The sequence below is a fragment of the Eubalaena glacialis genome, chromosome 12 (genome assembly GCF_028564815.1).
Source record: "Eubalaena glacialis isolate mEubGla1 chromosome 12, mEubGla1.1.hap2.+ XY, whole genome shotgun sequence".
Classification (NCBI taxonomy): Eukaryota; Metazoa; Chordata; class Mammalia; order Artiodactyla; family Balaenidae; genus Eubalaena; species Eubalaena glacialis.
The window spans coordinates 856494-928582 of record NC_083727.1 but is presented as its reverse complement, the minus strand read 5'-3'; the positions used below and the strand labels follow the sequence as shown (position 1 = coordinate 928582).

Sequence of the window (72089 nt, the reverse complement as noted above, 5' to 3'; positions counted from 1 at the left end):
AACACAGCTGCGAATTCACTCCATCCACCAGCTTGGAAAGACAGACTCCAAATCTTTGGGTGGGTATCCGCCAGGATGCTGGGAAGCCAGCCTCTCTCCCCGCCAGGCCACTCCCCATGGGAGGAGAGGACAGAGGATGTCTGTCAGTGGAAGTTAACTCCCACCCTTAGGGACGCAGCAGAGGGGCCTGGTTCCATTGGGAACAAGTCAGCCTTTAAATTCTGCAGGGGCGCGTGCACTTGTGTCCTTGAAGTTCTTAGCAAACAGCGGAAAGGGAAGTGTATGATTCAATAGCATTTAACCACATACACCTTACCCGTCGCAGAGCTTTGGAAACACTCTCTATAAAATAAGCCCTGGATAACCTTGCCTCCTTGACTTTTCACCTCTGCATCCCTTCTGTGAATGGTGTCTTCCCACCTTTGACCCCGCTCTCCAGCCAGTCTGATGTGAGACCCTCCAGGCTTCCACTCACTCAAGAGGCTACAAAAAAATATGGTTTGATTTTTTTATCTAAGCTTATTAATTTTGCAACTTCCTATGTGACCTCAAAACTGATGCTAAATCAGACCATAGTGACATGACTCACCAATTCTCAGGAGCCAGATCTCTAGAAATAAGTTTCATCAGACATCTAAATCCCTTGCAATGACATCACTTATTTTGCATAATTATTTCCCAAAAGATCCTCCTTGGCAATGTTTATGTTGTTTATGCTAAGAATAAATTTTTCATGCCAGATAAACAGTAAGAGTCCCAAACATTTTTTTTTCTCTTTCTTTATTTCCTTTTCTTCTTTTTTAAATTGAGGTATAGCTGATTTACAATATTATATGTTTTAGGTGTACAATATAGTGATTCACAATTTTTAAAGATTGTCCTCCATTTACAGTTAGTATAAAATATTGTTTATATTTCCTTGCCATACAATATATCCTTGTAGCTTATTTATTTTATACGTAGCAGTTTGTATCTCTTAACCTCTACCCTTATCATGCCCCTCCCCTCTTCCCTCTCCCCACTGGTGACCATTAGTTTATTCTCTACATCTGTGAGTCTGCTTCTTTTCTGTTATATTCACTAGAGTGTTTGATTTTTCTGATTCCACATATAACTGATATCATACAGTGTTTGTCTTTCTCTGTCCGGCTTATTTCACTAAGCATAATGCCCTCCAAGTCCATCCATGTTGCAGCAAATGACAAAATTTCATTCTTTATTTCTTGATTAATAAGCAGGAGTGGTGTCACTGGGAAGTTTAAGATTTGTGCAGCCCTGGGACCAGGGATTCACCCAGACCTCTGTACCAGCAGTGTGACCTCGGGCAAGTTACACCACCTCTCAGATGTATTTAAATCAATTGATACATATAAAGTAACAACTTGAGCTGATAGATTTATTTTGAGGATTTTATAAAATAATTTATATAAAACCGAAGTCACCAGGCATATAATAAGATTTTTCAGTTAATGGCACTGCTGTCATTATTATGTTTCATTACATTACATGGCATGTGGTGTAGTTATGGTGGAACATGGGATTTGAATGTGACTTTAGCAACCTCCAAATAAGCACATGCGGACAGCTGTAGGCCTGTGTAAATGAGGCCTAACCTCCCCTAGACAGGCATTTTCTGTGACTTCATCAACCACTAGAATTTCTCTTGTTAATACCATGCTGAGTCCTGTGTTTCTGTTGCCTTGTATGGTCCACATCCACAAGAAAATCTTCACCATTAATTCCTGTCAAATGGACCTCGTGGAAATGTAGGTCCGTGATAAAGACACAGGGAAGGAAACGGGGTAGTTCAGACATCTTATAAGTTGGGAATTTAATAGGCAGAAAAGAGGACTTGTTTTCTTTGCTCATTTCTTCTAATTAACATGTTAGAGACCTCCACCGGGTCCCCTAAAATTGGGAAAGGAGGACTCGGTCATGTCCAGGACAAAAGCCAGGTGCAGCTGTGTCCTGCCCGTTGAGGAAGGGGCATCGGGCACCCCCTTCTTAACAGAAGCATATCGTATGCACGCCAAGATAAGGATATTATTTGGATCCCCTCTGTTTTAACCACTGTGGAGAATGGTATTTTCAATAATAGGGAATAATTAACAGTAAAAGTTAACAGTAAATGCTGGTCTGGGTCAACTTTACCTTTATCTTGTCACTGATCCTTGAGGTACGGAACAGTGTGAGAGGCAAGACAGCCACCCCACTTTCCATCTTGTGTGACCCCAAAAGGTCTAGGACAGGGCAGCTCTGAGCCAGGTGACAGAGAAGCAAAGTATGAACATGGTTGGAAATCCAATCACCTATCAACCCCCTATGGTAGGGAAAGGGAACGTCCTTCTCCTCGACTCTTTCCTTATCCCCCTGGAGAGGAAGGAGCAATCAGATTCCAGGCCTCTTCATCTGTCATGTCCTCTCAGCAGGACCCCAATGGTTGAGATACTTGAGAAACCCAGGTCCTGTGTGTGGCTTTCTTTTCCATTCCATGGAACACTTTCGGACATTCATCTCACTCTGGACCCTCTTCCCTGTTTCCTCTCTTCCTGAAACACACTTTAAGCGTGTTGGTCACACTCTGGTCTCCCGTAAAGTGTAACCAGTTGGAGGTCATAAAATCCTGAATGTTGGGTGTGGAGTGTAGGATCCACAGAGAGATGTCCTTTTAGGTGTTGGACGAGGGAACTCACTGCAGCCTCATGCCAACCAGAAAGCCCTGCGTTGGCTGACATCCATTCCATTGATGGAATAAAGTGGCATTTGCCTCCTCTTTTGTCATTTCTGTGGGTTTACAGCCCCCTCATCGTTCTCAGAGCAGAAGAATTAGCAATACAGGACTTGAGCCTCCGTCACTGAGGAGGTTCTGCCCACCTGCCAAGATCCAGCTCCAGGGACACTTGCTGCTTTTCTTAACAGGCATTTATTCCTTTCCTTTAAATTCTCGCATTTGTACTTCCATGTCCCACTTAAGTGAGAATAGTTCATTCATTCATTCATTCATTCATTCACTCTTTCACACACACAGAAAATTGCGTATTTTCTGTGTTTTGAAGTCATGCATTCGCATCTCAGGTAACACAAACCATTATTTACCCCGATTTATTTGCCAAGAGCACAATTGTTATTTTGCAGCTAGAATTGGCATGCCTGGATGGTTTTTTCTCTATTTAAAATGAAAAAGGAAGTCTCAGAACCCTTGCAAAGTAAACACACATGCTCAGTATACCTCAAGTTAGAAATTACATTTATTATTGGAAACTGAGTGTCCTTTGAAATGACACAAAACCACACTGCGGGAGTCTCAGAGGTGTGACGCAATGCCAGGGAATTTCCTGGCATGCTCTTGGGCCCACTGTCAAAGGCTTCAACGCAGAAGACAGTCTAAAACAGGCTACTGTCATTTTTTGTCAGTGACTGTACACAATAATGAATTATTCGGTAACATAAATAATTCTTTAAGTCTCTGTATAAATCCTCTGTCCCCCCCCAGATCCCTGAAGGATGATATAGCCTCTACCACTGAGGACACTGATTAGATCTCCACCTACCTGTCAATTACATTTCCAACAGCAATGAGCTCTCTCAGTCTCTGACTCAGAAACTTCCAGATGGCTCTCACAAGATGGCTCATCCCAACGAAGCAATGCACGCAGGCCAAGGGGACAGACAGGCTGGCTTGAGGCTCCAGGACAGGATGACCAGTGATGAGTCACCCGGAGACCCTCAGGGGATAACTTACATCCTCGTCTACTGCAGGGCCTGATCTGGAGCAGATCTGGATGGACACCAGATTCATCATCAACTGAGTACCCACACACAAACCAAGCGCTATGAGGTTTTATATACACTAATATGTATAAAATGGATAACTAATAAGAATCTGCTGTATAAAAAAATAAATAAAATAAAATTCAAAAAAAAATTGAATATTTCTTACTTAGCCTTTTGACATGTACAATGAGAAGGCCCTTGTTCAACACTCGACTTTTGAAAACCTAATCCTCCCATTAAAAACATCCAGCTTCCCAGCATCTCTGGACTGCAGTCCATGTGTTCTCGTATGAACAGTTCACAGGACATACTCCCAACAATAATCCTGTGCAATCTTTAAAGATTCATCTAAAATTTCTTTCAAAGATACAGAATCTCAGAAGAATAGTATTCATTTTAAACATCTAAATAACTTCAATCCATTGAAAACTCAAATATCAAATCTGATTAGGAAACACTGATCCTCTTCAACCTGTTTCTGAAAGGTCTTATTGAGTTGGCTGTAGGGTTCCATTGACGTGAAAATGCCCTCCCCTGGGGGCTACATGACCTTCTGAGGGACAACAATACAGTCGTCCTTCAGCAAGGCAGCCGATGAAACCTGCTGAAACCGCTCTGATGCAAAGACTGGAGGTGGACATTCATTCCCAAGTTCAAGCCAGCCCACTGTGTAGTATTAAACATACTGGTTTTTCAAATAGCTATTCTCAGTCACCGCTCTCTGCACTTCTAGATTTTGGCTGGAATGGGAACTGACATTGCCAAGATGCTGAGAAAAGGGAAAAAGATATGTCTTCTCCTGGCCTAGTTAAAGACAGGAAGGTACAAAACCAGGCTGCAAGAATCTGTTTTCACAAACATCTCAAGAGCTTTATTCAACATACAGTGATAAGCTGTACATAATTAAATGTTGCTTTTATTGTTGATGCATTTCTCAAAGCCTTTCCATCGCACCAGCATCCAAGGGCCAGCTTTCAACTTCTTTCACTGTAGGCAAGAAGGACATGTGTTGGGTCACTGGCCGGACACCAGCATTGTAACCACATCCCCACTGCTTCACAAAGAGAGAGTATTTGGAAACTAACTCATAAAATCAATTGAAAGCTTTGTTCCATAAACAGAAGGAAAAATACGATTCAATGATCTTAGACTTTATGAATCTTACTATTGTTATGTTTTTAAGATGCTCAAGTGAAGGACAGTCAAATCACTGCATTTGCTTCCATAAAATATTGTGCTGAGAGCAACATTAGGATGTTTCAACATAGTCCTCAATAGAAAACTCCTGTCTTCTATGAGTTAGAGAAAAGAAAATAAGAGGGAACATGAAAATAAATAGCAGTTACAAACATCGAAAAAAAGAAAAAAGAAATATTGATCTGCAGCTCCAAACTTTCAACCACTGTGGAAACTACAAAGATGGAGAGGGTCCACATGGGTGAAGCCTGGCTGTTTTCTCCTTCTATTTTATTCTAAACATGAAATGTACAGTCTGGGAGGGGCATTTGATTTAAAACGTGCTTATTCTTCAAATGTAAACCTTGAGAAAGTTCTTAGTCAACCACACCTTTTTGTAAATTAATCTAATCAGATTTTCTTCCTATTTATCAATTTATGATACTGCTATGCTAAAAGTTTTAGAGGGCAAGAAACAGAGGCATACATCGATCCACAGGGCCCTTTGGAGGAGATGGGTAAGAAGGTGTGTTGTTAGAACGAGGATTTGTTCCTCCTACCTGAGCCCTGGAGGTTTGCTGCCAGGCTTATCTCGTCTTGCTGACCCACCGTGTGCAGACTTCATTCCCAAATTCGTCTGCTGGCGTCCAGAGAACATGTCAGCATAGTTGGCAGGAAGAACAGAGAAGTCAGACCGCTTCTTTAAGCAGACTTTCCAGAAGTTGGCACCATGCTTGCAGGTGTGTCTCATCTATCAGAACCCAGCACGATGACCAAGAGCTACAAAAGGGGCTGAGACCCGTCACCTTTGCTCTTGGCAGACACTTGGCCCCTGTATGAACTTCCGGTGCTGCTGAAACAAATGACCACGGACTAGGCAGCTTCAGACAACGCGTATTCATTCTTATATCATTCTGGAGGTTGGAAGTCTACAATCAGAGGTACTGGACCAAAACTATGCCCTCCCTCCTGGACTGTGGGAAACCCACCTCCTTCTTCTTCTAACTTCTCGGGCTGCTCGGCTCCAGCCCCTCCCCCTCCCCGCATCCGGCAGCCCAGTGGTCACCCCCCTTCTGCTTCCGTGCCGTCAAACATCCCTCTGCCTCCCTCCTAAGGACACTGCAGGGGCATTTAGGGCCCATGTGGACGATCCAGGATAATCTCCATCTCAAGACCCTTAATTCAATTACCTGCAAAGTCTCTTTGCCAAAGCAGGAAACAGTCACAGGTTCTGAGGGATTTGAATCTGCACATCTTTGGGGCTGTACTTAGCCTATCACATCGGACAAAATTATCTGGAGACTATATTCCCAAGGAACAGAAGGCATGAACCCTACAGGACCAGCGGCACTGGCCACAGAGAGGAAGGCGGGCCAGGCCAGGGTCCTTGAATTTCCTTCTAGAGGGAGAGACTTAAGTACGAAGGTCCTGGTGGGTGAGTGAGGGGAATGGAAATGGATCAACATAAACTTTGACTGATTCCCTGTATTTTCTTGAGGGCAAAGCTGTGTCCTACTATCTGCCACATCTTTTCCAAAAGGCCACTGATAAAGGCTGATGTTTCATGCATGTCACTGAAGCAGCCAGAATCAGAACAACTCTGCCTGGGCCTCTGGTTCTTCAAAGTGCAGCGAGAGAGACATTTCAGGCCAACGGGAGGCGGCCGCCGGCTAGGCTCTGCTGTCCTTTCATCCGCGTCCATCCCAGCAGGTCCTGCTGAGTGAGCTTCTCTGCGGCCAGGCAGCCCCGAGCATGGCCCCCTCCTCGTGGGAGGTGGAGCCTCCAGAGAACGTGTCCAACAGCCAGAGGCAGGTTCAGTGGGAACAAACATTGGAACGCTTCACAGAGAGAACATGTTCTGACCACTGTCCTCCCGCGGGGCAGAGACGCTGGGCCTTTGGCATCAGTCAGCCAGTGGTGCTCCGTTAGCATCTTTAAAGCCAGTTACAACTTCTAACTTCCTGAGGCAGAGACAGCTAAGGTTCTCCCTGTTCCTTCCTAGAAAAACGTAGGGAGCAATCAGCCCAGAGAGTGGAGAATGAGATGCAGCTACAGCCTTCATGGTCCTTCTCCTGGGAAAGGACGCAGAGGTGACGTATGTCCACTGTGATTGCACCTGCTTTTCAAGAAGAGAAGCATGATCACCTGCTAAGTGTCTGGAGCCTCAGGCCTCACGCGGCGGATCTGATGGAAGCCTTGCTACAAAAAGAGAGTATTTTTTCCAGCTTTATTGAGGTATAAGTGAGAAATAAAACCATGAGATATTTAAAGTGTACAATGTGGTGATTTGATATACGCATACATGTCACAAAATAAATTACTCCTACTTTGTAAAATGAACATTTCCATTGCACATCACCACTAAAACCCAGTGCCGTCAAAGACGTCACTGATGCCACTAGTAAGGACGTGATCCGGGGTTTTCTAGACACTCATCCACTTGTGACTTCCTGGCCTCATGTCCCACTGCTGGTCTGCGTGCCCAGCACCGCGTGGGCCTGAGGGCACACAGGGACAGACAGACGCGACCCCCGCTGAGCAACGCATCACGGGGCAGAAGCCGCTGGGAAGGAGGACGCAGCAGGTGCTAAGGGATGCGAATTCGGTTTGCAAAACTAGTCAGAAGATGCCTGCTCATAACATTGTGACTCATCCGAGTTCTGACACGGCTGTGACTCAGGGCACCACCGAGATAAACACAAACAGAGCTGTCGTTCATTAATGATCTGATTTCAGACCTTTAACACAGTTTCAACAAGTTCAGCTTCCAAGGGAAGTGAATTCTTAGACTGGGAGTGGTCCCGTGGCTGAGTCCCCTCGGGATCCCACGGGCAGCTGCACAGGCCACCACGCGGTCCCTCGGCCCCCTCCCACACCAGCTCTTCTCGGCCTTTGGGTTTCTGAGCCTGCAAAGCAACCACGGCCCATGCAGACTAAAACCACCTCCAGCTCCCTGATCTCCGTGTAAGTGTCATTCCTTCAAAACGAGCAGCCCTCATGCTGCTGCCTGTTGGGCCAAGTCACCCCGATAGCAAACAACCCTTTAGAAACACCCCTGACTTACCTGCATGCCACAAAGCCTTTCAAAACAAATGTTTTTACTCCCAATAACTTTCTTGTATAGCATGTGTGTTTCTATAATTTTCTTCTGACTAGAGGGTACAGAACAAGAATAAAAATAAGAATAAAAATCCCATGATTGCAGTAAAGCATACCTTACCTATTCAAAAGGTATACAAATAAATTTTGTAAAAAAGAAACACTTTTCCCATATCCGAGCATTAGCTGTTCGAAGTGAGCACAGGTAAGTGTACCAATAGTAAGTCTATTGTAAGTAGATAATAGGTGTATTGTACGTAAAATGGGAAAACGAAGTATAGAGCATCCCGCACACATCCTTTCTTACCTTTGTAATTGGCGAGTACACCTGTGTGCACCCCAGCCAGTTTCTGCGGCCTGTCTCCCAAATCAAGCAGTTCGGCCCTGAAGGAAACAGAAATTGGGTGTCTCAGCCTCCAGGTCACCACAAACACCACGTGTCAGGCCAGCACCCAGCACTTGCGGGGGCACGATTCCTAGGGGGGCGAAGAGGGGCCAGGCCCTGAGGGAAGGTTGAGCCCGCTGTGCACCCCGTGAGCAAAGCCACGGAGACAGGCCACGCCGAGCAGGCCACGTGGGGCTGGGGCCGCCCTCCTTGGGGTGAGGGTGGGGAAGAGGGCCCGACAGTGGGAGCCAGGGTGGGAGCCGTGAGCTGTGTGTCATTTCCAGGTAGGGCTAGGAAAAGCTTTAGAGACCAGTTTACAATTATTGTAAAATTTAGGAGAATGAGATGCAGAAAGATGAGGTAATAGTTCTATGAGTCAGGGCTACCATTTTGACACCAGGCTTTGTGACGCTAGCGTGGTGCGTGGGTATACGTGTGTGTCTGTATGTTCGTACGCGCGTGTCTGCACACACGTACCTGCATCATCACACCGCCGTGCGTGATCTGTGATTGGACACACCCCCAGCTCCCGCCCCTCCTCTGGGGCCGAGGGACAGCCAGGTGACATCAAGTGGCAGATGAAGGGCTGCCTCCCGTGCTGCAGCTTGGAGGGAGCCACCTCACGACCCAGATGTGGGCACTGCACGTGGACACGTGGACTTCGGTAATAGGAATTCTCACAGAGAGCACCGTCTTTATGGGACCAGAAAGGACGGACTTCTGTTTCCTCCCAGCAGCTTCACTGCAGCTCTTCACCTTGACAGCCCCAGAGGTGACTCGCCTTTTCTAGAAGCTGGATGAAATCCTTCTGTTTTCAAGGTGTTAGTTTCCCCCTCTGGACAGCACTGTTTATTTGATTCAAACCATGCAAAAGCTGGGTGACGTACAGCTTCTTCTCACGATTCTCAGATTACTGGGCTGTGATAGAAAAAAGAAAAGAAAATGGGCACGAGAAGAGCAAAACACACCGATTAAGTGACAATACGACAGAACAACAATGCTGCTAATTTTATCAAACTGGAAGCTGGGGTACTTAATTCACATAATCACAGCTATTTCCTCCAATACCTAAAGTAGAAAACAAATACAACTGAATTGGGAGATTGGGATTGGCATATATACACTAATATGTATAAAATGGATAACTAATAAGAACCTGCTGTATAAAAAAAAAATAAAATTCTAAAAATCCAAACAAACAAACAAAAAACAAACAAATACAACTGACCGGCCAGTGGTGTGATGGGTTTGGATTTTGCAGGCCAAATGAGGATTTGCCTCTAACTACGAGCCTAATAGACTCTGCTGAGTTCCAAAACAATCACAAGAACAGCTAATTCTCCACAATCGGCTGTATCCCATTGAATTCCGAGGAGCGGGCACCCGAGGCGGGCGGTGGGCTCGGGTCTGAGGGCCGTGCGCTGACGAGACAGCCCCTGGGGGCGTCCTTACCCTGGGGGCCCATGTTCCCCCCACCCCCGGTTGCTGTCCAGCCCCCAGAGGCCATGCGCGTGGGTCCCCGGGGTCTATCCTCAGCCCCTTCCTCTCCCCACTCCCTGTTCCTCCTACAAAACCTGGTGGGTTCCCACGACCTCAGCCTCACTTATGTTCCTCCAGATTCACAGGTTCAGACCCAGACTCTCTCCTGAGCCCCGTGTTTCCAGGCACAAACTATATGTCCTTAACCAGAGTTTCCTGGTGCCTGGGGTTCATCTCAGAAAGATGACACTGTTTCCATCTCCCCCAAAGCCCCCTCGCATCTTCTGGGACAGGTTCGGCAGCAGGAGTCTCTCAGGGGGCAGCTTGGACCCCAAAGAGCCTCTGACCCGGACGACCTGTGACCTCATCCTCTGAGGTCCCCCAAGAGGGTCCCTCGTCCCTCACGCAGATAACGCCTCAACACTGTTAATGCTTTCCATGGACTGTACACTGAACCCTCACAGCAATCTAAGGACTGAGTGTTATTATTCAAATTTTATAGATAAGAAAACTGAAGTTTCAAGACATTAGCGCAATGACCGAGACCACACAGCTGGGCAGACATAAAACCATTGTCAAGGGCAGATCTGTCACCCCACAAAGCTCAAACTCTTGAACCAAAGGAATTGCAACCTTGTGTGTGAACCACATGTCACAAACTAGAACTTCAAGGAGAGCCTTGGTCAGCGTCCCAGGTGCCAGGTGACCATGAGTCATGGAGAGCAACTACAGGTGAGTGTGAGTAATAAGGATGTCTACAGGTAAAGAGCGGGGGTCAGGATCTGGTGATGGTATCATAATCCTGACTTTTCATGATCTCACATTTTCAAGTCTGCCCCACCCACACTAGAACCAGAATTTACTTATCAATCTAAAACAGATCTCATTCAAAGTAGATCTGCTGTCTTCTGATTCTTTACACCTGGAATGGCTGTTCGCTGGCCGGCAGGCGAACCCCGGCTTTCTTAGGAAGCATTTAGGGATCTGCCACCATCCAGCATGTCCACCTTTGTCTTCAGTGTTTCAGTGGTACCACTCGGGGGGCACATCCACCAGGATCTCTCTCTCTCTGTGTCTTCCATGTGCTATCTCTTCTCTCCAGAGTTCCTGTCCTGTCCCCCAGTCTTATTCACCTATTACCACTTTCTTATCCCTGGAAACTCAGTTCACAGCTAGTTCCTCTGGGGTACGTCTGCCTGGTCCCAGAGACTGGGGAGAGGGCCCTTCTCGCACTCACTGCCAGGAACGGTGTCCTGGGAATTCTTAGCCGTGTCATGTGTTGGGGTGACTGCTGAAGACTGAGTGCAGCAAGAATGGTGCTGAGAGTATTTGGACTTTGGGGGCAAATGTTTAGACGAGGTGGTGGAAGAACATGCAGAAGTAAGGAAGATGTCCCATCAGTAGGAAACCTGTGACCTGTGCCCCTCACTCACCCCTCACCTTCCCACTGGTCCTGTGGGCGGCCTGATACTGGGGGTCCCGGGTCCCCATGTCCTGCGTCACCCTCTCACCAGCAGTGGGACCTCTCCTGGGACCAGGTCTAATTTTGAAAGCTCTAAGCCTGGCTCTAATACCATATGATATCACTTATATGTGGAATCTAAAGTATGACACAGATGAGCTTATCTACGAAGCAGAAACAAAATCACGGACCTAGAGAACAGACTAGTGTTTGCCAAGAGGGAGGGGCCTGGGGAGGGATGGAGTGGGAGGTTGGGGTCAGCAGATGTAAGCTTCTATATATGGAATGGATAAATAACAAGGTCCTTCTATAGAGTACAGGGAACTATATTCAATATCCTATGATAAACCATAATGAAAGAGAATATTTAAAAAAAGAATAACTGAATCACTTTGCTGTACAGCAGAAATTAGCACAACATTGTAAATCAACTATACTTCAATAAAAAATATATTGATTAAGAAAAAGAGCCCGACTCTGACTGCTTCCTTTGTTCCACTCGGTTTCATTACGTATCTTTTCTAAATCCTTGCTGTTCGGGCTGTGGGTGGAGATTGAAAGCATGAATTCATGGTGTCATCTTGATTACGGCTCCGTGACCTTTCACAGCCTTTCACTACCTTATTTAAGCCATTTACCCCCAAACGCCTGAATTAAAGTGGCAGTATCCTCAGTCTCCAGAGATCACCTGATGCTCGAAGGCATCGTCTGCCAGGAGTAGGGCTGGTTGCAGCCCCCCAGCTGGAGCGTATACGCAACCTTTTCAGATGTAGACAGCCTTCTCAGAAGCAAAAATAGCCACACCAGGGATTCCCCAGGAGGTGCAGGCTCCACGTGGCTGGGGAGATCTGTCTGTCCTGCCAGGACATCTGTGGCGCTTCCCTGCCCAGTGGTCTTGACCCAGCATGTGATCCAGGGCCTCTCAGGCCGGGGGTGAGAGGTCCGTCCCAGTTGCGCAATCAGCCTTGCAGACACGGCCTCCTCACTGAGGAAATGTGATCACACCTCCCCTTCTAGATGACTCATTCCCAGACTTTCATCCTGACAGGCAGGGTTGTGCCTGTAGCTGCCTGAAAATATTCTTTCCATTTCATCATAGTTTAATATTCTATAGACTTGAGCTCTTCAACAGATAATTGAAACCAACCCGAGCCTCTCAGGGCAGGAGTCCACTGAGGAAAGTCTAATAAGATGTTTCCGAATATTACACATGGCTATTGTATATGTCAGACCTTTTACATTACTCATTTGACATCCATGTTTGACATTTAAACTTTAAAAGGGGGAGGGGGGTTATTACCAAATGATTAATCAGAACATTCAAAATAAGAGCATTTTACAAACATGACTAAATCATCTGGTTTTAATTTATTCATTGCAAGATAATAATTAAAATTAGGTGGACTGAATCAGAATCTCGGAACAAAGTATATTATGTGCTCCCATGAATTTCTTACGGTTTAAATAGTTTCTGCGTTCATGTCAACACCATTTCTAAGGTGGAGTGTCCTTACATGAAAACAAGAAGAGTTCCACAATTTCAAACATCCTATAAGCATTTGTTTAACACAGATATATTTCAGAGCCACGCCGAAATACTCCACGGTATGAACCAATCTTTACTTGAAGAAATAGCATGGACTCGATACACTAATTGTTTACCGATTTCCTTAGATTCCCAATGGTCCTCTCCATGGTGGTTGTTTAAATCTCTCTCTCCTAAACATCACCCCATAGAACCCATACGCAGGAACTGGACTTGATTTTTTTAATAAAATATGTTGAAGTACAATTTACATACATTCTTTAAGGGAGAAAGGAATTGATACAGGTCAGAAATTTGGATTTGTCTGAAAAAGGAAGAGCATTGGAGGAAGAATAAATTAAGGTAAAATGAAATCCTTTATTTTTCATATTTTAATTCATCTAAAAGAAGCAGTTTGTTTAAAATAACAGTAGTAACAATGTATTGGGAATCAATAGTATGTGGATAAAGGGAATAAATGACAGGAGGGAGATATTGGGAATAATTTATAATGAGGTGCATACACTATTTGTGAAGTAGGAAAGTGGTATTTGAAGGTGGACTTATATTCACTGAAAATTCATATTGCAAACTCTAAGACAACAACTAAAAATGTTTATTAAAAAAGTGTAAATAATATGCTAAGAGAGGAGATAAAATAAAATCATAAAGTGCTCAATTAAAACCAGAGAAGGCAGAAAAGGTAGAAGAAAAAATAGAAACAAAAAACAAGCACAACGAATAGAAAATAGTTACAAACATGGCAGATATTAATCCAACTATATCAGTTATCGCTTTAGATGTGAATGATCTAAATATACCAGTTAAAATACAGAGAATTCAAGAGTGGATGATAAAACAAGACTCAGCTGTTATGTTGTCTACAAGAAATCCACTTTAAAAACATAAACTTTCACAGATTAAAAATAAAGGGATGGAGAAAGATACACCCACGGTAACACTACCCAAAAGAAAGCTGGATTAGCTACACAAATTTAAAAGAAAAAAAAAACTTCACAAGAAAAATTGTTGAGGATAAAGAAGGACATTAAATCATGGTAAAAGAGTTAATTTCCAAGAAGACATAACAACGCTTAAAATGTATGCACGTAACAATAGAGCAGCAAAATATGTGCAGCAAAAACTGATAGAATTGCATGGAGAAATAGAGACACTCACTATTATAACTGGAGACTTTAATTCTCCACTTTCAGTAACTGATAGATCAAGAAGACAGAAAATCATAAAGGAGAGGTTTGACCTGACCAAAATTATTAATCTACTTGATCTAATTGGCATTTATAGAGTATTCTATCCAACAATAACAGTAGATACATTCTTCTCAACTCACCTGGAACATTCACCAAAGTAAACCACATTTTGGCTCATAAAACACAATTGAATTTTTTTATATATATAAAAGAATGCTTGTTTTTATTTTTACGTTGCACAAATGCAGGTGACACAGTAAGCCCGTAATCCCCATCCTTACATGTAAATTAACAGCTAAAAATCTAAACTCATAATCATCTACACGATTCATAGTCATGCTCTGTGGAATCCACACGGCATCAGAGGAGAACCTAACATAAAAGACCAAGGTTCCAGGTATTACTATAAATGTCCTCTGGTACATGCAGTCAAACCGCCTACGAAGTAATTCACCTCCAGCTTCAGTGGATAAAAGAAGCAGCTGAGAACCAACACCATTCTTAAGTCTAAACGTGATTCTACCCCTTTGTCTTGTTAAATTTCCTTCCATGAAAGTTTAAACTTTTAATACAATTATATTTTACATGAATATAAATCGAAGTTTAACATAATCTCTTTCATATTCACCCTGTAATATGAACAGTCCAACGGCTGGTAAGCTAGAATAGTCCAACAATCTTTATTACAAATTAAATTTAGGATTTTATAGCAAAGTAATAATATGTTCATCCAAACATTATAAATTTGAAAAAATTCTCTTAATGTGCGCAAATTAAGGTGCAAAGCTTATTCCCAACATATAATTTGTATGTGCTCTCGTTTTTTGAAGTAGGGTGCAGCGGGCGTTTTTAGGACCCAGCTTACAGCAGCCCTACATCCCCAGAGATTACTGGGTCCACTAATGGCAGTGGAAACTGATCGAAGCTGCATCAACAGAGTCTGCACGCAGATTTCATTGTCAGAGTCAGCAGAAATGACGTCTTCCTTAGAACTGTGCTCCCGATCGGCTGAAGATTGAGTAACCGATCGTTGGCTCCGCAGGCCAAAGTTACACGGCTCTGCTGTACAAAGGCTTCACTCTCTGCCTGCAGACAGTAACTTGAGGGCCTCTGAAGGTTCTGCACAGCAGGGCTGAACGTTCACATTGCTGTGCACCGCCAGCCAGCACGCCTGCAGTGCATCTGAGCTCGAGCCACGTCCTCTGGTGTTAGAACAACATCTCCCCCCCCCGTGGAAACTGTGGATAAATGGCCAGAAGAACCCATGGCCTAGGTAGGACAGTACCCGATTCACCCGTGCTGTGAGGCACTGCTGCCGCCGTATCTGCCAGGGCGTGTGCACGGAGAGGGCTCCGTTCCGGAACAGCTGCCTGGGGGAGTGCTCTCTGAGTCCTCAGTTGAAGATGAAGATGATTCTGATTCAAGTGGGTCAAGTGGGTAGAGGGCTGCTCCACCTTCTTGATTTTCTTCAACATCAGTATCTTTCCAATTCTAACAGGTCTTCCTTGAGGCGTCTCCCTATGCTTTAAAAAAGTATGGATATATGTCACCCCACCTTGTATATTTTCTATGTTTCACATTGTCATCAGTGAGTTCTCCAAAGACTGTCATGACAGCTCTTAAGGATTTGCAGGATAGACGGACTTGATCTTGTGAAAACAACTGGCACTATCTTCATTGTCTGCACACAAAAACATTTCAGAGCATAATTCTCCAAATGGACAGAACCAGCTATTTCTTGAGCAACAATTTTATTACCACCCAGCCGTTTCTTAAGAGCTTTGAACTGATCCATTCATTTTGATAAAAATTCACATTTAGGAGTTTTACTAACAATCTTCATTCCAATGTGCATAACATGTAAATGGCAGTAGTCAGCCACCCCAGCATCCTGACTGTCATGCACCCGAGCCACCCTCAGATGACACTGCCTGCTTTTACACTGTGGGGGGACGGGGCTCATCACTCCAGGAGCCACTGCTTTCTGCTCCACAGTTGAACAATTTTAAAATAATAAAAAGCATACAAAATATGCTCTCAGACCACAGTGGAATTAAACTAGAAATAAATACCCAAGATACCTGGAAAATCCTCAGATACTTGGAGATTGTGCCGGGTTGAGCAGGGCACCACCCACCCCCCAAATTCCTGTCTACCTGGAACCTGTGAAATGGACCATATTATTAATTATTCTGTTAGTTATATTAATAGAATATAAAAATGGAATAGAATAGAATAGAACATAATATTTTAAACTGGGTGATAATGAAATTGGTATAAGAAAATTTGTGGGATGTAGCTACTGCTGTGCTAGAAAGTAAACTTATAGTCTGAAAGTTTATTTTAGGAAAAACAACAAAACTCAATGATTTAACTATACAATTGAAGAATTTTATAGAAAAAGAGAACAAACTAAACTTTAAAAAAACAGCAAAAGAAAGAAGATTTTTAAAATCAGAGCAAATAGTATGAAATGGAAAAGAAAACACACACAAGAGAGTAGCTACAAAATCAGAAACTGTTACTCTGAAAAGACTAAACAGCAACAACAAAAGAGTAAAGCCCCAGAAACACAGAATGAGAGAAAAAGAAAGAAGGACAAAATTACCTCTACCAGGAAGGAAAAACAACAAATGTCTAAAACACTGTTACAGACAATTTATGGTTTAATAAATTTGAATATTTAGATGAAATGGATAAATTCCTAAAATAACACAGCTGATTAAAACGGACACTTTTCAATGTTTTTGGGTCCATGTGACTCTATAAATCCCCCCCACATTTTTCCCCTCATAGTAGCTGTAGTTTGCTCCATTACTAGTAATAGAATAGTTCTTACCTTACACAGTGTACCTGTAAGTCGGACAATAACAAGGGAGTGAGTGCACACTGTGTCTTATTATGGAGTTTCATCATCCCAGGTGACTGCTTTTATATGTCACTCATTCTCTATTCAACAAATGCTTACTGGGTCTCTGCTGAGTCAGGCCCTGGGGCAGAATCATGAATAAAGCAGACATAATCTTTCTCATTTTTATCATGGAGTTTGAAGTGAGCAATACTGTATTTTTAAAAGTTATATATTTGCTGTGCCTATATATTTATGCTAAACAAATTATAACTCTTAGGACTAAAAACACATGATTAGTTAAATATAGAAAATGTAATTTTGCTGTACACCTGAAACCAACACAACATTGTAAATTAACTGTATCCCTATATAAAATAAAAATTAATTGGGAGATTGGGATTGACATATATACACTAATATGTATAAAATAGACAAGTAATAAGAACCTGTCGTATAAAAAATAAATAAATAAAATTCAAAAAAATTAAATTAAGAAAAAAGAAGATCTATTAAAGTTGATGACATGTTTGCAACACGCTTAGTCAGTCTCACAATATGAAACATCCTGTAGATGAAGTCAAATACCTTAATTTTATAAAACATACCCAATCCCACATGAAGATGACTTAGGAGCAGTCAGGTAGCGCGTTGCACTTGAAAGAGAAACGCCCTCATGCTGTTTAAGATTCAGCCATGGGGGTAATGGTAAGTGGCTGTTAAAATGCAATGGATAAAATTGTCTTATCAAGAGAACCTAAGAATTTCTTAATCATACTTGATTAATGAGTTCAATATTGGCATTCTGTTAAACCTCTACAATTTGCCTGGGAGAGATTACAGACACACTACCTTTTTTCATTCTGCAGCCTAGTTCATTCACATGGATAAATACGAGGGAGACTTATTTCTGCAACTTTAGAGCAGGATAAAAATAGTTAGGCTTAGACTGTTTTTGAACACTCTCTGTACGCTGACAGCGGTTTTGATAATGGCGACCCAACAGCAGAACGTCCACAAGAACACTGGTCACATAAATCTGGGCTGAAATGTACACAAGACCGTGTTTCAGACAAAGTGAGCACTAGTTCTTAACCAAGGCCCTCACCCTCCTTCTACTTCTCTGCTCACTAAGCTGTGGTTTGACATCTGATGTATTTTAAAGAGTTGCTTTTAATAACTTGGATAATAAATTCCAGAACTTATTTTTTTAAAAAATAAACTTTCTCTACGTCTGTGTCTCTATTTCTGCTTTGCAAATCAATTCATCTGCATCATTTTTCTGGATTCCACATATATGCATTAATATACGATATTTGTTTTTCTCTTTCTGACTTACTTCACTCTGTATGACAGACTCTAGGTCCATCCACGGCTCTTTGGTGACCTAAATGGGAAGGAAATCCAAAAAAGAGGGGATGTATGTATATGTATAGCTGATTCATTTTGCTGTACAGTAGAAAGTAACAAACACCACATTGTAAAGCAACTATACTCCAACAAAATCAATTTAAAAAAAAGAAAAAAAGAAACTTTCTAGTTTGAACAATTTTAGTTCACAGAAAGAATGGGAGGTGCATACAGGAAGTCCCCGTGGACTCTCTCCTGCAGTCCTGTGACTGGTGCTTAGACCTCAACGGCCAGCTGTCTCCAGGGATGGTAACAGCACTGGTCTCAGGGCGGTCTGTGGGTTACGTGCCGTAATAAATTCTCAAATACTCTCTGTGCATGTCTACAGCTGTTTATGTGTTCTGTCAGCTCAGCCAAGTTCCTTGGCGTCCCTCACTTAAGAATGTAGGGTTGGGATGTTCATGGTCCCCATTAGAAGTTATTGTCATGCACTCAGACTCCCAGGTACCAGCAAGGCCCCTGTGGGAAGTTCCGGGGTGGGTTCAGGTGTCAGTGTGTCCTGTAATCACTGGATGTGATCACCAGATCGGCCATCTGTGACACTGGTAAGCCACTGAACAACAGACTCTCCAGGTTTGCTTCTATCCCAGGTTTTCTTGATCTCATCTTCAAATCTGAAACAAAGGTCTCAACATTTTATTTTATTTTATTCTGTTCTTTTCTATTCTATTTGAAACATTTGACAAATCAACAAACTGAATTCCAGAACATCAACATCAAAGACCCAAGTCTTCTCAGGCCATTGCTAATTTCACTTTCCGTGCTTAAAGATCAAGCTTTCAAATTATTCAGCTTTATTATAAATAGTTTCTACCACATTTTGCCTCAGAGTAGAGCAGGAACATCAAGGAAAAGAGATTAGATTAAAATCTGAGTCTTATTTAAACATGTTTCCTAATGGAAACGGATAGGAGCTATTGGACCCTGTATCACTCACTATCTGCTTATTTGTTCAACAGGAACAGTATATTTAGCAGTGATGCCAGAAATGGAAAAGGCATGTTCTCAGGTAAAAACCAAAGCAAAGACAGGATGCCTACACTTGCTAAAACCCTTATTAAGTCACATTGAGGATGACTTAATTTTCTGATGAATCACAGAGATATCAACACCAGTTGTGTGTGTGTGTGTATGTGTGTGTGTGTGTGTTTATGTATCTACTTTTCTATGTATTTTTAACCAATGCATTATATCTCTCATTTTTAATGTAAAATAATGGTATTATGTTTCAAAAGTCATATAGAAAAAAACAATGATTGAATTTTCATAAATAAGAGATGGTTGGTTTATTTCATTTTTTCTTCTTACAACTTCTAATGCCTAGTAATCAAAACACCTTTTCAATCAGAAATGTGCTGATTTATCAAATAAGAATAGTGCCAAGCACAGCCCTCTTAGAAACAGAAGACTAGGTATCCTTTTAGAGCAAATAATAGAACATTTATATGAATATATGTTTACACACACATTCTATTCATTGAAGCAATTGATCCAACAAAACCAAAGTTTGTCATTTTAGTAATTCCTGGAAAGGGGGAGGTATCTGCTGGTAGTATTTGAAATTCTTCTGTAAAAATGATTTGTCCTTTCTCCCTCATTTATTTATTTATAAAAGGTATCACTTTTAAATACCCATTTTTAAAATTTATTTGTATATAGAAATACAATTTATTTTTGAAAAATTATGTTTATATCCAATGTTTTAGTAAGTTCACTTATTAATTCTAGTAGTGTATTTATAGATTATAGACTATTTTGAGTTTTATGTGCACATGATTATGCCATGTGCAAAAATGACAATTTTATTTCCTCTATTCCAACACCTTCCAGACTCGAGAAGTGGGATAAAATAAATTTCTGTTTTTTAAGGCACCCACTCGGCGGTATTTCATTGCAGAAGCCCTAGGAGGTTAGTACACCTCCCAACCTCTTTATCCTCTTCTTCTGGGATTCTAATTACCATTTGTTAGACTATCCGATATTGGTCCACAGGTCCCAGGCTCTGTTCATTTTTTTAAAAATCTCTTCTTTCTCTTTCTGCAGATTGGTCCATTTCAGTTATCTCTATTCCAGCTCACTCTTTCTTCTGTCACCTCCATTCTGCTAGTGAGATCATTCGGTAATTGTTTTTTCAGATTGTATTTTCAGTTCTAAAATTTCTATCTGATACATATTTTAAAAGTTATTTCTGCTTATCAACTAATAATTCCTATATTTCCATTCATTTCAAGTGTTTTATTTTTTCTTTTAATTCAAAGAGCACAGTTATAACGGCTGGTTTGCCGTCTTCCCTAATTCCAACATCTGAGTCATCTCAGGGTTGGCTTCTTTTAATTGTGTTTTCTCTTGAGACTGGGTCACATTTCTTGTTCTTTGTATATTCAGTAAATTTTGATTGTATGCTGGACATTGTCTCTTGTCACATTTTTTGGCATAGTCTCTTGGTTATACCTTAATCTTCTGGAGACTCTTGGGGGTTTTGTTCTAGCAGGTTGACCACCTGGTTAAATTCAGACTGTAAGTTCTTTCTCACCTATCATGAGCACTTTTTCAAATCAAATTTAATTCTCTAAACCCTTGCTATGCTGAACTGGGTCCGCCCCCTACAAACATGCTTCGGAGGTCAGGCTGAGACTGGCATGGACCACACAGAGAATAAACGGCCCCTTTCACAAGTGTCTCCTCTCCTGGATTCCTATCCACAGCCCCACAGGCTCCATTTGTGGGTCCTCCACCAGGAAAACAGGGGCTTCCATTGGAGTTTTAGCGGCCATGCAGCTTCAATTTTGAGTTTCTGTTGACATGTCTTTAAGTTTTACTGATCTTTTATTCTACAGGTTCAATCTTCTCTTAAGCTCTCTGCTAATTTCAGATACTGTACTTTTTTAGCTCTAGAGTTTCCATTTGACTCTTTATCACTGTTTCCATTTCTCTACTCAGGTCCCTTCTGTTTACTCAGCATGTACATCTTTACTTTAAATCTATGAGTATGTTTATAGTAGCTCTTTTAAAGTTTCTTTCCGTCAATCTAACATATGTGCCACTTGGGGGTATGTTTCTATTTACTTTTTTTCTATCCCCTTTATAGACCACATTTTCCTGATTCTGTGCCTAACTAGTGATTTTTTAAAACTGTTTATCCATTTGATTCAATTAAGGACATGGTGAATGTTGGTTGTTAAAAGCCTGGGTCATTTTTACTTCTTTTAAGAGTATTGAGTTCTTCAAAGCCACCACTGATGCACATGTGACATGATGCACTCACTTTGGGTCGTGAGGTCAGAAGTTACGGATTTCTGAGTCCTGCACCCTCACTTTCTTTACTTCTCTCGGCCCCTGCCCTCCACAAAGCTGAAGCCAAAGCAAAGGCTTGAAAGCCAAGAAAGCAGTGTGGAAAGGCATCACAGCCACAGAGAAAAGATTCACTTGTGGACTTCCCTGGTGGCGCAGTGGTTAAGAATCCGCCTGCCAATGCAGGGGACACGGGTCCGAGCCCTGGTCCGGGAAGATCGCACATGCCACGGAGCAACTAAGCCCGTGTGCCGCAACTACTGAGCCTGCGCTCTAGAGCCCGCAAGCCACAACTACTGAGCCTGCATGCCACAGCTATTGAAGCCTGCCTGCCTAGAGTCCATGCTCCACAACAAGAGAATCCACCACAATGAGAAGCCCATGCACTACAATGAAGAGTAGCCCCCGCTCGCCGCAACTAGAGAAAACCCGCGTGCAGCAACAAAGACCCAACGCAGCCAAAAATAAATAAATAAAATTTTTTTTTTTTTTTTAAAAAGATTCACTTGTCATGCACCTTCCAGTGGCCCAAGACACTATAGCCCTGAAAGTGGTCCAAATGCCCTTGGAAGAGGCCCCCAAGGACAAGCTTGGAGAAACGAGCTTGACCACTATGCCTTCCTCAAGGTCACCCTTGATTGTAGAGGTCACAGCCTGCAGGCAGGACAAGCAGGCTGTGGAAAAGGTCTACGGCATTTGTGTGGCCAAGGTCAACAGCTGAGCAGGCCTGATGAGGAGAAGAAGCCATGTGTGCAACGGGCTCCTGACTACAATGCTTTGATGCTGCCAACAAAAGTAGGATCATCTAAACAGAGTTGGGCTGGCTAGTTCTAAATATAAATTTTTTCACCATTAAAAAAAAGTGTTGAGTTATGTTTTAGCGAGTAGTTGATTAACTGGTTGATGAGCTGATGCTGTTGTGGCTCATCTGGGGCTACATTGGAGCTGGTCTACACTAGCTCGACATCAAATGAGGCATTTCTAGGTTCTCCACTGCATCCCGAGGGTGTCAGTGAGGTCTACCCACTCCTATTATGTGCATCCATCTTTATCAAAATCCCAGAAAAAAGTTTTCAGATTTGGTTACACTACCTTCCAGGTGAGGTAATTTTTATAATTTTATGTATAGTGACTTCTGAAGATATCATTTATAGTTTTCCATCATTTACAATATTTGGGAAGTGAAACTAGATACTGTACAGAGTGTGATCTCAAGAAAAAGGCTTATTTCTAATCATGGCGTATTAACTATGTTTCATCTACTACCTACTCCGCCAACCTGACTCCATCCACATTATCTTGCAGGAAATCTCATCATAGAATTTCATCTGTAAATAGTATAGTATGTATTCCTAAAATACAAGGTCTATTTAAAAAATTAACCAAAATATCGTCATACCTTAAAAATTAGCAATCGTTATTTTCAAATATTCTGTCAGTGTTCAAATTTTCAGGCCTCGTGTCACTTTTTTAAATAGTGGTTGAATTAGGATCTGAACAAGATTCACTTAGTGTGATCAGCTGATACATCTCTTAAATCTCTTTTATTTCTATAGGCCCCATATCCACCTTTTTTGTTTTTTCACCTGGTTGAAGAAACTGGATTGTTTGTCTTTGAGCATTTTTCACACCCTGACTTTTGGTGATTGTTTACTCTGGTAGCCTTAACAGACAGACTCCCTGGCCTCTTTCCTTCCTGTAAATTGACAGTTGAATATAGAGGCTTGTTAAGGTCCTATTTTGATTCTCTTTACTTTGGGAAAGTTTGCATTATACAAGATGGATTATTTTTATCCAAAGGAGGCACAAAGTGTCTAGCTACCACTTTTTGTGATGTAAGCAGCCACTGATGGTTAATGTCTAGATTAATTCATTCATTAATATTTACAAAATAATCATATTTTCCCAATTCTTCTTCATGCATTAGCTAAATTACTTCCACAAAAGTAAATCTACCTGGTCTGTGATGGGTTGACTTATTACAGGAAAGGAAAGATAAATGCCAAGTTCTTTATGTTTTTGTTTTATCATTTTTCAAAATAATGATTTAGTTCATTAGCATCCTCACTGGGCACCAATGCATGGGTCAGGTTGACCTCTGTGATCTTTTGATGCCATCCTAGCTGTCTGAGACAGCTTCTTTGCTATGTACGAGGTCCAATGGTCCAGGCTTATCTTATATGTTTCTTATCCAGGTCTAAATACAGCATTTCTTCAAGAAGCCTGACTCCTTTTGGTGGGAAAAAATATATCAGGACCTGAATTTGGACACTAGAGGTGCTCACTACCACTGGCCATTATTTTTAGGCCATTTTAGTGGACAAAATTAGGGGCTCTTTTTTTGAAATATAAAATACATCATGAGTTCATTCTGATGTAGTCAATTACATTCATAATTCTGGGTTTGTACTAAACCTTTTATATCTTACATCTGTGCTTTCTTTATCCTGTTCCAAGAAACTTGGTTCTAAATAATTCTGTAAATGACAGGATGAAATAATATATAATTACTAATTTTCCTTATCCCACAATACCACACTCAAAATTCTTAGAATAAAAATGTTAACATGCCTATCCTACAATATGATTACAACAAAAAAGTATTAGCTTTTTATGGTTTTTATCCTTAATATATACTTTACAAAGAATGTACAATATCCTGTGTTTTAGAGTCATTTTAATGTTTTTCTCTGTGTGGTTATTTCACCAACTGTATACACATTAAAATTAATTTGTTTCTTTGTGTTTGGATTTTTCAAAACTGAACTTTAAAATTTATTTGCATTCCATGCTTATATACACAATTTTTATGACTCCAGAGTCAAATGTACAAGCGAAGTTATATTCAAAGAAATCTGGCTCCTGTTTTAAGATCAAAAAAATCATGTATCCAATACCCTATTACCACCTCTCCTATAGTTCAACACTTTTAAAGTTCTCTAGTTTATTATAAGGAGATATATATGTATTTGTATCCCTTTTAAAAGACAAAGTGGTATATTATACCCTGTTTTCCATATTGACATTTGACTTCAATGCAAAAAAGCTATGCAATATGCAATCATAATCCAAAGCATGTTATTTAGCTCCCGTTTGTAGAAAACTACCTATGTGGAAGTGGAAGAAACTATTATTGAATGATTATTGAATTATTCAATGATGTTATTATATCATTGGCACATATATGTGCCAGATATTTTATACTCTTCATCTCATCTACTCCTCAAAATGATATCGTCAAAGGAATGGTTGTCTCCAATATAAAGATGACACAACTGATCCTCAGCGGTAACGTCCTGAACACCGGACACCTAAGAAGCCACCTGTTAATACGTAACCCAGATGTGTCTCACCCAACCCGGGCCCCTCCCGCTGTGCTGCAGGGTGCATGGTGCCCAGGGTCTACATTCAACTTCTCAAGTTGCCAGTTACAGTGAAAGACCCCTGGACCTTCTTTCTAGCTCCGAGTTGGCCATTTGCTGCTATCATTATTAAAATAAAATTTTAACAATTTTCATTTCTTAACTAAAGGCGTTCCATTTTTGACCATTTAAAGGAATGACTCAACGTTAGACAATTCTGCTCACTTGGCCAATTTCCGAGAAAGAAAATAAAAAGTTTGAAATAAATGTGTGTCTGTCCTGTGTGAAATGTTCAGGTGATGATCCCAGGATATGTTTCCAGGTGAAATTCTCACCAATGTGCCATGTTCTTCAAAGGGTCTCATCTTCCTATAGGCATCACATTTGAACACAAGCTGAGTAACCAGACTCTGGCAGTTTGAGCAAAGGGTTTTGAAAACATTGACAGGAACGTTCTGTACAAACTCACTCCCATTAAAGGAACCCTAGCGTTAGTAACGGACCCTGAAGATTAGTGAATGGCTCCTCATCAAAGAAATCACACTGAGTGACCAGCCATAGATGTTTACTTCGTGTTGCCATAAACATCTGCATATGTTTTACAGATCCTTTAGAAAAAAAAAAAAAACAAGGAAAATATTGAAAGTAGAACTAAGAAGACTTTCTGTGACTTCCGTGCTGAGGAATTGCTGTTGAGCAGATTCACAAAGCAAAACACAGTAGCTTAGCTCAGGGCTGGGTAAGTAACCGCTGCTTGAGAAACAGAGCAGGAATGGCCATCCTCAGCTGTCTTATGGCCATTGGTTGACCTTTTGTCTTCCAATCACAGATCTTCATATGAAACCTTAATTTCCTATTGACTTATGCTCTTTCAAATCTGGGGGCGATTTCCTAGATTGTAAACTCTTAAAGAGCTTTATCACCTTGGGAAACACGAGAGATGTAGCAGGATGGCCATCCCCTTGGTATTCTCAACATAGTGTAGATTCTTTACATTCATGCAAAAGATCTCCCAAGTAAGATACTTTTCAAAAGATAATGTTTTAAATGCTAAAATTAAGGACTTGAATTGGTTCCATTCTGGGCTGGGCCAGTGCCAGGTGGTGAAACTGGGATGAAAAAGGCACAGTTTCTGCTCTTCAGAAGCTCATAGGCTAAGTGAAAGGCAGGGAATGATGGCGGCAGGGACCGGGCGCTAAGGAGGAACAAGGCAGGGATGCAGAAGACGTGGGGACCTCATCCTGAGGGCAGGAAGTGCTTCTGAGCGGGAAGACTTTCATTCTTGACACATGCTGAGCTGGGGATCAGTAGAGAATTTGTTTTTCTGAAAAAACATATATACCGTCCTGCAAAATACTTTGAAACACTAGATGAATTACAACCAAAAATTTTTAAATGCTTAGTTAAGCTCAACGATATTGCACAGGAGATCCCCAGAGGTCAAGAACTAATGCAGAAGAGGTAGAACTGAATTTTTGGCTTCTCTGGGTGCAATTTTCACCCAACCAGAAACCTAAAGCCTTGGGTTTCACTAACTAGTCAGTTGAAAGGAGACAAGCCTTCAGCCAAAGAAAGCGAGGATTTGGAATAAATCCCCTGGCGTATATATAAGGTACATGAAGGACTGAATAGTTCCCCTTCCATGGGGAAAACACACCCTTCGTTTAAGAAGTTGTCACAACAGTACTGCCTGTTGATTTGGGGGTCACATTTATATAAATGTGTATATATAAGGTATATATATAAGGTACATGAAGGACTGAATAGTTCCCCTTCCATGGGGAAAACACACCCTTCGTTTAAGAAGTTGTCACAACAGTACTGCCTGTTGATTTGGGGGTCACATTTATATAAATCTCTATGAACCAGTACACAACTTTCAAATACAACTTTCTGCAATGATGGAAATATATTTGCCATGTGTGATTATTGAGCACTTGACATGTAGCTTGTACAAATGAGAAATTAATTTTATTTTATTAACTTTTAATTAATTTTGATTTAAGTGGCCACGTTTGGCTAGTGGCTACCACATTGGGCAACACAGATGCTATAAACCCCCAGCCAAGAAATTAACTTCAAGTGGCCCCTTGAAGACAGTAATTTTCTCTGGAGGGGCATATACACAAGGTAGACCCTTAATTTCCACTAAGATCAGCTGATTAAGAACTTGAGGTCTATAATTACAAAAGACGGGGAAAAAAGCAAAAGTCTGCAGGAAAAAAAATAGCAAAATTAGACACCCAAGGACTGCAGACATTGAAATTATTATATGGAGAATATAAAACAAGTATGTGTAAACTGCTTAAAGAAAAAAAGGTAAAATTAAAAATATAAGGAAGAAACTGAGGACAATGAAAAATTAACAGGTAGATTTAGGGAAGAATTAAATAGAACCTCTAAAATGCACACACACATACATATATACACACACATACACATATAAACACATATTTTAAATGAAAAATTCTGTGGGTTATTTTAAATAACATTGTAGACATAGTTCAAAAAAATGCAGTGGGCCAGAAGATACTTCTGTAAATATTACCCAGAAAGAAAACAGAATTATAAATAGAGTTAAAATAAGAGAAATAAGTAAAAGGCATGATAAGCAGGAGGAGAATATCTAACGTACACCTAATGAGAGTCAGAAGAAAATAAAAGTGAAAACAGGAGAGCAAATATATTTAAGGAATAAAGTTTGGAAAATCTGTGTAAATTAAATTCATAGGAGATATCGCTACATACCCACCAGTAAGGCTAAAATTAGAGACTGGTAGTACCAAGTGTTGAAAATACGTGAGCTACTGAAAGTCTCGAGAACTGCAAGCTGGTCAGTGCTGGTAAAGCTGCACCGTCTGCTCCTAAGTACACACCCACGGAGCTACATGCACGTACATGCCAAAGACATGTGCAGGCACGTTCATTGCAGCATCATTCAGAATCCTAAGTAGAAACAACCCTAGGTTTGGAGAAATAAATTTTAGTCTGTTTATTCAGTAGAATATTATACAGAAATGAAAAATGAACATGCTAAATATAACCTGGGTGAATCTCACTGCACAACAGAGAGAGAGGAAGCCAGACACAAAATACCCCATTTAATCTAAACTTTGTCAGCAGGCAATGCTCCCTGTCCCGCTGGAGGCTCTGGGGACCACCTTGTGGGAGAATCCGCGTGGGCAGAGCCTGAGGCGCTGGTCCTCACACTCGCCTCCAATGCAAGCTCACCGCACCCCAACCCCAAGGTCTTCACTGGGGTGGGCACCCTTGGCCTCGGCTCTCACCCACCGGCTTGTGTCCTCTGCCTTCTGTCTCGGAGCCCTTATGTTTGGGGTGGGGTGGCGATAAGTGAGAGTCAGTGGCAGGAAAGTTGTCCTGCTGACCAGTGTGATGGGCATGAGTTCCACAGCCAGCCCTTCCTCTTGCCTCTTTGTCCTGAATGGCCGCCATCCCTCCAATTCCTGGTGGCTGGTAACAAACACCGGGATGCAGTCAGTTCCAGTCACAGCTTGAGCATGAGGACAGGTGTGGGGCGGGGACAGACAGCTCAGCCCCCGAGTCCCTCCATCCCTCCCAGGGAGACCCCAGGCTGGGGCCCTTCGGAGGAAGAGCCTGGGATTTCCACTGATACCACATAGGAGTTTCCAGGGTCGGGTCCCAGGTCCACAGAAGGGAGAGAATCCTGGGAGCAAGACCATGACTTTAGCGAGGGACCGACCTCCACCCTGTGACTGGAGGAAGTGGCTCTGCCCAGAGGGGGCTTTCCTCGGGGCTCTGGGAGGGTGGATGCCAACACTAGAGCCGAGACTCACCCAAGAGCCAGGCCTGGGCTGGTCTCTGGTGTCTCTGGGGGGAGACCCCTCTGGGAGCATCTGTCCCACCCAGAAAGGACTTCCTGCATCCTGCCGAGCTGCTGCCTTTCTGGGACCAGCAGGGGCTCTGCCCTCCCTCCAGCTTGTGGTAACGCACTCCCACCAGCCAAGAATTCCCAGGAGATTGACAATGGAGGCCCTGCTTCTGTGAGTCTGGTCGGCGCAGGCCCTTCCCCAGGGCCTGGCCAGCTTTGGGTGAACTGATGGAAAGTCCAGGGACCACAAGCCACACGAGGACACTCCGTGCCCCCGCCACACCCAAGCTTCGCCCTGGAAACTTTCTGCTGTGTTAACACAGCAGGATGTAAATAAAGTGTCTCCTTTAGGAAAAGTGCTAGTTGCCAGTGAAGTACCAATACTGCTGACCAGGAGAATGCATGGATGCAGGTTATCATACCGCAAAGTACTTTCTTTGTAAAAACATGACATCTTCCTGTCATCAAAGTTCCTAGGGAAATGGTGAAATTGTATTAAAGCTATTTAAAAAAATGGACTGGCTAAAGGTAAGTACCGTGAGCTCAGAAACGTGCAGATGTGTGTTTGTGAGGGATATGGGAGGACTTACCATGTTCCCCTGATGTCACGGGCCTGACACGGCTCCTTACGTGGAACCACAGAAGAACAACCCGGGACACGCTGGTAACCAACTGACAGGGCCGAGGCCGCCGGCTCAGAGATCAGTGGACATTTCTCCAATCAATTGCTATAAATCAAGTATGTCATCATTAGTGCAGGAAGTCACATGACTGTCATGTGGTCCACACACACTCAGACCCTGGAAGGTTCCTGCCCAGGGGAGCTGGTTAGAATTCCAACCGCAGAGCCAGTCCTGGGGAAGTGGGTGGGTTCACCAGCACCCTTTCTTTTTTTGTTGTTTTTTTTTTGTTTTTGTTGTTGCTGTTTTCCTAGTTATTTTATTTCTTTATTTTTTATTAATTTTTATTGGAGTGTAGTTGCTTTACAATGTTGTGTTAGCTTCTACTGCACAGCAAAGAGAATCAGCCATACACATACAGATATCCCTCCCTTTTGGGTTTCCCTCCCATTTAGGTCATCACAGTGCATTAAATAGAGCTCCCTGTGCCATACGGTATGTTCCTCTCAGTCGTCTATTTTATGCACAGTACCCTTTCTTTGCTGGATGCCAGGTTTCTGTTAAATGCATGGTGATGGACATAACCTTAACCCTAACAGTAACTGCAGGTGTGCTCCGTGCCCATTGCCACCTCCCACTGCCCTGACGGCATCCCACCCAAGGGTGCACCTGCGTCTCAACTCTGCCCCGCTTCAGGCCCAGAGGCACGGGGAACTCAGAGGTCCCAGGGAAGCCCTCACTAGTGGGTGACGAGGGCCCGAGGAGGCCTCCCGTCTCTTCTCCGAGGCCCCTGTGGGGCAGCCTCCAACTGGGAAAACGCACCTACATGGCCTCTCCTCCTTCCTTGTCTGACTCTCTCCTTCACTCCTGCCGCCTTTGCCCAAGTTAGACAACCAACTAGCTCAACCCAAGTGTGGGCCAGGCTCTGCTTTCAGAAGACAAGGGCCTCCCAGCCAAGGAGAGTGCAGGATGGAACCCCAGGGGGTCATACAGTGACCTATAGGCAGTGGCCAGGAGAAGTGGTAAATAGGTCTGAGTCGACCAGATGGCCGAGAACGCTCAGCACTGGGCTTGCAGGCCTGGTTTTATTACAGAGACAAGAAGCTTTTAAATGAAAAGATTGGTCCAGCACCATGGTTCCCAAACTGTGTACCAAGACTCAATAGGCACCCCAGGGAACTCAGGAGGGGTGCCACTGGGTATTTTAAATTGTGTGTTTGTGGAACCTCCAGCTTGAGGTAGTTCACAGCTTCACTGAACCCCTGCATTCCTTCCAATTATGTCACCTCTGCTGGGTTTGCCCCAGTTGCTGTGATTAAGAGCAAGAACCCCAAGAAAATCAGTGTGGACATGAGGACGGGAGGGTGGCAGTGTCCAGCCTGATTCCAAAGTTTAAGGAGCTGTGCTTCACTCACTGGGACACAGTATATATGACGGTCTTTGGACCTAACTACTTAATAAAAGGAACTGTTGGGTATTTCGTTTGGCCCAGGAGCATCATGAAAAAATTATTGAGACTCTAATGGACCAAGGAACTGGGGGCCTCTGGTCTAGCAGAGAAATCACCTGTTAGTGATTGTTAGAGAAAGGCTCCTAGGAATGAAAAGAAATTATAATGAACTGAGGTTATGCACGGCTAGGCAGGAGCTACTGTGGGAAATTCACAGAAAGTCTAGACAGGGGTGCATTCTTCTATAAGCTTCCACTTCAATAGGGAGAGAAATAAAATTGTAATAACCAGACAGTCTCCATGAATATCCCACACAGCTGTGCAGACTTCCTGGGCAGCCTTCCTCCAAACTTCAGAACCGTTTGCAGCCTTTTCAAGAGCCTCCACCATGGGTGAGGGAGGGGCCAAAGCCTGTTTCCCCTTCGAGTCTTAGAAAGTGAAGTCGCCCTAAGAAAGTCACAGTCAGGTCACCTGCATCAGAGGCAGAATGTCCTGCTCGACTCAGAGGAAACCCTAAGTTTAATTTTTTTCGTTCACTGAGCTCATATTGACTAGAGAAGAACTCTCCAAAACTAAAATTAATAGGTAGATATAACCCTATTTTCCAGACTGCATCTGTTTGTTTCCTCTTTACTGTGTATCCACAGCCAGACGTATTCTGCCTTTGTGTAGAAGGAGCATTATGCTCTAGGGCCTTTTAATTGAACCAAATCTATTTTTTTGAGTCAGTCTTGCTGTGATAAGGATGAGGTCCTGAAACTCTTCAGCTGGTGAGAGGGGAGTTGTTTTTGGTCCCTTGATGTGCTCTGGACTGAAGAAGGTGGAGGCTACCTTTTATTTGTCCAGCTGGCAGAAGACTAAGGAAGAGTAAACTGAACAGAAAGCAAGACAGCAACTTATCACCCGTGGGAATTCCCTCCTGAGCCCGCATCCTGCTTTTGGAGGCACAGCCGGGCTGGGGAGGTTGAGGCAAGCCCCCACCGGTGCCAACAGCTGGGAACGCGATTGCACTCACTGCCTGCAGCTTCTGATTTCAGCACGCTGTGAAATATGCTACGACCCATCCAAAAAGTGCTTTTCCCTCCAGCTGCACATATGTGAAGATATAAACTCTTCTTTGCTTCTCCCATTTTTATTAACACAAAGCAATGTGGAAACCAGATTACTGACAGTCAATTCCATTAAGGAGCAAAGAACCTAACATGAAAGTGTATCTCAAGTTCCCAGGCCCAGCTGCCTTACATTATTGCCAGGATCAGAACCCTCTTTCCTGAAAACCAGGTTCCTTCCTCTCGGGGGTGAGAGGTTTGCTAGAAACGGCATCCATAAAGGTAAACATTCTTCCCAGAAGAAAGTCAACGTCTGGGGGCAGGAACTCACTGACCTGGGGGCAGGAACTCACTGACCCGATGCCCAGAAGAGGACTGGCCTCTAACAGATGCCCCCGGAGAACAAGGCATGAGTGGGTCTAAGTATTTTTCTAGTAACTTACAAAATTATGACTAAGGAAAATAAGAACAAACTTAAAAAGCAATCGAAGTTTAGTTGCCAATTTGCAAAATCTCTTTTACCTAAAGAAAGAAAGGGAGAGAGAAGAAGAAAAAGAAGAAGGAGAAGAAGAAGAAGAGGAGGAGGAGGAGGAGGGGAAGATGGAGAAAAGGAAGGAAGGAAAATTCCAGAAGCTTAATCTGAGAATCTGAGATAGGCTGGCAGGGTTGCTGATGAATCCCTCAGCTCCTGGGTGGAAACACTTGCTAAAATGTATATTATTATTAAAGTATTAAATAAATCCATTCTAGGCTAAAGTATTAGGTGGATATTACATCTCTGGCTGCTCCTGATGATGGCTCAGGCTAAAGCCGAGCTGAGGTGGTACAAAGGGAGTATCTTGCTGGCTTGGCAGTTTGAACTCTCACTGCAAAACATTGCCTGTTTATCACAAGCAGTAGATGAAAACTGTCTGTGTTTAAGACATATGTGATCCGGTTTATACACTCTTCTTTTATTGGTCTTATTTCCGGTGATTTGTCCTTCCCTAGATACCTGAGAAGACAATATTTCCCCTTGTTTTGATGAAAGGAATGGGATCCCAGGTCAACGGTGATGTCTAAGAAACCAGCCTGGAGGAAGGAGTCTAAACCCTTGCACGACCCTGGACTGGATCGAGTGGGTGTGTCCTGGTTCTTCAGTCTCAGGTTTGAAGACTAAAAGTCAGAGGTGCCAGGAGGGAGGATCTTCAGGATGGCGGAGGAGTAAGACCTGGAGATCACCTTCCTCCCCACAAATACATCAGAAATACATCTACGTGTGGAACGACTCCTACAGAACCCCTACTGAATGCTGGCAGAAGACCTCAGACCTCCCCAAAGGCAAGAAACTCCCCACGTACCTGGGTAGGGCAAAAGAAAAAAGAAACAACAGAGACAAAAGAATAGGGACGGGACCTGCACCAGTGGGAGGGAGCTGTGAAGGAGGAAAGGTTTCCACACACTAGGAGCCCCTTCGCGGGCGGAGACTGCGGGTGGCGGAGGGGGGAAGCTTCGGAGCCACGGAGGAGAGCGCAGCCACAGGGGTGCGGAGGGCAAAGCGGAGAGACTCCCGCACAGAGGCTCGGCGCCGAGCAGCACTCACCAGCCCGAGAGGCTTGTCTGCTCCCCCGCCGGGGCGGGCGGGGGCTGGGAGCTGAGGCTCGGGCTTCGGTCGGATCGCAGGGAGAGGACTGGGGTTGACAGCGTGAACACAGCATGAAGGGGCTAGTGCGCCACGGCTAGCCGGGAGGGAGTCCCGGAAAAGGTCTGCAGCTGCCGAACAGGCAAGAGACTTTTTCGTGCCTCTTTGTTTCCTGGTGCGCGAGGAGAGGGGATTCAGAGCGCCGCCTAAACGAGCTCCAGAGACGGGCGCGAGCCGCGGCGATCAGCGCGGACCCCAGAGACGGGCATGAGATGCTAAGGCTGCTGCCGCCGCCACCAAGAAGCCTCTGTGCGAGCACAGGTCACTCTCCACACCGCCCCTCCCGGGAGCCAGTGCAGCCCGCCACCGCCAGGCTCCCGTGATCCGGGGACAACTTCCCCGGGAGAATGCACGGCGCGCCTCGGGCTGGTGCAACGTCACGACGCCTCTGACGCCGCAGGCTCGCCCCGCCTCCTCCGTACCGCTCCCTCCCCCCGGCCTGAGTGATCCAGAGCCCCCGAAGCAGCTGCTCCTTTAACCCCGTCCTGTCTGGGCGGGGAACAGACGCCCTCAGGCGACCTACACGCAGAGGCGGGGCCAGATCCAAAGCTGAACCCCGGGAGCTGTGCGAACAAAGAAGAGAAAAGGAAATCTCTCCCAGCAGCTTCAGGAGTAGCGGATGAAAGCTCCGCAAACAACCTGATGTACCTGCATCTGTGGAATACCTGAATAGACAACGAATTGTCCCAAAATTGAGGAGGTGGACTTTGGGAGTAACTGTAGACTTGGGGTTTACTGTATGCAACTGACTAGTTTCTGATTTATATGTTTATCTTAGTTTAGTATTTAGAGCTTATTATCATAGGTAGATTTGTTTATTGATTTGGTTGCGCTCTCCCTTATATATATATATGTATAGATAGATATATACACACACATTTTTTTTTCCCTTTTTCTCTTTTTGTCAGTGTGTATGTGTATGCTTCTTTGTGTGATTTTGTCTCTAGGGATTTGCTTTTACCATATGTCCTAGGGTTCCATCTGTCTGGTTTTCTTTTTAGTATAGTTTTTACCACTTCTTATCATTGGTGGATTTGTTTATTGGTTTTTTTTTAATTACTTTTTATTTTTTTATTTCAATAACTTTATTTAATTTAATTTATTTATTTATTTATTTATTTATTTTCTCCCTTTTCTTCTGAGAAGTGTGGCTGACAGGGTATTGGTGCTCTGGCCAGTTGTCAGGCCTGAGCCTCGGAGGTGGGACAGCCAAGTTCAGGACATTGGTCCACCAGAGACCTCCTGGGCCCTCATAATATCAATTGTCAAGAGGTCTCCCAGAGATCTCCATCTCAACGCTAAGACCCAGCTCCACTCAACAACCAGCAAGCTCCAGTGCTGGACACCCCATGCCAAACAACTAGCAAGACAGGAACACAAACCCACCCATTAGCAGAGAGGCTGCCTAAAATCATAATAAGTTCACAGACATCCTAAAACACACCACCAGAAGCGGTCCTGCCCACTAGAAAGACAAAATCCAGCCTCATCCATCAGAACACAGGAACCAGTCCCATCCACCAGGAAGCCTACACAACCCACTGAACTAACCTTACCCACTGGGGGCAGACACCAAAAACAACGGCAACTATAAACCTGCAGCCTGCAAAAAGGAGACCCCAAATACATTAAGTTAAGCAAAATGAGAAGACAGAGAAATACACAGCAGATGAAGGAGCAAAGTAAAAACCCACTAGACCAAACAAATGAAGAGGAAATAGGAAGTCTACCTGAAAAAGAATTCAGAGTAATGATAGTAAAGATGATCCAAAATCTTGGAAATAGAATGGAGAAGATACAAGAAACGTTTAACAAGGACCTAGAAGAACTGAAGAGCAAACAAACAATGATAAACAGCACAATAAATGAAATTAAAAATTCTCTAGAAGGAATAAATAGCAGAATAACTGAGGCAAAAGAAAGGATAAGTGACCTGGAAGATAAAATAGTGGAAATAACTACTGCAGAGCAGAATAAAGAAAAAAGAATGAAAAGAATTGAGGACAGTCTCAGAGACCTCTGGGACAACATTAAATGCACCAACATTCGAATTACACGAGACCCAGAAAAAGAAGAGAAAAAGAAAGTGACTGAGAAAATATTTGAAGAGATTATAATTGATAACTTCCCTGCTATGGGAAAGGAAATAGTCAATCAAGTCCAGGAAGTGCAGAGAGTCCCATACAGGATAAATCCAAGGAGAAACATGCCAAGACATATTAATCAAACTATCAAAAATTAAATACAAAGAAAAACTATTAAAAGAAGCAAGGGAAAAGCAACAAATAACTTACAAGGTAATCTCCATAAGGTTAACAGCTGATCTTTCAGCGGAAACTCTGCAAGCCAGAAGGGAGTGGCAGGACATATTTAAAGTGATGAAAGGGAAAAACCTACAACCAAGATTACTCTACCCAGCAAGGATCTCATTCAGATTTGACAGAGAAATTAAAAACTTTACAGACAAGCAAAAGCTAAGAGAATTCAGCACCACCAAACCAGCTTTACAACAAATGCTAAAGGAACTTCTCTAGGCAGGAAACACAAGAGAAGGAAAAGACCTACAATAACAAACCCAAAACAAATAAGAAAATGGTGACAGGAACATACATATTGATAACTAACTTAAATGTAAATGGATTAAATGCTCCAACCAAAAGACATAGACTGGCTGAATGGATACAAAAACAAGACCCATATAAATGCTGCCTACAGGAGACCCACTTCAGACCTAGGGACATGTACAGACTGAAAGTGAGGGGTTGGAAAAAGATATTCCATGCAAATGGAAATCCAAAGAAAGCTGGAGTAGCAATTTTCTTATCAGACAGAATAGACCTTACAATAAAGACTATTACAAGAGACAAAGAGGGACACTACATAATGATCAAGGAATAAATCCAAGAAGAAGATATAACAATTGTAAACATTTATGCACCCAACATAGGAACACCTCAATACATAACACAAATGCTAACAGCCATAAAAGGGGAAATCGACAGTAACACAATCATAGTAGGGGAATTTAACACCACACTTTCACCAATGAACAGATCATCCAAAATGAAAATAAATAAGGAAACACGAGCTTTAAATGACACATTAAACAAAATGAACTTAATTGATATTTATAGGACATTCCATCCAAAAACAACAGAATACACTTTCTTCTAAAGTGCTAATGGAACGTTCTCCAGGATAGATCATACTTTGGGTCACAAATCAAGCCTTGGTAAATTTAAGAAAATTGAAATCATATCAAGTATCTTTTCTCACCACAACACTATAAGACTAGATATCAATTACAGGCAAAAAATTGTAAAAAATACAAACACATGGAGGCTAAACAGTGTGCTACTAAATAACCAGGAGATCCCTGAAGAAATCAAAGAGGAAATGAAAAAATATCTAGTAACAAATGACAACGAAAACATGATGACCCAAAACCTATGGGATGCAGCAAAAGCAGTTGTAAGAGGGAAGTTTATAGCAATACAACCCTCCCTCAAGAAACAAGAAAAATCTCAAATAAACAACCTAACCTTACACCTAAAGCAATTAGAGGAAGAAGAACAAAAAAACCTGAAAGTTAGCAGAAGGAAAGAAATCATAAAGATCAGATCAGAAATAAATGAAAAAGAAATGAAGGAAACAATAGCAAAGATCAATAAAACTAAAAGCTGGTTCTTTGAGAAGATAAACAAAATTGATAAACCATTAGCCAGACTCATCAAGAAAAAAAGGTAAAAGTCTCCAATCAATAGAATTAGAAATGAAAAAGGAGAAGTAACAACTGACACTGCAGAAATACAAAGGATCATGAGAGATTACTACAAGCAACTATATGCCAATAAAATGGACAGCCTGGAAGAAATGGACAAATTCTTAGAAAAGCACAACATTCTGAGATTGAACCAGGAAGAAATAGAAAATACAAACAGACCAATCACAAGAACTGAAATTGAAACTGTGATTAAAAATCTTCCAACAAACAAAAGCCCAGGACCAGATGCCTTCACAGGCAAATTCTATCAAACATTTAGAGAAGAACTAACACCTATCCTTCTCAACACCTGCCAAAATATAGCAGAAGGAGGAACACTCCCAAACTCATTCTATGAGGCCACCATCACCCTGATTCCAAAACCAGACAAAGATGTCACAAAGAAAGAAAACTACAGGCCAATATCACTGATGAACATAGATGCAAAAATCCTCAACCAAATACTAGCAAACAGAATCCAACAGCACATTAAAAGGATCATACACCATGATCAAGTGGGATTTATCCCAGGAATGCAAGGATTCTTCAATATACACAAATCAATCATCGTGATACACCATATTAACAAATTGAAGGAGAAAAACCATATGATCATCTCAATAGATGCAGAAAAAGCTTTCGACAAAATTCAACACCCATATATGATAAAAAAACCCTCCAGAAAGTAGGCATAGATGGAACTTATCTCAACATAGTAAAGGCCATATACATATATGACAAACCCACAGCCAACATCATTCTCAATGGTGAAAAAATGAAACCATTTCCACTAAGATCAGGAAAAAGACAAGGTTACCAACTCTCACCGCTATTATTCAACATAGTTTTGGGAGTTTTAGCCACAACAGTCAGAGAAGAAAAAGAAATAAAAGGGATCCAAGTCGGAAAAGAAGAATTAAAACTGTCACTGTTTGCAGATGACATGATACTATACATAGAGAATCCTAAAGAGACTACTAGAAAACTATGAGAGCTAATCTATGAATCTGGTAAAGTAGCAGGATACAAAATTAAGGCACAGAAATCTCTTGTATTCCTATACACTAATGATGAAAAATCTGAAAGAGAAATTAAGGAAACACTCCCATTTACCACTGCAACAAAAAGAATAAAATACCTAGGAATAAACCTACCTAAGGAGACAGAAGACCTGTATGCAGAAAAATATAAGACACTGATGAAAGAAATTAAAGATGATACCAACAGATGGAGAGATATACCATGTGCTTGGATTAGAAGAATCAACATTGTGAAAATGACTATACTACCCAAAGCAATCTACAGATTCAATGCAATCCCTAACAAACTACCAATGGCATTTTTCACAGAACTAGAACAAAAGATTTCATTATTTGTATGAAAACACAAAAGACCCCGAATAGCCAAAGGAATCTTGAGAAAGAAAAATTGAGTTAGAAGAATCAGGCTCCCTGACTTCAGACTATACTACAAAGTTGCAGTAATCAACACAGTATGGTACTGGCACAAAAACAGAAATATAGATCAATGGAACAGGATACAAAGCCCAGAGTTAAACTCATGCACATATGGTCACCTTATCTTTGATAAAGGAGGCAAGAATATACAATGGAGAAAAGACAGCCTCTTCAATAAGTGCTGCTGGGAAAACTGGACAGCTACATGTAAAAGAATGAAATTACAACACTCCCTAACACCATACACAAAAATAAACTCAAAATGGATTAAAGACCTAAATGTAAGGCCAGACACTATAAAGCTCTTAGAGGAAAACATAGGCAAAACACTCTATGACATAAATCACAGCAAGATCCTTTTTGACCCACCTCCTAGAGAAATGGAAATAAAAACAAAAATAAACAAATGGGATCTAATGAAACTTGAAAGCTTTTGCACAGCAAAGGAAACCATAAACTAGACGAAAAGACAGCCCTCAGAATGGGAGAAAATATTTGCAAACGAAGCAACTGACAAAGGATTAATCTCCAAAATTTACAAGCAGCTCTTGCAGCTCAATATCAAAAAAACAAACAACCCAAACCAAAAATGGGCATAAGACCTAAATAGACATTTCTCCAAAGAAGATATATGGATTGCCAACAAACATATGAAAGGATGCTCATCATCACTAGTCATCAGAGAAATGCAAATCAAAACTACAATGAGATGTCATCTCACACCGGTCAGAATGGCCATCATCAAAAATCTACAAACAATAAATGCTGGAGAGGGTGTGGAGAAAAGGGAACCCTCTTGCACTGTTGGTGGGAATGTAAATTGATACAGCCACTATGGAGAACAGTATAGAGGGTCCTTAAAAAACTGAAAATAGAGCTACCATATGACCCAGCAATCCCACTACTGGGCATATACCCTGAGAAAACATAATTCGAAAAGAGTCATGTACCACAATGTTCATTGCAGCGCTATTTACAATAGCCAGGACATGGAAGCAACCTAAGTGCCCATCGACAGATAAATGGTTAAAGATGTGGTACATATATACAATGGAATATTACTCAGCCATAAAAAGAAACAAAACTGAGTTATTTATAGTGATGTGGATGGACCTAGAGTCTGTCATACAGAGTGAAGTCAGAAAGAGAAAAACAAATATCGTATGCTAACACATATATATGGAATCTAAAAAAAACAAAAAATGGTTCTGAAGAACCTAGGGGCAGGACAGGAATAAAGATGCAGACGTAGAGAATGGACTTGAGGACACGGGGAGGGGGAAGGGTAAGCTGGGATGAAGTGAGAGAGTGTCATTGACATATATACACTACCAGATGTAAAATAGATAGCTAGCGGGAAGCAGCCGCATAGCACAGGGAGATCAGCTCGGTGCTTTGTGACCACCTAGAGGGGTGGGATAGGGAGGGTGGGAGGGAGACGCAAGAGGGAGGGGATATGGGGATATATGTATACGTATAGCTGATTCACTTTGTGATCAGCAGAAACTAACACACCACTGTAAAGCAATTATACTCCAATAAAGATGTTAAAAAAAAAAAAAAGAGGTGCCAAGAGGTCTAACCAGGTCAAAGGAGAGACCCCTTACGTTTCATGCCACACGTAAATACTTCCTCAATGAAACCACTTTTACAGTAATTTCCAGAAAACACACTGCTAACAATCAAGGTTGCTGCCACCATTGTGTAAAAGAAGAAAGTGGGGTTGGGGTCCGAAGTCGGGGCTCTGGGGGCTCTGTCCTTGGCTGTATCACTGGGGACACACAGACAGTCACAGCTGCTGACACCATGGCTTGTCCAGCAGAAGATGGGACGCCACCATCCACCACTTGGGTCCTGCGTCACAAAGACTTCTCGGTCTTAGAGATGCCCATGGTGGGGGAAAGCACACGCAGAGTTTACAACAATCCCCAACAGGAAAATCACAAAGCGGCCCCCGAAAATTCTAGGACGAGTCCATCCCAGTTAAGTAGAGCATGGTCCACATTCAGAAAAACAGGCCCTGGCCATTCCCTCTCTCCCTGGAGATGAAGGGCCTCACCTCGCAGCATCACTAACCTGCATCCACAGGTCCTCCAGGTGGTGGGCTGGAGACGGTTCCCGGAGGCCAGAGGGCGAGCTGCCCCCAGTGTCAGGTGCGCAGGCAGGAGGCCACACCACCCACCACCACCCCAGCGCCCCTGCCTCGATTCACACCGAAGGCCACTCTTGGGTGCTGAGCGGTCCTCTGGCTGAGGAGGAAAAGGGCCCAACTGGTCACAGTGGGGACATCTTAACACGATAGTGAAGCTGAACAGAGAGAATTACTACTGCACGGCAGCCCCCTGTGGGTCCCCGGAAGGAAGCTGAGGGGCAGAACTTCAGGCCACACACCTGGTCACCATGGGCAACACAGCAAGTGAAAACAGGTCTGACTGAAAGAGAGAACTTATACAGACACAGGGCAAGGATGAGTAGCTTGACTGTTTGGACAGGGGCCTGGAGCAAGAAAGGTGACGAGAGTCAGTGGCTGGAGAAGTGGCTTGAGGTCACACCTGTAGGAGTGGACACCTGTCCTGGGGGTAAGGACACCTGACCTGTTAGGTGGGCTGCAGCCACAACAGAGCTGGCAGAGTGGATGCATGGAAGCCCCGCAGGGCGCTGTGCTGGGGTCAAGGCGCAGGGCCTACTGATTGCAGCTGATGTCTGGACTGCCAGGGTTCAATGTCTAGTCCATCGATGCAGTATCTAGTGCTAAGCCCCCATTTGGCAGTGTCCTTTGAGAAAACCAACAGCCACCTGCTGGCAGGTGGATGCATTGGACACTTTCATCCAGGAAGAGCAGCAAAGCATCTGGATGGGTGCCGTCTCAGGATCCAGTCTCAGGCAGCCAGCAGGGTTTCCACTCAGACTGAATTCAAAGACCTATTTCAGCAGCTGTGACGGGAACCAGATTATTTATAAGTGAGCATCCTGGCATTTTCCTCACCCCATCCCTGCTCGCTACAGAGAGCTTTGTATTTGCCTTCTCAGCTTCTCTGTGGTGTGAGCATGGTTTCAAAGACGGAAAATATCAGCCACCACCAGAAATGTCTGCTCTAACCCAAGCCACAGATCAGCTGGAACCCCTTTCCCCAGCTTCTCAAGTTCATGGTCGCAGGACCAAGAGCCCCGGGCCCCCCAGGTCCTTAATGCCATCATGAGGTATGTTACCTCCCGCATTAAGTACTGTCAGAAATTAAGGGACTATCCCCAGTTGTGTTTGTTCCCTGAGAGTTAGGAACAAACCCATAGGAAATGTGGTTTTTTAGAAGATTGTACATGATCCACCGTCTTGGCAGAAGCCATGTGACTAATACACGTGCACTGTGTGTATCTTGAATACTTCCTTTCTTGAAGTTGTCTTCTCAGCTAATATTTTCCTATTTTTAGGGCAGTGGCTCAATCCTCTAAACATAGTCTCTCTAAACTGTAAATCAATAGAAAGACTTTCTATGTCATTAAAGACATTTTCCTCCTTTTCCTGATCCTACAGGATGGTGTAAATTTCCTCACGAGATAACTATTTCACTCGACGCAATGTTGTGATATTTTTTAAAGTTTTTCCATACACGTCTCTAAGGAAGAGTAGAAAATAAATGCTAAAAAAGTACCCCCCAACATCCAGACAAGTCATGAGATGATCCACTATCTTTTTTCTGCCAGAGAAACTGGCCAGTAATAGAAGATTAAGTAAAATTCATGTCTGTTAAGTAGTTAATAAATTAAACTAATAAATTGTGATTACTGCCACTCCCTCCTAATTCATCCATATTGAATGAATAACCCATACTTCTGAACCCATAAGTTAAAAGAAAATAATTATTTAATAATTTCAAGTTTCTACTTGAAGAGGTAAACCATAAACATGAGACAAGTAAAGAAAAGTGTAAGTCCCTATTATAATTATAAGACAGTATTTGCAAATGTGTATTGTCTCTGCTTAGGAATAGAACATAAGGAAAATATCCCTGATGTTTTCTCTAAATAGCAAAAAGGTCATTCCTCTGCCTTTTCAGTATGTTTATCCAACCTGTTATTTTCAGAAATCTTCTTTGGTAGCCTAAATAAAGTTGTTTAAATATTTGCTAAATCTGATCCTCTAGTCTTTCAACCTCAGGTTATGTCCATAAAAGTTGAGCATTTTAAAATTTGCTGGTTTCTGACTACTTTGAATCCTAACTCCCTGAGTTAGACACTGAGGACCCAGGGTAAATTTACTGGCATTAGATGAAGTATTCATAGTGAAGTGTTTACTTGTACCATACTTGTAAAATGCTCATCCACAAATATCATTCCCCACGATAATCACAGAATGTAGGAAAGTAGGTGCAGTTTATAAGTCTTGGAAGATTTATAAATAACCATTTATGCTTAATAATGAACATCAAAGCCCAAAATATCATGATACAAATAATTATCCTTTGCTTCTCACATTGAATGTCTAATAATGTTGTCTTGAATCCAAAGATAAAATTTCCTTTTGGAAAGTCTTCAAAAATGTTAAACATCAAACATATGTGTACATGCATGTTCTCTGCAGCATTTTTTCAGCCAAGAGATTGAAACCACAATTTAGGGTATTTTCTACCAGCTGGTGAGTGGATAAACAAATACAGTCCATCCACCTTCTGGGATGTGATTCTGCCACAAAAAGGATTGATGCACTGACACAGGCTACAATGTGGATGAGCTTTGAAACCATGATGCTCAGTGAGAGAAGCCAGAAACAAAAGGCCACATAGAGCATTATTCCATTTATATGAAATGTCCAGAATAGGCAAATCCATGGAGACAGAAAGCAGATTGGTGGTTGTCAGGGGCTGGGAAGGGGGAGTGACTGCTTAAAGGGCATGGGGTTTCCTTTTGGGAGATGGGAGTGTTTGGGGACCAGATAATGGTGGTGGCTGTACAACATTGTGAATGTATTAAAAGCCACCATTTTTTTCACTCTAAAATGGTTAATGGTATATCTTCTGAATTTCATCTCAATAAAAAAATATCTTAGAGGCCTTGAGTCAGAAAGGTCACAAAGAATTATAAAAAATTCCAAGGGCAGAGGCAGCGCAGCAAGATGGAGAGTCTGCCAGCCCAAGAGCGAGGACGCTTTGGTCCAAGTTGAGGCCCCGCCACTGACCAGCAGCACCTCACCAGCTATATCCCGACCGTCATGAGATGAACCACATCAGCCCTCACACCTTAGGCACAGCTGCGAGTGTGAATGATGTAAGTACACACAGACTCTTGCACTTTAAAACTACATAAACATGCAAACTGAGCTACACAGACACACAAACACACATACATCCAAACACGGTACTGTAAGGGCCATCGTTTTTCAAGGAAAGAATATATACACCACTCAGAATACTCGCTTCTCACGGGTGTGCTGGGTAATATTTCCAGCAAGGAAAGTAGGTATTTGGTGGGATGGTAATTTATAGAAAACATTGCAATAATCTCTTTACCCAAAGCTCTTCTAAGAAGACAAAATACCTTTGATGTGTTTGGATGGCCAGTGAGTCACTATGATCATTGGGGGATAACTATTGACTCATAATTGTGTCATCTTCCAGTATTTTGTGAATTGCTCCAAATCCAAAGCAAAAATCTTAGGATTTAAAAACATTTGAAACATTCGTTTTTTGCTCCTAATACCTTTACATTATGTGCGGGAATAGGGCACTGAGAGACCAGGTCGGGGCAGGGAGCTGCTCTGGAGGCCCCGTGAAGGTGCACCTGGGGGCAGGTGACGTGAATGATGTGAAACCATCGTGTGTCTGAAGGATCAGTGTCCAGCCACAAGCAGGACAAGGACGAAATTTAAGAAAAACACTCCACCTCTCATTATCCGCAAGAAGGTGCCTATATTCAATACTTAATAGACAAAATGATGAGAATGAGGAAAATATGCATGGGCTTAGCTTTAAAGCTTCTAGAAAAACAATGCAAACAGGAAAGCAATAAATGCAGGTCTTTCCATGACGATGCTGATGATGGTTTAGAAATCTCTACACGTAAATGGAGAAAAACATCTGAGGTCGTCCTCCTTCCTTCACAAAATGTCTCAATTTAAATAAACCAGAAAGAGCTCAGGGTTGAGAGAATAAAACTGTGTGGTTTTCAGCCAGTCCCTTAACTTCCCAGAGTCCAGAGTCTTTGTTTTCTGTAAAAGGGGAAAATCACACCAGCCCCCAGGGCCACGAAGTAAATTATGAGAGCCAGCGGGAGTGAGTTAGCAAACATTTCTAAATGCATCACAAACAGTAAGTCATTTAAATCTCCTACCAACATGAGGGGCAGGTCCTATCATTATTCTTATTTACAGATGAGGTAATCAAGGAAGGAAGGGAACTGAGTTGCCCAAGTTCACAAAGAAGTAAGAATGGAGCTGGGATCTGAACCCAGAACCCAGGCAGTTAGGCTCTAGATTCTGTGCTATCAACCACCATGCTATGTGCAAAGAAAAATAATTATATGTCTATATATCCATATAATATGTTATAAATACATACCAAATACATATGTGTGTATACAAAATACAGTTTAAAATTAAATTATTAACAAATTATCACTTTTATTATAATTAATCCCAAATCTACTTGGAACAAGAGCAGAAGAATGCCAAATTTGGGTGGTCTCCTTAATTTTTGTTATTGGCAGAGACACAGACACACACACACAGAGCCATCTAGGCATAAAGCTAAAATAGTAACAACAGATTTGATTAGATTCTCTAATGCACATGGTTACTGTAGTTTGTTTTTCTAAATGCACATAAATACTGTATTTATTGGTGTCTCTCTAAGGCTATACATGAATATCTGGAATTCCTGTCTTTATATCTGGTTTTATTCCTATATAAATGAGAGATGTAGCTTTGACCGCCTCATTGGATTGCAAAATCAAGGTGCTTGAGGCCAAACCAAAGTACAATTTCTTTCAAGAGACATAGAACACGGTGGCCAGTACCTCGAGCCCACAGACAGTCTCACGATATGAAATGAAGTCATGTGAATGGAGCAGGGACAGTAGGTGGCAGTCGTCACCTCCCCTGGTATTTTCCTTCTTCCTTTTTTCCAACATCGTTGATGACAGGGCAGAGCTCTCAGGAGTGAAGTCAGCAGAGAACTTTGATAGCAATTTCCACGGGGCCCCAGATAGAGCCACGCAGACGACCCTCAGCAGGCGTCGGGCCCTTTCAGCAGTGGTCTCAATAGAACATACAGAAATAAGATGATAAAAGGTGAGTGAAAACAGAACAATGAAAGGTATGTAAATTCTTTTCTAAATAATCTGGGTATAGAGTGAGATGGGAACACACCCTTCTGCCTTTCTGACTTGGGTAGACCAGCACTCCTTGTATCTGAGGCCTGATGGTCCTGGGGCTGCATTTCTCTGTTCACTGGGATGAACATGTCTCCAAGTTCAGCCACGACAAAATGTGGACTCCTGACTCCAAGTTCATCCCAACGGTCCCTGGACGGATCTGGTGAGAGTGAGGATAACAAGCATCCCATGATGACACTGGGGAATAATTTCGTGTCTGAACTCAACTCGTGGTTTGTAGCACAATCTTTTAAATATAAATTTATTTTATGATACTAAAAGAGTTGTAAACAAAATAATTGGTTTTAATCAAGGAATTCCTGCAATATCCAGTTCCTTTGAGTATGATAAAAGGATTTTTTCCTCATAGAAACACATGGATTGTATGCACCCAAAATTCTTCAATGACACAATAGGGTTACTCTCAATTTACCAGTAGAATAATAGAATTCTACTGAATGTTCTCTAAATCTCCAAATATTTTTTTAAAAACATGTGTTGCATAAATCATGATAAAAGAAAAACAAGCATGTGCTCCCAATATTACTTGAATATTTCTTCGACTGGAGCACATGATGTTGGTTGAGAAGATACACATCATGTGGAATCAATCTCACAATTTATTTGGAATCTTCTCAGAAATGCAATATGCCAATCATGGAATAGTTCAATATCGAGCAATGTAAGTAGAATGCTATCAAATATAAAATATTTAATTGGGAGGGGACCATCTAGAAATTCATCAAGGAGGAATCAAAGAGTATTTCTACGGTGTCCCAACCAGCCCCTGCCCTTTGGAACCACCTCAATCCACCCATTTTCTGCACTACCACCAGCTCATAGCGAGGACACGACAATTTGCAGGAATGTCCCGGGGTCTCTGCTTGTCTTTCTTCAACCAGATCATCTTCCAATTCTATCAAAATCAGTCTCTGAGTAGTTGGTTTTGGGAGAAACTTGAGTTTGCTTTTGGACCCAGGGATCTCATGTCCATACTTGTTTTTCTCTTGTTTTGCCCCTTTTGCTCCTAGAGTTTCTCATGACCCCCTGAAGAAGCTGAGCTGTGGCCTGGAGGAACCATACCCATCACTGCCCACCACGTCTTGCTAATGTGAGGTCCAGCCACTGTGAAGCAGAGGGCAGAACTCAGATATTTGACCAGAACCCACAGTCCCAGAGTCTTCCCTTCCCCGTGTCAGCCCCTCATCCAGGCTCCCCCTTTGCCTTGAACTGGGAGCATGTGGCCATGCAAAGAGAGCACAGCATCCCTTTCCCCCTTTCTGCTCATATTCCAGAGATGAGGGTGGGTTACGTAGCCTGAAGTTGATGCAGGTGTTGCAAGATCGTTGTCAGTTCTGCTGTCCTGTCTCTCGTTTCCTCCCAGGAAATGGGAGGGGGGCGGAAAACGTCTCAGTTTCAGCACAGCTGGGTGACTTGCAGGAACTCAGCGCCTGACGTTTGCTGGTCGGGGAGCAGTGCCGTGGGGTGTCTAGCTCTGTATCCCCTTCAGAGAGGAATTCTGTTTCAGACCAGCTCTGTCAGAAGTGGGATCCACGTCCCACAGAGTTCCCCAAGGTTTAGATTAGTCCAAATCTAATTCACTTCACCTCTGCTGCAGTCACTTTCCGTGGGTGAGCCAAGGACAAAAGCCATTAGCTGACGTCAGCCACTCCCAGCAGACACCAAGTCCTGCACGGGACAGAAAAAATTCTACGCAGTAATTCATCTGCCAACTGCAAGACAACCTCCACTTAGCAGCCAATGTCTTCAACCCAAGCTGTTCAGCACCAGTGACTCATGCGGCAAGAGTGAAAATCAGGGCCACAGTCACGGGGTGAAAATATCACAAGCCAGGCGCACCCCGGTGTTCAAGAGCTCACACATCCCTCATCCTTCCATAGCAGTAAATTACCCTGAAACAGGAGGAAGGTGTGTTATTAATTATTTCTTTTCTACTGACTTTTTTGTAAATGCACTCTGATTTCTAAGACGTACAGCCCACAAAATAAACTCTCCAAGTGCTTGATCTGTGCCTAAGTCAGAAACCCAGGTTGGTCCTATGTGCCTTACTGGCCATACCCAGTAGGTAACTACATCCCAAAGGTACTTTCTTTCTAAAGATCCCGTTAATTTTCTTTATTGCCACTGCCTGATTCTGATCCTCTTGCCCAGATGCAGAGGTGGACTTGCCATGAAGCTCAAAGAGTTTAAGTTTTAAGATTTCTCGCCTGGTGTGTGTGCTTGTGCATGCGTGCATTTCACCTGCAAAGGTGAGATACTTTCATAGCAAGTCCTTGAGACCACTCTGTCTTCTCTGCTCAGTGTTAGGTGGCATTGGAGTGACCCTGGGCATTCTTGGGCATCAGTTAGAAGGGTCTGGACGGGGAGCATCTGGTTCTGGCTTAGTGGGATGGATGGTGTCGTCTCCAGGTATCTCTATGTGTGGTAAGCCATTGCCAAATGTCCTAGAGCAGGAGTGGCCTCCAAGAATAGACCTGCATCCTGCTGTATTGACACTTACATACTCACTTTTATACCTAATTTTGTACACATGATATTAATTCTTTATTTCTTTTTGAGAGGGCCCTTTAAACTACATAAATTTTAGGTTCCCCAAACCAGGGCCTGCATGACCAGGACCCCTGCCAGGCTGGAGGCTCCCCCTCCCTCTACAGTCAGGGTCATCCGTCTAAGGTGCAGATCTGGTGTTGCCGTCTTTCACAGCCTCTTAAAACCCTTCATTTGTTCCCCATCCAGACTCCCTCCACCGGCACACAAATCCCTTCAGGACCTTGTTTCTGCCTTTATTCTGTCTTGCTTCCTCTTCCTCAGCTATACTCCCCACCCACGTGACACCCCCCGAGTGAGCAGCGTCCTCATCTTAGCCCCCAGTAACGCAGGAATGCTGGGCTCTGGGGGGTCTTCACCAGCCCAGACCCCCTGAGTCCACAAAGTACCTCGGGCCTTTCTTAGGACCCAGCTCAGCACCTGTTTCTTTCTCCACTCCTGTGCCTCTGTGTCCACTGTTCCCGGGCGTCTGAGAGCTGGGCTGGCTGAGATTTTCAGGCAGAGGAACTAACTAGTTGGTGAGGGAATCTGAATAGTGTTTAAGGAAGGAGACCAAAGGTAAATCGTATTTCTATTTGGGCTTATTCACAGGGTGACCACCGTATCTCCCTTTCCAGGCCTGTCCCCGTTCACGCTTGTGGGGCAGTGGGATTATTAACAGCAGCTTCAGCCGCTTTCAGAAGTGTCCCCAACCTGGATGATAAATATACGGGCACCATACTTACACACCACAGTTACACACACACACAAACTCACCATGGAAATAAAGACACCTCTATTGTGTTGTCATCAACATTATTATTGTCATTATCATTGGTATTCTCAGTGTGGACATTATTTAAAATAACTTAATTTTACATAAGAAACAGTTCAATAAACTGCAGCAGTATAAGACTGTTTAAGAAATAAAGTGTGATGGAATTTAGAAATGTAGCAATTTTGGTTCCCTGGGAGGAAGCATTAAAACCCATGAGCATGCGACAAGTTTGGATCATCCCATAAGAGACCGTAATTATAATCCTTTAAGTTATAAGACAAAGAGCCAAAGCTTTAACTGTGACACAAAGGAAAACTATGTCTTTTTCCCTGTATTTGCCCTTCAACCAAGAAGTAAAAACTTCCTCTGGGCATTTAGGGAAATCAGGGACAGCCACATAAAATCATAATCACAGAATCAGAGAGTGTATGTAGGTTGTGCTTTGCTATGTGGACACACATAGTAAATTTTCCTGTTATTAAACAGGATTCTTGTATTGACAGAAACTATAGATTATAAGGCAAAGTCAATCCTCTTGTTTTTCCTAGTACTTGTCATCCAGCCCAACCACAGTCTACATGAGCTCACCCTAATGGCAACTAGTTCTTTCTCCTTTTCCATGTATTTATATAATTTTCCCCATACTAACTTCTCCAAAGATAACAAGAAAGTTACTGCCACACACACAAAAAATCGCATTCTCATCAAATGTTTGAATATCTTTACCAAAAATAAATGTACTTCTTTTTCCTAAGTATTCCAGTTCTGCCATTAAAGTAGATAACCACCGAGAAATAACAGTGAGGACCAGCAACACACATAGGTCCCCATGCAGAGGGAGTACCCCCAAAAGTGACCAGGGCTCGTCTTTCCGACTAGGGAACAACGAATACTGTGATAGCCATAAGGTGCTGGCATCTTCCCCAAATGCAGAAGAGGTAACCATTCCACTGAAGCGCCCACAGCATGTGCTGTGATTCCTGAAACAAGTATAGGGTAACAAAGACAGAATCTCGATCAAGACATAATTGAGTGTCTGTGCCGGTTGCCAGGAGGAATAAAAAATGAAAAACACATGATCCCTACCCTCCAAGAGTTTAATATCTATTTGGGTAGATTTAAACAAGTATATAAATTATTATACAGCAAACCACAATATAAATACCTTAAAGAAAACTAAAACGTTCTTCAAAGTAGCACTTTTAGACAAATATATGCTCCTCAAGTTATTAGGGAAGAAAAAAGTACATGGATATGCTTCCTGCTAAGAAAAGCAGAGATGCAAGATTCAAAAGTAAAATAACAGAAAGGCCACCAGAATAACCCAGGTGGTGCAGTCAGAGCCACAACCATCAGGATGAACTCGTGTCTCACTTACTCCAGAGACTGATGGATACGCAGAGAAGAAGTGCAAATATGTTACATGTGTGATGGATCTAACATAGGAGCTAGTGTGCATGTACCATCACTACACACTCACCCGTCTCCTCTCTGTCAGCCAAGATGACTTAGAGGCAGTGGCACCTCACCAGCCACAACACCCACCCAGTGCCCAGACCTTGGTGTCTAAACTCCATTCTCCACGAAAAGCCACCAGAGCTCCTTGGAGAAATGACTGATTCTAAGACTGACTGCGGCAGGAATTGTACAGGATGAGTCTGGAGCTTCTTATAATGTCAGAAGGTAAAGAGGGAGCAGGTCAAAGGGACCCAGGAGCCAACTGAAGGAGCCCCCAGTGGTCAAAGCTGGGACAGTTTGAACAACAAAATAAAGTCGTGTTGGATCATAATCCAGAGCATAAAATAAATACCCACCAGTCCACACTGATATAAACACACGATGGAATAAACAAAGGGGGGAGAGTAGACCAACCCATGCACAAGAATTCCAAGTAACTTATGAAGATGTTCCCAAGTGTGGGCTGTGCACAGTGACTCCCTTCCAAAGAGGACAGTGTGGGGAGGGGACAGGAGACGCCTGGCAAACACCAGAGGGTGAGACCTGCTCATCGTATGGCTTCACGAGCCGATGCGTGTTGACTGTGAGCCTCCTGCTCCCAAGCACCTCCTCCCACTTCTTGGCGATTCAACAGTGAAGCAAACCTGACTGATTCCAGTTTTGGGGGAGAAAGAAGGAGGTAGACACCGTTCAGGAAATGACATGTTTAGGAAAAGATACACAAATGCACGTATTTTATTATCGATGTGGGTGTTGGATTTCATTACTACATAGAGAATTTTCTTATATCAGCTTCCACTAAAATCAGTTCCGGAATCATGTTCTGACCTAAAGAATTTTGAAAAAAGAGCCTGGAATGATCTTCCGGCCTGTTCCCATGGAAAGGAATCAGCGTCACCAAGCTGGACAGTTGGCTTTGCTGAGCTCACAAATGACTGGGCTCTGAGCACTGGGAACAACTTCTTCTTGCTCACATGGTCATGTAGCTGTGAGGCAAGTGGCAGGGGACCCACAGGACCGGCTGGAGGACCAGCCTCGGGACAGGAGCACGTCCTTCTGCTTCTACGAGCCCATGCCTTGTCGGACCTCCCCTGGGGCTGACACTCTTCCACACGCAGGGCAAGGACCCCAGAAGGTCACTGGATGTGGCCCAACCATGAAGCCCCTTAGAGGGAGGCCCCACGAGTCACATGGCAGTGGGTAGAGATGAACCTGCTACAGACTCTGAAAATCAAGAAGGTTTGGTTTTATACCATGATAAACAGCTAGTTATCCAAAGGTTTAGAACAAGGATATAGTAAAAGCAGAGATTAAAGAGAATTTAATCTAGAAGCTGTTTGCAAGGAAAGGATGAAACCATGCATGGAAAGCACCCCTGTGTCTTATGCATCAAAAGAGACACAGACGCTTCTCAAAATATTTTAAGGGACATCTGACTAGCTAAACCTGATACCTTTGACTACTCAAAAATTTATGAATTCATGTGACTGTTTTCACCGAGGCTATGGAAACAGTCGGTGAGACTCAGGGTGGCTCCATGGCCAGAGCAGGATGAAGAAAACCCGGTGGGACCCTCTTCCTCCTCAATTCCCCCTCCTCAAAATTGAAAGAAGACGGAAAACTCTATCCTGAGAAAACTTTCATGCTAATTTAAAAGTATATAATTCACAAAATATATTTATTTAGAACTCCAAATAAGAGTCTACTGTTATCACATTAAAACATGGAAATTACATACATTAGCTCACTGGGGGGAAGATAATTATTATTCTAGCTCTCAGGGTCTCATTCATGTCTTATTCTCAGGCTGGGGGGAGACACTGCCCTATATATCATGGGTCAAAAACGTTACCCAGGGAGCTGTTCTAAAGATCTAACACAGACTGAAAAATGTTTACATATGGAACTCAACCCACTAAAATTTTTCATGTACATTGTGAAATGTTCTCTTGAATCAATCCTGCCATCCTCTCTCTCCCTCTCCCTCTCACTTGCTTGTTGAAGGAATACGTAGTATTTATTGTGCACACATGTTTAGAGATAGATCCACCTTCATGAGGAAACTAGGTGTCAATCTGCAGCCAGGAGCTGGCTTCTGTCCCACGTCCGGGCGCCTGTGTGGGGAGAAGAGGTCGAAGGTGCTCAGGGAGACGCTCACACCCCCCCGCCAGGTCCACGTGGCTGCCGGGGCCAGCGCGCCGTGCGTCCGCCAACGGGACTGGACTTCATCCAAGGCCCGTCACCCATGGAAATACTCACCTGGTGGGGGAGGCTGGCTTTGGTCCGTATTCATTTGGATTTTCTTTGTTGTTATTTTTGGGGTGGAATTTCTCCCTGAGCTGAGGGATTATGGCAGTTGGGAGAATATTGGCTAAGTTGTTTTGTTTTCCACTCATATTCTTACTAAGAAATACATTGGCTTTAAAGTACTAAACTTGGACTGACTTTGTTCTTCTGCTGCTTTGGTCCTTTGAGACAATAACAGGGCAAACTATACTCCAGACTTCACTTCTGAATCCTTTATTGTCTCCATCTCAGACATACCTTCGCAAACTAGTGGAAGGGTGATCTGGCACGTCTGAGTCAGGGAGCAGAGCGGCCTCTGACACAGCTGTGCCAGGACCCCGGACCCCAGACCCCACCCCTCCCACGAGGGCTCCTGTAACAAGTATTGCCGAGTAGCAAGACCTCACCAAGGGGTGGCTCTGCTTGTTTTCCAAGTCTGGGCTTCATTCTTCACTCAGCTGGTTGTTATTACTGCCTTTGCAGTAGCAGTGAGAGCTTAACTGTGGCCAAGTGTCTGAATTTGACACAGACCCAGCCAAAATTCAATCTGCCACGTCCAAAAGGAGGTGAGAGGAGTGGAAAGAGATGTGGTTTCCACGCTGCTCGTGTCTCTACCGTTCTGAGATGGAACATTTAAAAAATCCCCAAGGTACTGTGCGTTTAATTAAAGTAGCATCAGTGAATCTTAGAGGTGATATTTGCTTTTCCAATTCATTTTTATGCTGCAAGAGAAAGAAAAGGAAGTCAGCTCAGAGTAAGTTAATGAAGAATCCGGGAAAAGAGAGCCCCTGGGGTGGAGTCTCCAACAGCCGTGTCAAAGCCAACCTGGGTCCAGCGTGGGAGTCATGGCTGGGTCACTCGTCCACCAGGTTTCAGATGCACAAAGCAATGAAAATGAAGGCTGTGCTTTGTACCCACGGCAAGTCAGGAAGGCAGTTCTTCCAGGGGGACGCTGTTGGCTGTGGTCCCTGGGAACCCAGTGACTCCTGCAAAGGCAAACATGCACGTGGTTGCTGGAAACAAGGGGAGATGCAGGGTCCCTCCGCAGAAGCTGCTGGTCACAGGGACTGTTAACCCACGGCCGCTCCACGTCCCATGTGAACACACCACATCCCATGTGAACACACCACATTCAGCTGAACTGCTCCACTTCATTAGTGTAGCTTTGACACTTCCTGTTGTTACAAACGACACTGTAATGATCAGTAGTGTACAAATATGCACCAATCTACTGTATGTTTCAAGGCTTCTGCCCTTCATGACAAAGTTCCCTGAACTGCTTTCTTCCTGAAAACAAGTAAAATGTTGAATGCAATTTTAAAATTATCTTCTTTAACGACATTGCTGAGCTCACAAGGAAGTAAGGAGCCCTCCATGGCCCAAGATTATGCACAGGTGAGTCCATGGGCCGAGGCCAGCCATGGCTCTGGCCACCTGACAAGCCTGGTGGCCTGTCCAGCTCCTGTAACCACTGCTCCCACAGGCCCCTGGAGCCAGACACCTCCTCACGGTGGGAAGGAGGCTTCAGAGGGCCACAAACGACTGCAGAGGAGGGAAGTCACCTCCCATAAGGACTGAGCCAGGGGCCAGGCTCTCACTACCTCCAGACACTTCAGTCAGGAGCTCCTTCAGGGCGACCCCAGGCTGTGGGTCACACTTCGTCCTCACTGACCCATTTTTCATTTTTTAAATCTCGTTGTTCTATCAGTTGCCAAGAGAGGAGTGTTAAAATCTTACCCTGGTTATGGAATCATCTATTTCAGTTTTTCACTGGCTCAGTTTTGCTTCATGTATTGGAGTATTTCTCAACAGGCACCTTTATAATTATTGACTTTCTGATGAAGAGAAGCTCGTTCTACCACAACACAAACTCCCTATATCTCTGGCAATACTCGCCATGTAGAAGTTTATTTTCTCAGATATGAATACACTTTACTCCAATGACTTATTCTTAACATTTGCATGATTTACCTTTTCCCACCATTTCCTTTCAGACTCTCCTTGTCTTCTTATTAAAAGTTTGTCTCTTGTAGGCAGCATATAGCTTGGACTTGCTTTTAATCCATCCTGACAATCTCTGCCTCTTATCTGCAGTGTGTAGACCATTAACATTTAATGTAATTACTGATAAGATTTAGCTCAGTCTACCATTTACTATCTGTTTCTGTTTTTCCCCTCTGGTTTTTGTTTTTTATTTTACACGCACACACACACATCTTTCATAAATATGTCTTTCATAATTCTTTTGGATCCATGGAATGCAGAGGAAGAGAAATAAGTATTAAGTTTCTCACAACTAATGTGTTTTGGGCCATCTCTTCTTATGACCTCTTCAGTTTTTGTTCCATAGAAATTTATTCCATGTTATTTGGTGCAGGAAAATCTAGAGATGTTAAAAGTGCTCTTAATTTTTGTGATTTTAATAAGCATGGGATCCCAGGTTTTGAGAGGCTTGAAAGTTATATAATCTGGGGAACCTCTTTAAGAAAATTATGCACATAAAAGAATAACATAAATTAACGTTTTAAATATGACAGCTACCACAAGCATCACACAATCTGGAAAAAAGCATTTTTTTTTTTCAATTTAAGGGCACAGTACACCTCTACACAACTCTAACTACATTTTCTGGCTGATTACGGTCTTATCTTTTCTTCCTAAGTCTTCATATCATGACACTGGGTAAGTCAGCAGAGTGCATGGTTAGAGCATTTTTTGAAGTCACCCCAGCATTGGGACAGAAGTGACTGTGACTCCACTAGCCCTAATCAAATGCACCCCTGACCCCACTTCCCCAGAGCCTGACTCACTGCAGCAACCCCTGCATCCTGCCACGGTGGGAAACACAGGTGAGGGAAGTTGGGCTGGAAAGAGGCATGGTCTTTGCTGATTGCAGGTAATACCTTTTGAAAATTTCACAACACGTGATGATATGGGCATGCCACTGAGGACCCACCAGGTCCAGGGAAGAGCCTTAAAGCCTCAGCATCATTTGCTTCTCAGTAAATCCACTTCTGATAATGAATGAAATAAAACAACTAGCATGTCCTATGCTTCTTCCCCAGTCCTTCCCCAGGACTCCTCCGAGGCACCAGCATCTCCAAGTCTCCCCACAGGGTTGCATTTCCTGGCAACATCAGGTGCCAGCAGACACTGGGAGGAACATTTACAGTTTTAAAGAGATTGTTTAAATCAAAAACTCTCCCTTCATTTACTTGAACATTCATGCAACACTGTTCTCCAGTCTCTACTCCAGTTGCCAGAGACATGGCTGTGAATAAAACAGACAGGCTTCTTGCCCTGGTGGGTTTACAGTGTTGGGGAGTGAAGCAATTATTTTAAATAATCACTTACACAGCTTTTCACACTATTAGAAATTATTTTAGATACTGTCATTATTAAAACATCAGTCTAATATTGGCTGAAAAAGCAAAGCTCAATTCATGTTCCATTTCTAAGAGGTGTACCTAAAACAAAGCAACTCATAAAGGTTAAGATTTTTAAAAAGCACCAAATGATACAAGCAAAAAGAGAAGGGGCTGCCCACATTAATACTGTACGAAGTGTCAACCTAGGTATGATTAGTAAATATACCAGATAAAATTGTTTCTAATACAAATGAGTTAGACGCTGGCAAACTCAAGTCTACACCAACAGGATATGAATGTCTCCTTTCTGTTCAAGTCGGTACTGAAATAACCTCCCTCTTGCATCAACAACTAGAGAAATTGTCCAATTTCCGGGGTCTGGCACATGTTGAGTATTCTCCCAGACTGAGGCAGGGCCTTTACCATTTCCTACGTCCAATTTGCAAACTTAGAGCAGAAAAAAATAATGCTTCAAGTACAGGAGGCCGTAGATAATCATTGTGTTAAAATACATAAGTGCAGCAGCCTCCAGGCCTCCTGGGGCCCGTTGGTCTCATCCCCCGTCTCCCCACCACATACAGGCTCAGCAGTGCCCACAGGGGCTGCGTCCTCCGAGCTGTGTCCTCCAGTGGGTGGAAAGATGGTGGTTCCTGGTGGGCTGGCATCTCGGGACAAGGACACAGGCTTCCTGCTGCTTCTGAGAAGAGCTGGCCTCTGCGGGTGGACCTCACATGTAAGTGGGTAACAGAGAGGGACCGACCCCAGCCCACCCCTTCCTGGACGTGCTGCCCTTTGTTTTAGAGGGTGAAGAAGAGGTTTAAGATTTTTAAGAATTTGAATCCAAACACATCTGCCCCATTATTACTGGAACTTGCTCCAAGGATCTTATAAAATGTTGACAGCTATTTTGTTTTACAGCACATTTTTTAGTTTTTGGTGTTTTCTTTTCTGTTCCTTGAATCTTTAAACAGGAATTTGGTAGAGAACCTATAAGAAAACAGCCAGATGCAATCTTAAGCTAAAAGTTCTAATTAGAATTTTAAGAGCACTTAAGGATTTTACTCATTAGAGTAATTCCATGGTAAATCATTTAGAAAAGCAAAGTAACCTTTCATAAAGCAAATAACAACCCTTCACGCATCCATTCCATAAATGTTTCTTTTTACATTTTTAAGAGGCACTGTCCATCCTCGATTCCTGATTCAGATTCCATGTGATTTAAAATAATTGGGGTTTATTTTGTCACCTCACGCTGGCTGTGTGATGACCTCATTTATAACCGGCTCCATTTGAAAAACACGAGTAGCGCTGGTTAATTGTGTGGGAGAGGCTGCTCCAGGGAGTGGGGCAGGGCAGGTAGGACTCAGGCCTGAGGCGTCTCCTTAATGGTGTATTTCACGAACAGAAACATCCGCCAAGATGACAGCTGCCCTTAGGCAAGACCCTCCTGGGGAGTGGGGGCCAAGCCGTCTGGCGAAGGGAGTCACAGACCACATGAGCTGGCAGAGTGCGGGCTGCGGGTCCCAGCCCTGGCCGTGCAGCTGTCACAGCGCAGGAGGGAGGAGAGGGCCACAGAGAGCCCTGAGGGGTGGCCCAGCCCCGTGAAGAGCCTGCAGGCAAGAGGCCAAGGGGGAGGGTCCCAGAGGAGACCCTGCAGACAGGAGGAGGTGGGAGACCCCGACAGCACACCCAGGGCTGCAGGCGCCCTCAGTCCCTTGGCCGCCTTCACAGCAAACATGGAAAGCCAGGGTTGGAAACTAGCTCTAGTGTAGACAAAGGCTGGGCCAGAGAGCGTCTGAATTACAGTAACACAGCGATTCCCTGCAGGAGCTCGGTCACCATCATGTCCCCCACCCACCCAGCCCCCGGGGCCAGGACTCACTGTGCTTACACGGCCACCAGCAATAGTGTTCGCCCACCAGTTCCTGTACATTCTAATCACTTTACCATTTTTTGGCACGATAAACGAGACACACAACTACTCAGAACAAACAGCCGTTTCCTGTCCCTCCAGGCCTGGGGTCACCCCGGGCTGGGGCCTCTACCTGAGACCTGGGCTTCCAGCCGGCCTCCAGGTCTCGGGCTTGGACGTAAACGTCCCCCCAGAGGCCTTCGCTGACCCCAACAGTGGTCAGGGTCCTTCGTGGCCAGAACTTCTGGCTGTTTAGACCTCACGCCTTCCTTGCTTCCTCCCTCATGAGACCTTGAGCTGCTGAGGGCAGGACGGCCACACCCCCATTATAACCCAGAGGGTGTTCAAGACCCTGATGCGAGGTGGGTCTGCAGGTGTGTGTGGAGAAATGAGGGCTGGGGGGAGAAGGCCCAGCGTGTTACTCGGGAGAGGAAAGGTGGAGAGACACGGGTGCTCCAGGGGGACAGAAGGACAGATGCCCGGTTGGTACCCTTTGAAGGGAGGTGCAAGGAACAGCAGAGAAAAGCATCCTCCGGGCAGGAGCCAGCACAGAGCTGCCCTGCCTGGTCTGTGAGGCACTTGATAAAGGGCAAATAGAGCTTCATATTCAGAAAAAATATGACTAGCTTGACAGAAAACTGCTTTCAGCCATTTTTTGTAAAATAACTCAACATGCTCTAAAGCACAGGAACCAATCCAGTAACCTAACTAATGATACTGTCATGTCAGAGCTTCTGGCGAAGGAAGGAAAGGAGTTTCTCTGAGCCCCTTCACATCTCATTTGGAAGGAAGCCCACAGAACAGCTCCCCCGCTGGCCCTCCAGGGACGAGCTGGGATCCCCGCAGCCATGCACGCGGGAGGCTTGGCAAAATCGGAAACTCCTGGGAAACATTAGTGATGTTCGTGGAAGGAGCCACTGTATTTCCAGCAGTGGAAACTGGGCTTTTAATTTAATACATATCTGGGTCCCTAAAGTGCCCAGGAAGATCACTGGGGCTTAATAAATGTGTTTTTAGTGACTTTAAAGTTTTATAATATCACTACCTTGTTTGTTCATAAACCCGTGAAAGAAGGCAGAAACACCATTTTTCACCCACCAGTGTATCCCTGCACCTGGCACAGTGCCTAAAAAATCGTAGGCACTCAAATATTGTTGAAAAATAAAATGAGCATATGAATAAATATCATCGAAAACTCTGCATTACCCCATCTAGTTGATAGAAATAAGCATCAGTGAACAAATATTACCTCCTAAGAGAAGCAGAGTAGGTCAGTGCCCAGGGTGCAGGCACACCTGGAGGGTCTGCCTGCCCATCCCCCACCCCCAGGCCTGCGGAGGGTGGGACACAGCTCCCCACCTGCTGCACCGCCAGCCACAGCAGACTCGCCTGGGGCTGTGCCACTGGCCCAGGCTGTCACAATTGACAACTATGGCCATGGGTGGCTACATCCGGCTGGGAGGTCGTGAAGACTCAGGTAATTCTTTGAGGCTCACGTGCAGGAGAAATGAGAGACACTGCAGGGCAGGACGGAGGGAACAGAGGGCCTGCCTCGTTCAGACAGCTTCCCAGTTCCTAGAGCTCATCCTTCACCACATGCAGCGAGAGCCATTCTGAGGTTCTGCAGGGTTCCTGTTCTGAGTATCCGCAATAGACTTCTGGATCTTTATGCAAAATCTTATTTTTCTTAAAATAGCTAAGAGAGTGTGTTGTTTTTTCTTGTAATGAAATAACCCCGAGTAAAATGCAAGGAATAGCATCTAATCCAGTTACCTAACTACTCCCCAAATCAGTTCCTTTGGTTTTCTTCTTCAATGTAATGGAAAGAGATATCAAACTAAATAACAATTGACTATTGGCCTTTTGAATTTTATTTTGTAGCCACATTGCATTAATAGATCAAAATTTATAGGAAAATATAACCCCTAATCTAAATTCTAAAAACTAACTATAAACTGTCAACAAGGTTACATGTTTCTTCCATTTTCTTTCTATAAAATATGCACAAACTTCTCCCATTTTGTTGACTGCTGTGTCCCCAGCCCCTCCAGTGATGTCTTGATCCAGCCACAGTGCTGGATCCGGGGCAACAGTGCTCTGATGGTTTTTAGGTATGTGAACCAATTTAGTCCCTATTTTGCTTAAGACATTTTGCAATAGATTTTTGGAATATGTGACCAAAATATACCAATTACACAAATAATTGGTTTTTTCTTTAAGTGTATTAGTCCCTTAAACCATGTAGAAAACAAAAAGTACAGTTATAAGCTGTTGTTACAATAATACAAGCCTTTATAACTGCCTGTGTATTTACCTTTATTTCTCCACACAATTTTGAATTACTGTCTAGTTTCCTTTCATTTCATCTTGCAGGGGACTCACATGAACACTTCTTGCAGGGCAAATAGTGGTCACAAACTCCCTAGCTTTTGTTTATCTGGGGATGTCTTAATTTCTCCCTCACTTTTGAAGGAAAGTTTTGCTGGATACAGGATTCTTGGTTGACAGTTTTTTCTTTTAGCACTTTGAACAGATCAGCCCAGTCTTCTGGCCTCAAAGTTTCTGACGAGAAATCTGTCGATAGTCTTATTGAGGGTTCCTCGTGACAGATTTCATCTACCAGGTACTTTCTGCTTTCTACTTTCTGCTCTGCCAATTTCCCTGAATCCTCTACCTTAAGTAATCAAATACAACAGTTTTGGTGCTAGAGCCAGGACTCCAGCTGGTCTCATGGTGAAGAGGCTCTCAGACATTATTTCCACTCTCGTGTGCCCGGGGTTGTGGATCTCATGAAAAGCCTTACTCTGCTTCTGTGTAGAAAGAGGCATTTGGTCCCTAGTATCACTCATCTTGAGAAAAGGTAAAGTCAGAAACCATTGAGGAATTCTGAGCTATTGTGTGTCTTGACAGCAAGTAAGTTAATTACAGCTGACTAATAGAGCCAAGATTTAATTCTGGAGATTTATGTTGCCAGAGATCACAAAAATAGGAAAACAATTTTAAATACAAAAGGACAAACACTCCATCCATGCCATTCTAAGCAGGAAAGTATGAACAAGATAAGAAGATAAGCCAGTATGGAAGGCTTAGAATCCACATCAAGTATAATTTTTTAGACCAGGCACCTGCCATATACCATCTGTGTTCACCAATAACCCACTGAAGACAAAGATTCCGTTTTGGCATACATCAGAAAAAAATGGTAGAGTCACTGCTCTGTCTCAAATATAAGACCTCCTTGTAATATCTTTTCAACACCATGGCATCTTCTACTTTTGATCACCCAAGCCTCAGGCACGGGGTGTTACGAGACTAGGGTGCTGATGTGTAGGTCAGAACGGCAGGAAGAGTTGACACATTCTTAGTTTAGAGACAAGAACTTAGGTCATTAAAAATGAATGTGGTTAAAAGAATAAATGCAAATTTTCAGAACTAACAAAACTACATAAAATCCTCACAAAACTACCAAAGCAGCAATCGACAGACAACATCATACCTTGGAGAGTTAGAGTGATTTGTACCAGATGCAATGTTAGCAGTAAATACTGAACTGATTTTGCTGTTTGCTGTACTGTCAGTAGCAGGCTCGAGGGCTTAATTCAAACGCACACTGTCCAGAGACCACATGTGGGTTCCCTGCTGAGCGTCTGCTTCTTGACACCACGTCATTTCTTAAAGCCACAAAGTGAGCCAAAGGAAGGACTGACACTAAGAAAAGTGGGAAAAGAAATAAATAAAGGATCCTAGAAATAAAACATAATCATAACTGAGAGGAAAGGGCTGGAATCCAGACAGAGTAAAATACAAAATTGATACAAACGTTATATTTAAAAGAAAAGTCAAAAGTATCTTTACGAAATCATCCATTACCTACATTCATAGTGGAAAAATACAATAATGATCAATCTTTGAGCACTTAGTATATGTAGGGCTCTGTGATAGGCACACAATGAAGCAAGTTTGGGTCAAAAATCAAGGGAGTAATTATCAAGTAAATAATCATTTTTAAAACGGCAAAGGAAATGTTCAGTAAAAACTGTTAAAGCCAATATCTCTATGTGTTTTAATAATTCTCTTCAGCAGCATAGTGATCAACAACATTTAAATTAATTCAACATGTTTAGTAAAATAAACTCTCTACTTGAAAATAATTTGGAAATTTTACTATGTGAATTACTGTCTCTGATCTTAGTGAAATAATATCTTTCCTTTTTTTTCTTCCATCCTCTTTGATACCTTCTCCCATGTCCCCCCTACTTGAAAACCCACCCCAATTATGTTTTCTATACCTCTGTAAGTAGTTATCCATTAAAAGCATCATCGAAACCATTCCCCTAAGGATGAATTCTAGTCACTTCCACAAACATGCCTCTGTGAGTGCCCTTGTACATGTCCCCTGTAGACCTGCTCTGGGATGTGGATCAGGGTCATGAAGGCTGAGTCACAGAGTAGGAGCTGGCATGTTCTGTGCACTTTCCAGAAAGCTGAACCACGGTTGCTCTCACTAATGGTGATGAAACTTACCATAATTTAATAGCTTCATCAGCCCACATTTCTAGTCTCTTAATTTGTAAAACAAGAGGAGTAGACAAAATGACCTCAAATTTCACAAAAGTGATAAATTTACACGTATTTTAAAAATAAAATTGATATCTCAGAATTTGCATTACTACGTACTGTGTTTACCTCTCAACTATATCACATTAATGAGATATATTTGAATAAGCATTCATATATGGAGAATATATATATATATATTTATATACACACACACAGTTGACCCTTGAACAACACCGGAGCCTTGGGGCGCCTCTGTGCAGTCTAAAATCTGCATATAACAGTATAACGTATAGTCGGCCCTCTGTATACATGGTTCCTCCCTATCCATGGTTCTGCATCCACAAATCCAACCAAACATATCATGTATTTGTACTTACCATTGAAAAAACCCATGTATAAATGGACCCGCACAGTTCAAACCGTGTTGTTCAAGGGTCAACTGTATATATATATATAGTTCCGTATATATACAGTTTCTCATATATATATATATATGAGAAAACTCTGAGCACTGAGTGCAGTGGTATAAGCCAGGGTAATTAATGGTAGGCGGTGTAAGGTACGACTATATCTTATAGTTATCTATGTTATATCTTAGCGGTTTAGTAACATAAAGGTTTGTTTCTCCCTTGCATCACAGTTGACTAGGTGGGGGTTGGGAAACTTTACTCACAGGTCATACTTTGCTGACCCTGGATTGGGTGACTGGTAACTCACCTGGGTTCTACACCAAGTGGCAACTCTGGAATGTTGACCCTTCTATCATATGGTTCCACCATCTCTGAATCCTTTTCTTTCTTCTGTTCATGGGGCAGAGAGAAGTAGAAAGATTGTGTGGGGCATTTACTGCCAGGCCTGGAATTGGCAAATATTGCTCCCACCCACATACCATTGGACAAATATTTCTCATCGTCCCAATTTCACTGCAGGGAGGCTGAGAAATATAGTTCTTCTGTGTGCTCAGAAATTGGAAATAGCTTGGTAAGCACCTTGCCAGTTTCTACCATAGCAGTTCTCCATGGTGTCAAAACGTGCTATGCTCTTTTTTCCAACTATTTGGAGATGCTCACAATGTTAGAATTCAGTTAATAGTCTCCTTGATCATTACTTTCTTGTTTCCATCATAAATTTCCCAAGAGTCTTCATACTGCACCAAGCTCATCGAAGCCCATAGAGTTCCAAACCTCACACCAGTCAGAATAGCCATCATCAAAAAGTCTACAAATAATAAATTCAGGAGAGGGTGTGGAGAAAAGGGAACCCTCCTATGCTGCTGGTGGGAATGTAAATTCGTGCAGCCACTGTGGAGAACAGTATGGAGGTTCCTCAAAAAACTGAAAATAGAGTTACCATATGATCCTGCAATCCCACTCCTGGGCATATATCCAGAGAGAAACATGGTTTGAAAGGATACATGCTCCCCCAATGTTCATGCAGCACTATGCACAATAGCCAAGACATGGAAGCAACCTAAATGTCCATCAGCAGACGAACGGATAAAGAAGATGTGGTACATATATACAATGGAATATTACTCATCCATAAAAAAGAATGAAATATGCTATTTGCAGCAACATGGATGAACCTGGAGATCACCATACTAAGTGAAGTAAGTCAGACAGAGAAAGACAAATATCATATGATATCGCTTATATGCAGAATCTTAAAAATATGATACAAATGAACTTATTTACAAAACAGAAACAGACTAACAGATTTAGAGAATGAACTTATGGTTACCAGGGGGGAAGGGCGGAGGGGAGGAATAGATTGGAAGTTTGAGATTGACAGGTACACACTGCTATATTTAAAATAGATAACCAACAAGGACCTACTGTAAAAAAAAATTCATTCATTCATTCATTAAATAAACATATATGTATAAAAAAAGATGTGGTCCATATATACAATGGAATATTACTCAGCCATAAAAAAGAACAAAAACAATGCCATTTGCAGCAACATGGATGGACTTAGAGATTGTCATACTGAGTGAAGTAAGTCAGACAGAGAAAGACAAATATCACTTATATGTGGGACCTAAAAAATGATACAAATGAACTTATTTATAAAACAGAAATACAGTCACAGATGGAGAAAACAAACTTATAGTTACCAGGGGGAAAGAAGGCGGGAAGGATCAAGTGGGAGATTGGGATTGACATGTACACACTACTATGTATAAAATAGATAACTAACAAGAACCTACTGTATAGCACAGGGAACTCTCCTGTAATGACCTATATGGGAAAAGAATCTAAAAAAAGCGTGGATATATGTATATGTATAACTGATTCACTTTGCTGTACACCTGAAACTAACACAACATTGTAAATCAACTATACTCCAATAAAAGTTTTTAAAAAAAATAAGATGAACCCAAAGAGACCCACACCAAGACAAATTATATTAAAATGTCAAGTTAAAGACAATGAGACAATCTTAAAAACAGCAAGAGAAAAACAACTTGTTATGTACAAGGAAAACCCCATAAGACTATCAGCATATTTTTTAGCTGAAGCTCTGCAGTCTAAAATGGAGTGCCACAATATAACCAAATTGCTGGGGGTGGAGGGGACTTCCACCCAAGAATACTCTTCCCAGAAAAGTTATCATTCAGAATTAAAGGAAAGGTAAAGAGTTTTCCAAAGGAGCAAATGTTATGAAGTTCATATCCACCGAACCATTCTTACAAGAAATGGTAAAGGGACTTCTTTAAGTTGAAAAGAAAGGGCACTAACTAATAAAAAGAAAACACATGAAGCTAGTATAAAGGTTGAAATTAAAAAGTAGTAAAAATACCTATCATTACAGCAATAAGTTAAGGGATACAAAAGATTAAAATGTGTAAAATGTAACATCAAAAAACACATAAAACATGGGGAAGGGAGAGTAAATATCTTGAGCTTTATAATGTGATCAAACGTAAGTAGCTATCAACCTAAAATAGACTGTTATAGATATAAGTTGTTATATATGTAAGCCTCATGGTAACCAAAAACAAGAACCTACAGTAAATACACAAAAGATAAAGGGACATAAGCATACTGCTAAAGAAAGTCATCAAACTACAAAGAAAGAGAGCAAGAGAAGAAGAAAGAAATAGAAGAAACAGAAACAAGAAACTACAAAAACAGCCAGAAAACAATGAACAAAATGGCAATAAGCATGTACCTATCATTAATTACTTTAAATGTAAATTGACTAAATTTTCCAATGAAAAGACATAGAGTGGCTAAATGGATAAAAGCACAAGACCCATCTATATGCTGCCTATAGGAAATTCACTTTAGATATAAAGATATACACAGACTGAAAGTGAGGGGAGAGAAAAAATGTTTCATGTAAATGGAAATGAAAAGAGAGTATAAGTAGCTATACTTATATCAGACAAAATATAGTTTAAAATAAAGACTATAATAAGAGACTAAGAAGGGTGTTACATAATGATAAAAGTTGTCATGATAGCCTGTAAGTTTCCTTCCACTTGTAATCATCCAGTTCCTGTGATTCTGGCCATATTTTTCTTCAGCAGGAGTAAGACCACGTGCAGAGAGCCTTCAGTGGCTGCGTGCCCTTGTGCGCCTGCTGCATTAAGAATCTCACTCTGCATCTACTGAGATGATCCTATAAGGGGTTAATAACCAAAATGTATAAAGAACTCATACAACTCAACAACAGAAAAAACAAACAACCCAATTAAAAAATGGGCAGAGGAGCTGAACAGACATTTTTCCAATGAGGATGTATAGACGGCCAACAGGCACATGAATAGATGGTCAACATCACTGATCAATATCACTAAATCAAAACCACAGTGAGAGATCACCTTACACCTGTCAGAATGGCTGTTATCAAAAAGAAAATAGACAGTAAGTGTTGGTGAGGGTGTGGGAAAAGGGAAGACTCGTGCACTGTTGGTGGGAATGTAAATCGGTGCAGCCACTATGGAGAACAGTATGGAGGTTCCTCAACAATTAAAAATAGAACTACCATATGATCCAGCAATCTCACTTCTGGGTATTTAACCAAAGAAAACAAAAACACATATATTGTAAAGATATTTGCACCCCCATGTTTATTGCAGCATTATTTACAATAGCCAAGTAATGGAAACAACTTATGTGTCCATTGATGGACACATGGATAAATGTTTGTATATATTTATATATATATATATATATATATATATATATATATATATATATATATACACACACACAAAGGAATATTACTCAGCCATAAAAAAGAAGGAAATCTTGCCATTCGTAACAACATGGATGGACCTGGAGATGATCATACTAAGTGAAATACATCAGACAGAGAAAGACAAATACTATAGGATTTCACTTACATGTGGAATCTTAAAAAAAAGGCTCACAGATGCAGAGAATAGACTGGTGGTTATCAGAGGCAGGTGGTGCAGATGGGAGAGATAGGTGAAAAGGGGTCAGAAGAACTAGCTTGTACCTGGCCACTGTTTGGTTCTGATAGAGTTAGGGGATGGGACGAAGAAGCTAGCACAGCACTTGCATTTCAGATGATTTCCTCAACCAAATACAAGGCAAAATTATAGCAAAAACAAAAAGTAAAAGAAAATTCTAAGTTGTTAGAATGTTATACGTGATGATCAATTTTTTTTAACTTTTCATTTTATGTTGGAGTAGAGCCAATTAACAGTGTTGTGATAGTCTCAGGTGCACAGCCAAGCGACTCAGCCATACATATACATGTATCCATTCTCCCCCAGACTCCCCTCCCATATATGTGATGATTATTGAAAAATTATTTCTCATCACTAATACACTTGAAAATGTAGAATGCCATGATTACAAATGACGGGTTTTAAAATATTAAATGAAATCTCAATAATTGGTTATAAAGTAATAAGGCAAATTTATTCATATCGCCATTACTGCCAGAGCAATTGGCAGTATTATATACCTACCACATGTTACCCAGTCCCTCCGTGGAGGAGCAGTGAGTCCCCAGACCTGATTTATTAAAAGTAAACCACAGACCAGATTATTCAGTTCTTTGAGGGGGAATCTGAAGACTGACCTTATACTCCCCAAAGTGAAATAAAATGGCTGTCGGTTGGGTAAGCAAATGTTAACTCTTGAGTCATTGCAGTCTGTAAAAACTAAATTTTTGGACAAATACATAGTTTTGTGCACCCAGTGGAAGGAAATAAGAGGGCTGATTAGGCTGTAGAAGTTGAAGGCAGTTTTTCAAGGACTGGCTAAGAAAGGCTAAGTTTAGTGATGCATGATGTAAGAAATACAGTCTTTCACGACGATAAACGTAATCAAGGTTACATGTTACTGGCAACTAATAAGAACTATGACAGCCCAAAGAATGGAATCAATTAGGCCCATTGTGGAAATCTGAGCATCTTACAGCCAAATCACCCTCGATTCAAAATCACAAAACGATATTTTCCTTCAGGAGATCTCGGCTATGTGGGCACATTTCAAACTGCTTAAATAAATACAACGTGGCCAAATGTTCCCAGGTTCCACAGCTATAAGGAGCAAAACTTAGACGCCAGTAAATGCTAGCTTCAGTGGAAATGGATCCTTTTAAAATGAAAATCCCTTTGCTGTAGGAAAATTGTCTTTGATGGATGCCACATTATTAATCTTTCCATGGAGCTTGGGCAAAGTTCTGACCTGGAACTCAAACAAAGAGGGCAACACGAAAGCCCACTCTGTGTCTTGGGCATCTTGCCCTCTCGCCTCTGGGGTGGTTTCTTTATAGGGTTTTGAAAGTGCTAAGTTCTTTTCACTATTTTTACCTACTAGGGAACCTAGTAATCACTAGGAAGGGGGCCAAGGAGGAATTGCAGGTGGGGTGTGGGACAGGGCACAAGTCAAGTCAGAATGGATTTTCCACAGAGCAGATGCCTTTCCCTTGTGCACCACAAATTCTGTACCTAACACATAGTTATGAGGATGCAAAAAATGGCTTCTGGAAATCCAACCTTCTGAAGGGCAGAAACGAATGTTGAATCCAGTGGTCTGAAGTAGCAGGTACTATAAGTGTCACAGCACGTGACAGCACACCGGGCCATGTGGCAGCCAGGCCGTGTCACACCCTGTCTCTCCTCATCACAGTCTCTCATGCCCCACAGGACAGCACCGATGTCCTCACCCCGTCTATCTGCCTGCGTGGACTTCCGTAGTTAGTAAGACAGAGTTTCCTCACTCCAAAGATGGAGATCGTTTGTTGGTTTGCTTTGAGGAAATAGACCCCCGGGGAAATCTTTTCTGCAAAAGCCACACAATTGCCCAGCATCGTCACAGCCTGCGTCCTGAGACAGGTCCCCCTATTGTAAACTGTGCTCATCCACGTAGCGGCAGACACACCCCACTCGCTCCAGCCCGGTGGAGGGCTGACTTCCCACGGATCTAGAGGAATAAAGAGACGTGAACGCAGACGGGCTCCAGGTCCCCCGTTCTCTCAGGTGTGAAGGGTGCTCTGGCTTGGGGAGGCCACAGTGACTCACAGAAGTTACAGCACGAGCCCGTCCCCGGGGCCACGGGCAGAGGACGCCTCCAGGGAGGGCCAGCCCCTGCGGCTGTGCCACTTCACCCTTTCTGGTCCTCGATTCCAGAGATGCGGCTGCCCGACCCAGGTGAGCTTAGTGCAGGCGGGCAGGACCTCACAGAGCCTGAGGGGTGTGTGTGTGTGTGTGTGTGTGTGTGAGAGAGAGAGAGAGGGATGAGAGACGGACGGGGTGGAGGGGAGATTGGAAGAGACTTGCTTCACTCAGCAGGCGTCCGTCCGGGTCCCCAGCTCTGGGGAGAAGAGCGCTAGGGCCCCACGGTGCAGAATGTAACCTGGTCACCGTATAAACCACAAGCCCCTGATGACCTCCCTCTGACCCGTGAACCCCTGGGACCGGGAGCCGCTGTGCGGCTCGGTGTTGAGGCCAGTCCTGGCCCCACAGAAGCACAGTAAGTGCTCAGTCGAAGGTTGACGAGAAAGCCCACACGGGGGCATCCTGGTGCGGGGAAGAGCTCTGGGAACCCCGCCGAATGGGGTCGGAAGGCCGGCTTGGTGCCGGGTTGTGTGCCCCTCAAGCTCACAAGTCCACGCCCCGAGCCCAGTGCCCAGGTTGACCGTGTTTGGGGACCGGACTTTAAAGATTCGGCTGAAATGAGGCCATCAGGGTGGCTCTAATCCAATCCTACTGGCATCCTTATAAGAAGAGGAAGTTGGACACTGAGAGGCACCAGGGCAGCCTGTGCACACAGACTGCACAAGGATGCAGGAGAGGGTGGCCGTCTGCGAGCCAAGGAGAGTCCTCCGGAGAAGCCAGCCCTGCCCCCGCCCGGGTCTGGGACTTCCACCTCCTCCAGAACCCTGTGGAATAAGTGTCTGTGGTTCAAGGGCCCCAGTTCGCAGCCCCTGACAGGCCACCACAAAGTCCACTTCTGCCCCAAGACGGTCAGCGACCAGCCACATGACCACGGACAGCATCCACACTTCTCCGCCCGCGTGTCCTCATCCATCACAGGGAGGCCTCCGTGTGCCTGTCCTTGTATTTGAGGGTAAAATCTGACAGCTGACATGAAATACTTCGAACATTCCGAGGTGCTGTTGAAACACAGGCGCTGCTCCTTACACCACGACGGTCTGCGGAAGCTGCAGCTAAACCTAGACACCCTCTGCTCTCGACTTCTTGCCTGTCGCTTACCCATCCTCCCCGCTTTAAACCTCACTCCGCATCGTCTGGTTTTGTTGTTGTTGTTTGTTCTAACAAGGTCAACACTGCCAGTTCCTTCTCGTTTCCAAGGGGAATCTGATGCTTCTCATCGTCAGGATGCCGTCCCAACGCCTGGTTTTCTCTTCCAAGAATGAGAAACATCTAACGGGAGACGCAGGCCAGCAGAGCGCGTGAATGGTGCCAGGGTGCAGGCACAAGCCACAGAGGACGAGTGAATGGGTGCAGGGAAGAGCGCTCACTCCCGCCCAAAGCCACGAGGAAAACACTGGCTTTGAGCTGGGCCTTGAAAACTGAAAAACAAACAAGCAAACACAAGGCGCAAACCAGGAAAAGGGGACAGAAAGATCAAGGGCACGGTAAGAGGACGATTCTGAAAGGCTTCCAGAGATGGAAAACAGTCTAGCATCCCCTGAGCAAACGGCTGGTGTGGAGATAGAATAAGGAAGCCGGGGTCAGAGCAGACAGAGCGCCAGCCTCCAGGCCAGAGAATGACCAGGCCTGAATTTGGGAGAAGTACCCTGCTTTTCAACAATTTAGATAAAAGCTCTTTAAAATTATGCTGACACAATGTACAGTTTTCTGAGATTTCACAGTGCTAAGCATTAGACGCAACATCTTAGAATCTATCTAAGGTACCAAGGGGTCAAACATGCCCATGGATTATTTATAATAAGATCAACCACCTACTCACCAGCCACCTTCATCTTTGAGAAATCCCATCGCTTTAGTAGAATTTAGGGAGCTTTTGTTATATGCTTGATGAAGTTAGAAGCCAGGGACGTGCAGAGGGAAAAACTGGGCTCTGAAGGTTCCCACAACCCAGCCCAGGAGACAACCACCTTCCCACCCAGAGAACTAGAAAACAAACCAGCCTCAGGTGCTAAAATGAGGGTCTCAGAAACGAGCCAGGGAAGCCGAAGGTAGGAGGGATGGAGGGGCTCATGCCAGGAAGAGGGGAAGGGCTTGGAGAAGGCATGGCCTTGGACTTGAACCTGACAGGTGGAGGGAACCTCATCTCCACCCCATTCACTGTCACCCCCCAAGCCCGTGACAGATCTGTGTGCGGGATGCTACCCTGTGTCAGGATCTTTCAGCAGGAAGCACCCCAGACACTCCCATACTCCGTTATCGCCAGAAAGTACTGTCCTCAGTCTCTCCCTAAAGAGGCAGGGCACCTCACAATGACTTCTC

The 72089-nt window shown here is 43.1% G+C and overlaps 1 pseudogene; it reads right to left on the bottom strand.

Moving 5' to 3' along the window:
• Positions 1-15251: 15251 nt before the first annotated feature.
• LOC133102644 (vacuolar protein sorting-associated protein VTA1 homolog) lies at positions 15252-57359 on the bottom strand (annotated as a pseudogene).
• Between the last annotated feature and the right edge of the window lie 14730 nt (positions 57360-72089).